Consider the following 72,089-nt stretch of genomic DNA (forward strand, 5'->3'; position numbering starts at 1 on the left):
TTCTGATTTTGTTTTAAGATTGGTGATTTGACAGGCATAGAAATCAATTTAGTGCCAAATAGCTGAATAGCTTTTTATATAGTTTATACTCATACCTCCTAAACCAGCTACATGGACAGTCATATATTATTGTGAGAGTAATGAGTACACAACAGGTTAACCAAAAATTTATAGAACTGTTTTTTTTTTTTTTTTTACAAAAGATGTAGTCATTAAATAAACACTTCATAAAATTACATTGCTTGGTCTGTAGGCACTGATTACCTTGAAAGCTTCCCAAATAAGAATAATGATGTTCAATGGATCAAAGAAATATTTTGTTATGAAAGCAAATATAAGCAGCCTCCATAGTCAGTTGGGCATACAGAATTAAAGCTACAAGGGTTCTTCTGCACCACTCATGACTTTGAGCAATTCAGCCATTCTGAGTTTTATTTTCTTCATGACATAGTTATTAAAGGCTTGGTCAAATAAATGAAATAGATGTGCATCAAAATCTATGACCTACCAGTTCTTAATGCTTTGTCCTTGGAAAAATTCTGTATATCTAAAGCTCAATTTCTTTTAATTTTTTAAAGAATATTATTTATTTAAATTTTTATTCTATATGTTATATATGACAGCAGAATGCATAGATTTAGAGCACTTCCTTATCTTAGAGACTACAAGAATGATTGCATGAAAAGAAGAATTTATGAAAGTTTGAAAAAAGCTCATATATGACATATGCTAAATAAACACAAGAATAAACACAACTCTTGTGGAGCTAAGGCCTTCCAAGGCTGGTTACCATTAAGGAGTCAGATATAAGCACAACTTAAAGGCCAAAATGTAACCATGACATAGTTCGAATTTTTTTTATTGCTGTTCTTAAATGCTCAAAGGGTTTCATGCATGTACATGCAAGCTTTTTATTTTCTAGTCTTTCCTATCAAGCTTACAAGTCAGAGCAGGAAGTTAGTAGGATCTTTGCAATACTGATAATTGGTTTTGAGTGTCAAAGCTCTTGTTAGGGAGACTAAAGCCATTCCAAATAGAGTGGCTATTCTTGGGCACTTTCTCAATGAACATTCATAGTGTAGTACTATCTAAGCTTTCATACCTCTCAACAATCTTTTCTTTTTTCTTTTTAAAAATTTACTTATTTTATCCTTTCACAGTGGTAGACACTTATAATGGGTACTCTGATTGCAAATTCAAGAACACCCCTGGCAACTGAGACCCTATTCAGAATAAAAATCTTAAAGGGCTAATAGTATAACTCAGTGATAGAGCACTCTCTTAGCTTGTGTGACCACTGAGTTCATTCCCCAGTACCAATAAATAAATAAATAAATAAATAAATAAATAAATATTTACTTGTTTTAAAATTGACATGAAATTGTATATATTTATTATGCTTAACATGATGTTTTGAAATATATACACATTGGGGGCTAGCAAAATATACATAATTAACATATGCATTTCCTTGAAATCAACAATTTTATGGTAAGAACATTTACCATTAACACTCTTAGCATATTTCAAAATTAAAACATTTATAATGTTCAGCATACTGTGCAATAAAGCACTTGAATTTATTTCTCCCATCTAACTACAATTTTGTATCCTTTGATCCACATCTCTCCAAACTCTTCTTCCAACCACTTTAGCCTCTGGTAACCTCCATTCTGCTTTCTTCTTTATAAAAACAGAATAAAGAGACAAAGTACAGAATGGGAGAAAATATTTGCAAACTATATATCCAATGAGGGTTTTATATCCAAACACATAAAGAATTCAGATAATTCAATAGCAAGAAAACAATTCATTTAAAAATGAGCAAAGTATCTTAAAAGACATTTCTATAAAGAAGACATACAAATAGCTTAGCTATCGGCTATCAGTATGTATAAAATTTTTAATAATAGTAGTCACCAGGGAAGTACAAATCAAAACCGTGATGAGATACACCCTCACTCTGGCCAGAATAATCTAACAAACAGACAAAAAACATTGGTGATAATGTGGAGAAAAGGGTGTCCTTTTGCACCATTGGTGACATAACAGTGGTCCACTTCATCTTTTCAATATAGCCCTTGCTGCTTATTTTAAAAGAGATGTTTTTCTTATCTTGTTCTTCCTTCCCCACCCTCCTGACCCCTACCTGGGGGCAGGAAACAAGATTACCTTGTATTATCTGTCCTTGAGCACAGAACCACCACAGGAAAGAAAGGGATGTCAATGGAAAGTGTTTATCTCCCAAATTAACACATGAATTTCAACACAGCATCAGGGCATAACTGGGACCCTCTGACAGGGCACACCTAGAATTGTGAAGAGTTTCTTTAAGGGTCAACCTCTAAGCCAGGAGTCCCCTGTGATTCTCCTTTGCTGGCAAAGCAATAAATCTTCTTTTTCCTTTTTCTCAAAACTGAGTCCTCCTTATTAAGGTGGCATTGGGAAAAAGGAATGAGCTTTCAGTAATAGTGAGAATTTGTACAGAGTATGGAAGAGTAGGGGGACTACTCAAAAAATTAAAAATAGAGCTACCATATGATCCAGAATTCACACTGCTGGGTACCTATCTATGAAGAAGGAAATCATAGAAATTGTGCACATCCATATTTAATATAGCACTTTAAACAATAGCCAAGACATGGAATCAATCAAAATGTCCATCAACTGTCAACTAAATAAAGAAAATGTGGAAAGTACAATTCTTATCTATATTTTATCATCTTGATCATATATGTTTAGCACAACTCATGTTGTAAGGGTAAAAGAAATTGAAGTTAAAGCGTAAAAGTTAAAGGGTAAAAGACCGGGTGTTGTAAAGTTTCTAAGCTGCAAGGTCTGAGTTAAATTTCTGTAGCTGTTAAGACAATGCTTGGAACTGCCCAGTAATAAGGGCTCTGTGTGGTCCCACATAGGCATTGCAGGGCCTGGACCAATCAGTTTAAATGTAACCCCCTCCTTAGGAATGACCTATCACTCCAGCCTGACCTGTTCCCGCCAATGAATGACCCAATCATGTTTAGGAGTTGTTATTCAATTTTCCCGCGCCTAATGATGATTTGTTCTGATGTATACAAAGCCCTCCGCCCTCCCCAAAAAGTGTACTTAAGCAGTGCTCAGCCCCTGCTCGGGGCTCTGGGCTGCTTTCCCTTCTTGAGTGGGCACGGAGCCCCAGCATGCTGGTTCAATAAATCCCCCTTCTGCATATTGCATGAGTGGTCACTTGGTGGTCTCTTTCTCCGACATTTCACGGGATCCTTACAATGTTTTTTTTTCTCACTCTGTGCCAAAATATTTACTGTAATTTTTGTTCTTTTCATTCTAATACTATATAAAAATAGATTCATTAGATTATTTACTGGGCCTTGGTTGATAGAGAAATACTGGAACTTTAAAACAAGAGCCAGTCACTGACTGCCTTTCCCTTCCAAGAATGACCTCTAATTTCTTTCAATAGCAGGCATCTTAAAGTGTAGAATAAAGAAAATAAAATTTTCAGCCAAAAATATAATGATTTACCCATCTCTATCTAATTTAACACACATTTTGCTACATAATTATATTTTTGTCTGTTTGTTTTTTACTCTTAAACAGAGAGTCCCAAACTGAGTACTTGTTGGTAGGAAAATGTAATTTCAGATTTAACATTATCCTTATAATATCCCTCTATCTTTCAACTGGTTTAAAAATAATGTATCAGCATGTAAAACAACTGTTTTAGTCCTTCATAACATTTTTTTGAAGATTCAGGAGATATAATGACAATGTTTTCAGGTGCCTCTAAGTACTATTAACAAGATTCAATTTCTGCCACTAGAACCCTAACTTTAACCGTGGTAAAAATCATAATTTTCTACCTTTGTTCTATTACAAACTCAGATCTATGGGAAATTAAATACACTTTAACATGTAGTTCATTTACCTGTATCTTTAGAAAACTATAAAAACAATCTTTTCAGAATACTATTCCTCTTTTCATCTCTCCCATCACATGCATTGCTAATGTTTTAATAACTTTCTTTCAATATTTTAATGGGAAAAAATATTCTCCAAATGCTACCCATTATAAGTATATAAATGTCTGAAACATTTAATTTTAACAGACTGGCCACACTCAACACTCTAGATCAATGAACGACTGCAAACAATATTCTCTGAAATCTACAGAAACTAGAAAAGATATTTTTCCTCATATCTCATCACTTTATTCCAGAGAATCAATATGGTGCTGAACTCTCCTAACCTCATCTAAATTTAAGAGTGGAAGGAAACATGGGGGAAGTCCTTGAACTCAGATGTTAATAACTTATTCCTCCTTAGTATACTTTTTAACTATAGTGACATCATTGTTGTTATCACAATCAGGAAATTAATTTTGGAAAATAGCAGAATATAATATGCTATTGGGGAAAAAATTAAATGGAACACATGACCAAAACTACATTAAGATAAAATATTTTATTCAGCACTTTTACAATCTCATGTTGTGAAAAATAAAGCCCTAAAATCAATGATAGAATTATGAGTAGAAGGAGATAAATGAATCCTTAGCATTTATCTATTATCATAAATAGTGATACTGACTTATCTACTTAAACCACAAATTCTAAATGTTGTGTAACTAACATGCATATAAAGTATAAAACTTATTCACTAATTTTTTACTATAATGTGGATTAGGACAGAAACATATACACTAATGAGTGAATTTATGTGGGCTAAGAAGGAAATCATACAAGGTCCTGTAGTATGTGGAACTGTCCATATTTAGGAGTCTACTTTTTTACTTTCTAGGAAGAAAATTTGCTTCTTAATCACTCAGAAATGCTTGTCCACTTGGAATACACATTGCCAAACTTGTAGTAGGAAAGATCAGATTAGAAATCCTTAAGGTTTTGTGGGCCATAGGGTCTCAACTCTGCTGTTGTAATGCACATGCATCCATAAAACATGTGAGAAAATTACCACACTGGAATACCAAAAAGACTATAAAGGACATGAAATTTGAATTTCAGATCAGTTTTACTTATTGGGATTTTTTAGTATACTTTTCATTGTTTTCAACCACTTTTAGATGTAAAAGCCAATAGTGTATGTAAACTATGGACCACAAATTTGTTCACCCATGAATTTAAACATTAGTGTAAAAGGAAGTGTTAGACGGTCATTTTTTCACTCTTAGAGAGCACTCAACTCAAATGTTTGGAGCAGGATGAATGATGCAGAATATGTTTCTGTTTTATATGATAGTGAATTGTAGAGATATAGACTTATTAATTTGCTAAAAATAAATCTTTGACAAATTGAATATTTGTCCAAATGATTTTTTGCTTGTTATTTATATATTGTCTAATCTTTCTTTATAAACTGTACTTTTTTCTTTAGTGATATTTTAAATATTCAAAATTCATTTAGTTCTTCCTTAAAGAGCTTCATTCTTTGTATCTATGCACATTTATACCCACACCCAAATTTTAGAAAGGTAGCAACATTAGCTAGATAGAGCAATATAAATTAAATTTTATAGAATTCAAGTATATTCTTTGAACCAATTTTTTAAGGGAAGTTAAGTGTCAGTCTAAAATTTTAAATGATAGTCCTGATCTCCCATAACATAACTTTGTATATATAATTTCTATCAAGTTTTGTAATTTTGACTCGTGTGTCTATGGGTAGACTGAATGTGCTATTTTTTTTATTTTAATTATAACGTAGGTGGAAAATTTAAAAAAAAAATTACTAATACACAGTTTTTCTTCATTCTTCTTCTGGATCCTCCCTACTTAATACTTGATTTATTTTGCCTTCGTGGTAGATTATGCATTTTATAATGAAAGAAGTCATTTCTAGTTAATTGAAATCATTCTAAGTACATCTACTCTCAAAAAATTTTACCAGTTAGGCCCCTTCCACACAGGAACAGTGAAGCAAAAAATAACTGTTGCTCTGTAGAAATAAGGAAATTCTGAGTTTGACTGAAACAATTAAGAGAGATGAATAGCTGTAGATAATCCAAACTGCACATCATAGTTTAGGAATCTTTGAAATGTAGAGTAGGTGATTTCATCAATAATCTTAGAAGTAATTTATTTAAATCAATAATATTTCTATTTTTAGCAGTACTATGCACCATGAAGAATTAATACTACAAAAAAAAATACTTTCCTGATATAACTCATATTTCTGGGAAGAAAAGATTAATGTGTCTAGATTTATGAATATAGATTCAATCTTTCTAACATTCTGACTAGAATAAATAAGTAAATATTAAGGATTCTTATTGAGTAAATAATATAAATTTGTCAAAAAGCAACAACCAATATAGTAAATTTAACAAAACAGATGATATTAATATAGTAAATCATTTACATGATTTTTATTAAATTGTGGGATATTCTTACGTAGAGGAATATTCTCTCTTTCTCTATCACTCTGTGTGTGTGTAGTGTGTATGTGGACATACGTGAAAGAATATTGTACTAGATACGCATGTACATGCTATCACACACACACACACACACACAAAAAAAAAAAACCTATCTCCTAATATCATCACATTGGTGAATACATTTCCAGATGAATTTTGAAGGACACACATTTTTTAGGGTATAGCAGATGATTTTGTATTATGTAAGATAATTAAACTTTTGGGTTTTATAGTCCCCATATATAAGCCACATAGTTTTAAGTATATCCTGAACATTTATTTTCAGTGTAATCTTTAAGATTTCTTATTCATATTTCTTCAGATGTGTCCTATATTTCTGTAACATTCATTATTTTAGTATCCCTCACATGAGGAGATTGAACACAAAAATAAATAGTTTTTCCATGATCACATAGGCAATAAATTGTAAAACTGAAATTTTAACCTCAAGATGCAGAGATAATTTCAGTGTTTGGGAAGAGAAAGGTATACAAGAAGTTTTCCATGAAGTATTCCCAAATAATCAAATATATGTAGGATGATGCTTCAATAAAAGGGTGTTAGCAATGACTAAGTAGCATCTTTCTTTATTTAAAAAAAATAAATTTTTGAAAAGAAAATTTGAAAAGGGAAGAAAACAAATAAAGTGAGATTCATGTATGTCTTCCTAGAATAATTTTAAAACTGATCCTAAGCTTCATTCTTTTCATAAATCATTGACATGTATCCTTAATGTTAGAATTTATTTCACCTAAAAATTAGTAATTCTTTCAATACCATAAAATATCCAGTGTTAAAATGTGTCCAATGACCTTATTATTATAATTTGTATTTTATTTGAATGTAGGTCAAAATAATGCCTACACATTGCAATTGGTTGATAATTTTCTTAAACTCTTGAATCTATAGCTTCCCCTTTCTTATGTATTATTTAATTAAAAAGAGGGCTTTTTCACTAAAAATTATTATTATATCCTCTGAGTTTTGATTCTTTGATCACCTGGTATCATTCTTCTGTCAACAGTGTTTTCTGTAATTGATTAAATACAGAGTCTTGATGAAATGTAGATTTTATTTACTTCACAGATGGTACCATGTGTTTATAGTAAGCTGAAATTGAGGAAAAACAACTCTATTTTGGTGATGTTAATAGCCATTGGTGAGCAGTGCCTCAAATAATTTTTTCATTAAGATTTGCAAAGTGGGGATACTTTAATTTTTTATATTACCATATGTTAGCTGACATATCTTTGTAAATAAAAATTTCAATAAATATTTGTTTTCCCTCATTTTGTTTTAAGGGAGAAAAATTATTCATTGTTTTCTTTTATTAAGCAACTTTCAAAATAATTACTTCCTCAGTAGCACTCAAAAGATGATTAATTAGTTGTAGCTCCTTTAATATCACTGAGTGATAGATTTAAGCAGATTTAATTCATTTCACTCCAATGGAATTTATTTTAATGGATGATAGAATTACCATTTTATATTAGCATTTGAGTTCTCTTGGTTAGAATTCAGTAGTCTGATAGCTTCTTTCATTTCTTTTGGTATATCAAAATGTCTCAAGGTAATCTTTTATAATTTCTACCTTATTTCTAAAACAAACCACCTCTCTGAGAAGACATTTTTTTTTTCCCTTTTAGTAGTAATTGGTGTATGGAAACCTGTTGGTGTTATTATGCCTAGCCATGTTCTTTGTGCTGGGCCTTTTGGGCTTTCACAGAATGAATTTGCTTTGTCATAAACCAGACAGTAAATGCAGCTCTACAAGCTGAAAAAGTCAAGGAAACACATTCTCCCATAAGGCATTAGGAGAAAGCATACTTTTGCTAACATCATGATTGCAGCTTGATGATTCCAAAATGTGCTTTTTTAAACTACCAAGTTTGTGACAAATTATTATAGCAGTAATGGAAAGCTATGAAATCTGGGATACAAGAATGGGATGGTCCTGCAACAAATAGCTAAAAAGAAAAGATCTAGCTTTGGAATTTGGTAGGCCTTAGAGGTTGAAAGTTTTGAAAAGGATGAGGGAAAAACTAAATATGTTTTACAGATTCTGAGTAGAAAATTACAGGTTAAAGACCCCTGGCCACTGAGTGCTTAAATAAGGGCATTAGAGAGAAAGGCTGTGTCTTCTCAGAGAATATCTTAGTGGTTCAGAAGGAAATGAGTAATATGTTTTAGATATTGGAGAAAAGAAAATCCTTGATATATACTTACAGGAAGATTGGGTGAATTTTTTCCTAAAGTTGTGCAGCAAACAGAACTTGGAAGAAATAAACATGTATACTTAGCTGAGAAGTTAAAGTAAAGTTTTGAAGGTATGACCTGGTTTAATTTTGATGATTATGGTAAAATGGGAAAGGAAAGAGATAAACTGAGATAAATTTTTTAAGAAAAATTTAACCAGAGTTGATCATTTAGAAAAATATGAGCAATTTCAGATTACTCACATATTAAAACTGGGAGATACACTGTTAGTAAAGGTTGACCTAGAAAGAAAGCTAAGGGTGTGGATAGATAACACTTTTCTAGTGTTGAAGAGATTAGTGAAGCAAATCATGAGTGCCTTCAGCCATCTCAACAAAGTGAAAAATTAGAGATGAGGTTTTCCAGGAAAGATGTGTAGTGGAAACTTGTCAAATAATGTGAATTCCAATAGAATACACATGAGATATACAAAGTTCTTAACAGTATTATATCAACAGAAACATGGCCAGCTTACTCTGAATGGACCAGATGAAGAGGACAAAATGAAGAAGACTGTAAACTTCCAAAATTCTACATTAATGAGACAGGCTGATTAAACTACTCATCTGCAAACAACTGCTATCTTTACAGAGAAAGGAGAAAGTCTCAGAGAGTATTCTAATATGCTCAGGAAATGGAGAAGCATTAGAAGAGCTCAAACTACAGTAGTCCTATGCCTTTAAAGCTAATATTGTTTCCTGGGTGGATTTCAAAATTGCTTCGGGCCAATGGGAGGGTTAATTTCATGTGTCAATTTGTCCTGGCAACAGTACTCAGATATTTGGTCAACATGTAAATGGGGAGATTGAGTAAAGTTAATTATGCTCCACAAAGTGGTTGGACATCATTCAGACATTTGAAAGCCTTGAGAAGAAAAAGACTGTAGCCCTCTGAAGATGAAGGAATTCTGTTCCCATATTGCCATTGCACTGGAGATCCAATACCATTTTTTCCTAGAACCTCAGCCTTCTGACTTGCCCTGAAGATTTCAAACCACCAGTCTCCCCAAAATCCAAGAGACAATTTCTTAAAATTTATAATTTTTTTCTCTGTCTCTATTTCTGTCCCCCATTTTTAACTCTATTCCTCCATCTATAAACACACATATACAACACACACACACACACACACACACACTGTTCAGTTTTTCTGATAGATAATACAACTGATGACTTTTTTCTTTAATTTTCTCCTATTGAAAATAGAAATGTCTTCATTATTGGACAGGGGATGTAGCTCAATTACTCTATCCTAGATCTATAATTATATTTGAGAACAGAAAAACTTAGTCTTAGTGTAATTATATCATAGATGAAGAGGAATTCTGTCCAAAGATGAATAATACACAAAATCTCACCCATATGTGATTTATATACTTGACTTGAGACTTTCAACTTTTGAAGTAATGCTACTTAGATAAAATTGTGGACTCTAAACTTATGTTATAATGAGTTGATAATTTGAGCAGTGATCAAATGGGTGAAAAAATGTCCATGTGATTTAGATGGGAATTTTTGGTCAGAAGGAAGAATATGGTGAGCTAAATAAAGTCTCTTGAATATATCCAGGTTCAAATCTATGGAACCTATGAAAATTAATAGTAATAAGACCTTGAAAATGTGATTATTTTTAGGGTTTTAAGATATGGAGATTATTGTGAGTTATCTGAATAGACCATGAACATAATCACAAGTATCACTTAAGAGTGAGGTAGGAGATTTGATCTAAAAGAAGATTAAGTGACCATGTAAAGATGTTAGTTAGATGCTACAATGCTTGTTTTGAAGATGGAGAAAGGGATCACAATGCAAGGGATGTATCTCTACAAGCCATAAAATGAAAAGGAACAGATTCTTCCTTAAAGGACTCAGAGTGAGTATGACCTTGACCATGGTTTATCTTCTACCCTCCTGAACTCCAAGAGAATAATTGTTGTTTTAGGCCACTAAAATTGAGATGTTGCTAAAACTGTGGAAACTAATACACATTGTCTTCTTTTTTCTGCCATGTCAGAAGCCTCAATGTCCAGTGATATGAAAGTATGTCTTTCCATCATTCCACAATATTTATGCACCAGTCCTATTACCACCAACGTTATCTGCATAATGTAATTACTGAAAAAAATCTTAAGATGCTTATTTTTTTGTTTGTTGTTTAGCATTTATAATTTTTAGGTTATTTCCCACTATGAGTATGTAATAAAATACTTTGGTTTAAAGAAAATTTTAATATTTTTTCTCTGTGACTGTAAATTAGATGCAATACATGTCTACCCAAATACATATATACACACACTCATTCACATATTTACTTGTATTTAAATTTAATGAAGGCTGAACCACAAAAACATTACATAATACAATTATCATTAAGCAAAGAAGGAGGAAAAACGCTGGCTTGGGAAAAATAGAAAATATGCTTCTCTAAATAGATCTTGTTTGCAAATTTAAATTTGAACTTGCATAAATAATTTACATAACTTTTAACCAGAAACAGCTGTTTAGAAAAGACAATTACTGCATTTTAGAGACAAAATGAACCTTGAATCTATGTACATATTGAGTTATATTCAACATTTTTATACTTAAAAATAAATGGAAACATAATATTAATACTTTCTTCCTCAATTTTCCTGAACAATATAATCTAAATCTCTCCCATAGAAGTATGTAAAGTTATTGATCATTCTTTTTCTGAGATGCATATATGACATTCTATAGATATTCCATGATGTACATGATTAATTCCCTATTGGCTTTTCTTTCCACTCTTTCCCCTTATAAATTATACATCTGCATTTTGGATTTTTTGGGGGGTATCTTTGGGATACATTCTTAGATCAAAATTGCTAAATTATATTTTTAAAAAAAACTACATACATCTGTAATTTTACTGGGTTGTGTAAAACAACTTGCTTCCCCTACAGTCTCGATAACTACATGTCGTCAAACTTTTGGATTTCCCTATCTATAAAGTAGAAAATGCTGCCCTCAGTGCAATTTTAATGTGCATAACTGTGAGTGAAATTGAGACTCTTCTCATACAGTTAAGACAATATACATTTCATTTTCTGAGGACTGTCTTCATATTTCTTAATTTTTTATTACCTTATTTTTCAGGCTTTTCATTCTTCATTTTTAGAAGTTATTTATATATTAAAATATTTATTCTTCAACTATAATATAAATTGCAAATAAATTTACTCTTTGTATTTTGGCTCTCCAAAAGTTTACAGACAATTAAAATTTATCAATCTTTCTGTCATTGGCTCTAGATTTTGAATCAACAGTTAAAAAAATACACCCTAGCCAGGTGCTGGGGTTCACATCTCTAATCCCAGCCACTCAGGAGGCTGAGGCAGGAGGATCACAAGTTCAAAACCAGACTTAAGTAATTTAGTGAAGTGCTAAGCAAATCAATGAGAGCCTGTCTCTAAATAAAATACAAAATAGCATAGGGGTGTGGCTCAGTGGTCCAGTGCCCCTGAATTTAATCCCAATACCCCCCAAAATTCATCCCAATCCCAATATATGAATTTATCAATGTTATTACTTGAATATTTTAGATATTACACTTTTCATTCAGTTGTAATTTTTTTCTTATAAATTATGAGAATTTAGCTTAATATATTCTTTTTTCAAGATTATTTTAAATAAGAATATTAATAAGAATTTTCTCATAAATTAAAATAGCTAACTTCATTGAGGTCACATTTCCACATAAGACTTGACTTTTATATTATTCTATTCATTTTCTTGGTGCACTATTTAGTTGTGGAACAAGGTCACATTCTTGAGGTTTTCATTAATGAGGTGTTGTGTATTTGAATATCTGGTAGAAACAGCACCATTCACTACTGGTCCTGTTTAAGCCATTATGGTTATTCTTGCTTGTTTATTCTTCAAACTGGTTTCTGCTGTGCGACCAGCACGCTAGCTTCATACTAGAGGTTCCAAACATAGAAATTAACTAGTGAGATCAAAATAAAGACACATAAACTCAATTTACCTTTTTCTTGCCCAGCTAAGAGACAGCCCTTCCAGGTTCCTGCCTGGAGCGACCTGATGTGGTATTGAGGTTTACACAAGAGACCAGCAGGAGAGAGGAAGAGCACGCCAGAGAGCAGGCTTTTATTGGGGAACAAAAAATTCAGGGGAAAATTCCATCCAATGAAGGTCGAGGGGGACAGCATTCCAAGGTCAGGGTCAGTGATTGGTTTCAGGGTCAATGATCAGTCACACCCCCACACGGACAGGCTCTCACACCTGAAAAAGGTGGGGATAAAGCTCTGACACAGCTGGCCTGAGCTCCTCACACCCAGTCAGGGAGGTACCCAATCACGTATGAGAATGGCTTCCCACACTGATTGTTAAAATCAACCTGTCTAACTCAAACCAAACAATTAGACAAGTAAAGAAAAATAAATTCTTAATGATATTCTTATTGGTTCTGCATAAAATTAGCATGAGAAGGACTAACATTGTCAGGATATAGAGTCTTATTATCCATGAATGTCAATTATATTCTCATTTTTTAAGCCATTTTTATGTCTTTGGAGGTTTTCTAAAAATACTCCTCTTGCAATTGACATATTTCTTTAAGATGATGATTAGGCCATCAGATTTCCTTTTACTATACATTTCTGATTTGTTGCTGTCATTGATTGGCCCCATCAGCACTTATGTTGGGGCTGATAGCATTACTTTGCCATTAGTTTTATTGCAGCATTTGGTAAGAATAATTTTTGTTATCTTGTTTATTTTATGTGGTTTTAAGGGGATAAGCTGCTGCCATGTCACTTTACTTGACATTCTCAACATTTTTGAACCTATATATTTTATAATATAAACTTCCTATTAACAAATATGCAAAAAAATAATTAAAAGTTAGCCCAAATATACACACCTAATCAGAGAAGCAGCATAATATATTTAACTTCAGCTTCTAGCAGTTACTAATATCACAGAACTACAAATAAAATCTTCAAAAAACAAACTAATTGAGTTGGGCCCAAACAATTAGTTTTGCCTAACTGGGCCTCCTGATATGTGATCCATGGGTCTGTTACTATTGCCTACATTCAACAAAGCAAATATTTCAATTCACAGAAAAGTTTTCCACTTAATACAAAACTTTCATGTACAGAAGAAACATTACAAACTATTTTATAGCACTGGCTTAAGAAAAATTCAACCATATCATATTCCATTATAGGCAAAGAATTATTTAAGAAACATGTGGATGGCCAATATGAAAGAAGAAGATAAAGAGAGGTTTCTGGATGGAGCAGGCCATGTGGAGGCCATGTCTCTGTCTAACAACATGATTTCTCTAATCATGAGGGATCTGGAAAATTCTCCTGGCAAATCCAATACTGACTGGGCAATGCCATGATATCTCAGTATCTGGAATTACCTCCTGTAGGAATAAATTATTCGATAGTAAGATGATTGCTAGTAACAGTTGGTTATGCAGATTGTTATATTTTTCTCCCACATAATAAAATCCAGAGGCAATTAGTCTATGGCACATCCTTCCTTCTGTTCAAATTTCTAATATTTGCCTTTTATACTTGTGACCACCTCACTATCAAAAGATGTTAACTAAAGAAACAAACATTATTCTAGGGTCAAGGAAGTGGGAATAAGGAGGAAGGTAAGGGAAATTATTTACTTACTGGCTAAATTAGGTCCCCTTTTCAAAGGGTTCTCATCAGCTTAAAATAATGAGTTCTAACTACAATTTATTTACTGTTAGTGGTAAGAAAAACTCTAAAATGTTGGAGACTTTTGTTTTGTTTCTAGCTGACACCTTGTTACATAAAATTGGTATGCTATTACCAAAGAAGAGGAATAAAAGGAGTATTGAGTAGGAGCCATCCTTCCATGCCCCAGGAGTAGGCCACTTTTCCATTTTTTTTTTTTTGGTTGTCTCCTTTCTAGGAAGGAAGAACCCATCATAATACCTATAAGTTAATTTTTAAAGATAGCATTTCAATAGCTTCTATGGCACTTTTTTTTTTTTACCAAACAACAGGAATCATTATTATTTAGTCATCTTAAAAATCTCAAAACAAAACAGAACAAAAGTACTTTTTGTTTGAATGAGTGGACACTCTTCTTTAAACTCATAGAGGGATACTATTCAATCCTCACATAAATAGAAATCCTTTGTTTTCCAACATGTTTAAGAATTCTATGCTTTTGTTTAGGAAATCAGTACAGCAACCATGTAAAGTTTAACATCAGGCAGATCAAGATGAATGTGACTATTCTAGTTAAATAGGGCACTGTTTGCTGTATGGAAAGAAGATATATTACCAGGTGGAATGATATATATATTTGTGCAACATCTTGTAACCACACTCTGTTAGAAATGATTATCACCAGAATACTGCATGAGCTGAATTGGTTCATATTTCTTTAAGGCACAAGGGCAAGAAAGAGGCCAGCAGCCAGGACAGTATGACCCAGTCTACTGCTCTGCCTGACCTGTGTCAGGAGTAATCTCCATCAAAGCTGTAACTGCCACCATGTTAGTCAGGGCACTTCTAACATTGGTGACTCCTTGTTACAGCACTGGGTCTAAAAATAACAACCGTCCATCAGTGTCACTGCATGAAAAATAGAATTTCATCAGAATTTAAAAGAATTGTGAACTAGAATAATGCCATAGAGTAAAGCCAGTCTTGTGACTGTAATTTTTTCCTTCTATTGCAGCAAGGTGGCAGCCTTTTGGCTAAAATTTATCAATTTCTCTAATCAAAAAGGAAATGATAGAATAATTTTCAAAAATTCACAAATGACTGAAAGAGTATTTTAATATATATTAGTTTAAAATAATTTGCCAGTGATTTTTTGCTTTTTTGATATTTTAAATTCTGTTAGGGATCAGCACATTCTGGAATGTCTTCTTCATAAAGAAGAGGTTTAATAAATGAGTAAATCTAAAGTGTAGCCTAAAAATATGTGGAAACCACTGGTTTATTTAAAGAGTAGTTCTCCTTACTATCAAACTCAATTTAAATCTAATATGAAAACATGGACATTTTTACAAATGTTTACTCAGCATAATCCAGCTTGATTCATAGCAGAGATGGGGAAGAGCTTGGAAATATAAAGGCCAACAAGGAAATTGCTTTGGAGCAAGTTTTAGTAATTCATTAAACTGAGATTTTATAAAGAGGCTATTTGAAGTAAAATCTTTCATAAAAGAAATAAAAACCAATTTAAATCAATATCTGAGACAATCCAAATGATCAAGTCATAAGTTTTAAGCAAATGTTTTTTAAATATTAAAATGCAATTTCCTTTTTACAATGTTATTTTGATTCTTTTCAATTTTTTCCTTTGTTTATAAAACTTTGAGTTACAAGATCTCATTCAGGCCTGCCGTATTAAGAATACTTGATTTAACCATTTGAGATCAATTTAAAATGTCTCCTAACTTCACAAATATTTTGGCTAATATCTGACGAAACTTAAAAAAAAAAATCACTTCCCTCACAAGCTAGTTGCACCAGAGAATTATTTGTGAATTCTAGAGGAAAAATGAAAATTCAGAATAATTTAAGGTTCAAATTAGAGAAACCTAGGAATACTTGTGGCACTAGTTTAAGAGCTGATAAAATGTATTATCTTTCTATTCTCAGTGACAGGACAGAGTGTAGATCAAAATAAACACAAATATACATTACAAAAGCTAATATGATTGTGAAGAAGAGTAAAGAGATGAAAAGAACTAGATAATGCAGATATTCAGATATTTTGTAGAGACAAGAAGGGAGAGAGCTCTTGCAGATATCTAGGATGAAACCCTTCTAAGAAGCCTCAACTTGTGTGCATACTTCAGTGCAGAAGTGAGAATGGCAGGTAAGAAGAACAGGAAGGAATCATATGAGGCAGGTATATGGAAAAGGAGGGAGACAGGGAGGAAGGAGATGAATAGGTCCAAGGGGTTGGTAGATCTTTGGGGTTTTGGAACCATAATAAGCACTTTGGATTTAATCCCAACTTTTTATTTGAATAACAGTTTAAAGAAGATTATGTTAGCTAATTGTCTAATGGGCTGCTGTAACAGAATATCCTAATAGGTATTTAAACAACATATGCCCTGGAGGCTGGAAGTGTATGATCAGGGTGCTAATATGGCCAGGTTCTTGGGAAAGGTCCTCTTCCTGGTTATAGAAGCTCCTTTCTCATTGTGTCCTCATTTGGTGGAGAGAGAAAGATTTCATATCTCTTCCTGTTTCTGTAAGAACATCAATCCCATCATGAGGTCACCACCTTTATGACTTATATAATTACCTCCCAAAGGCCCACTTCCAAACACCACTTTGGATACTAGAGTTTCAACCTATTAATTTTGAGGTACAAAAATTCTCAGTGTCTGGCATTATTATAAAAATAATGGAATTTGTGAGTATAGAGGAAATTAATTGTCTCATAATTGTTACATTATTTTATTTAGTGATTTTTTTTTGATTTAGTGATTATTTTTAAAAGTGGCATGTTTATTTTTCCAATTAAAATATTTTAAAAGGATCAAAACTGTCAGTTCAGAAATATATGCATTATATTGTAAAAACAGAGGAAAGATTGGACTTAAAAGCAGCATATGTATTATCACTGTAGTGATGCAGCCACATCAATGTTGATAGCATCACAATTCATAGTACCTAAACTGTGGAAGCAACCTAGATGCCCTACAGTGGATGAATGGAAAAAGAAACCGTGGTATATATAAGCACAATGGAATATTACTAAGCATTAAAAGATAATGAATTTATGGCATTTGCTGGTAAATAGATGGAGTTGGAGAATATAATGCTAAGCGAAGTAAGCCAAATCCCAAAAAACAGGCACCGAATGTTTTCTCTGACAAGTGCCTGTGAGTCCACAAGGGGTGGGGTGGAGGGCATGGGATGAGTGGAGGAACTGTGGATGGGGCAAAGCGGAGGTGGGGGTGGGGGCAAAGGATAGGAAAAATGGTATAATGAGAACATCCTTACTCTAAGTACATGTATGATTGCACAAATGGTGTTACTCTAATTCAAGTCAACCAAATAAGTGAAAAATTGTGCTACACTTGTATATAATGAATCAAAGAGCTTTCCTCTGTCATGTATAACTGATTCGAACTAATAGAAATTTAAAAAAAAAAAAAAACCTTCTTCACACACTGGAAAAAAAAAAAAACATGACACAGAATTATGGAATACTGTTACAACTAGGATACTGACTTTGACACAATATACTGATCTTAGTTTCTAAAATGTTACCAGCATACATTTGTGCACATTTAAGTGTGTAAATTTAGCTCTCTGTTTCCTATGTGTCTGTTTGTTGTGTCTGCTACCACAGAAATCGTTCTGAATAGTTTGATCACCAAAAGGATTCCTCTTTTGCTGTCATTTTATCATCTCAATCACTGTCTTCCTAGCCTGCTTTCTGCTTGGACTCCAATTATCAATAATCCATTGTTCATTTCCAAAATGTTTGCATCTCAAAATGTCATGTAATTTGAATTACACAGTATATAAACTTTTGAGTTTGGATTTATAAAATAATAATTATAATAATAATAATTCTACTGATGAATCTGTACATATTGATGGTGTGTTTCTTTTATTATTATAAGTATCTGTAACATGAAGTTATCATAATTTGCCTCATGATTTACATTTCAAAAATAACTGGGTAATTTCTAATTTTTGCTATTACAAATAAAACTGTTATGAACATTTGGAAAAAAGAAAAAGGGAAGAAAATTAGAGTAAATTTCACAAAATAATGTTTTTATATATATATATATATATATATATATATATATATATACATATATATATATATATATATATACCAAAAAGAATTTCACCTTTAGGTATATGTAGAAATAAAATACCAATTAAAATTAATACCAGTAAAAATTAATAAATAATGGATTTAAAGGAAGATCAGTAGAGTAGAGGTGGGAGGAGAGAGGGGGATGGAGGAGACGTGGTGGAAATGGGGATTGAAATCAAATTCCTTAATGTATTATTTTCTCAAAATGACCCCAATTACTACACATAAGTATAATGTTCTGATAAAATAAGTTAACTAACTGAATAAAAGGAGAAATCAAAGAAAGAGAGAGAGAGAGAGAGAGAGAGAGAGAGAGAGAGAGAGAGAGAAGGAGTAGGGGAAAGAAAGAAAAGTAAAGAATCATTTTACACATAATCTTTTCCTAGTTTACAGTATGCTGTCTGCTGTTTGGGTTCAATTGCTCAGTAAATTTTTGAAAAAGATCACACATCACATCTTCTGGGAAGCCCTTTATTCTGCATTTTTGATTTTCTATTATGGGAATTGATACATTGTTCCTAATTCTGTTCACTGGCTTTTTAAAACAGCCCCAACAATCCCACTGACAAACATTTCTTCATGAAAGCCAGAACTGTATGATTGTAGCAAAATAATTCATACTGCAATTCTGAATAGTGCACTAGCAAATACAGGCAGCACCTGGAGGCAGAGAACATGGAATTCATACAATTAAAATGTTTAGTTTTTGCCATTTTACCAATTGGTGCATTTATTGAGCTGAATAAATCTGAAAACAACATTATTACAACATGAAAACTTCAAGTAATACACACTTTCTCTATACCAGAGCTATTACTGAATTTGATTCAAATAAGAACAGATGTTACTAGAAAGAGAATTAAAAGATAATTTGATAAGGAACAAATGTGATATCCAAATGCATTCATTTTATTTCTGTACACATTTAAAAAACGATTCAGCTCTAATTTATTGGACAACCAGTTCTAACATCATATTGTTTTTGTACAGCTTGAAACTCTAAATTAAAATTGAATTTTAGATTTGAAGCAATAAAATTAAAAGGCTAATTAATAAGCATATCAGAAAAATTTTTAAACAATTGTAATAAAATTTTGAAAAGGACTGATAAAACTGGAATGCTGATTCTAAACTAAGTTTTAAATAATTTTAAAGCTTCATTTTTTTCTTTAAGGTATTTAATTTGTATAAAAATAAATAGAATTTAGAGATATTTTTCCAAGAAATAATAATTTTGCAATTATATGTTACAGGGATGCTACTTTAAGAGAATAAAATTTCATTATCATACTACTAACCTCACACCTTTCTTCAGTCTACAAGTTTGCCTTTAAAAGTGGTTTAAAATCTTTTTTTGTAACAAATAAATTTACTTATTTTAGAAATTATATGGAATTAATTTAACTTATAATATGTTTGTTTAGCTTCAAATTGCTTAACTGAATTTGATAAAATTGCTTATCATGTGTAACCATTTTTCAAATGCTGATATTGAGACAGAGGAGAACACAATAATAAGGTTACCACAGGCAATACCCCAGCCCTCTTGAACCTCAGTCCAGAATTGTATCATTGTGTTGCTGCTAAGATTGTGAGAAGGTAACTTGGGAAGCAGAAGAATCCACAATCAAGGGGAAAAGGGTTGATGTCTCTTATGTTATTGCCTCATTATTTTCGTCAGCATGATGCTCATTCTCTCTTTCAATCACATTTCGTCTAGGAATACTGATGAATTTAACAATAGGCAAACAGTCTAAATTCTACTATAAATCTTTGAGAGTCCTTTTGCTTTTATGCAAACACTTCTCCATCTTGTCAGTTTATTGGCTATTTTTCTTCTTACCCAACAAAACTTATCCTTGCTGTTCCTAAAGATCATTAGAAGTGAGGTGGGTACTTATGCTACAGGATCATTTTAAAGCTATCATGAGCCCTCAAAATATTATTTAGCAACTTGTTTTGAGAAGGGTTCTCATGTAATTAGAGATAATATTCTAAAGTCTCTAAAATCAACACACATAGAAAATTTTTTCTCAAGTTAAAATCACCCTTGAAATCATTGAAATGCAAATGACAAGATATAAAATGATGTCCCACCACATAAACTTTTGTGTGACATGGTCCAGAACTAGGAACTCTCAGGAAAGGAAGTTTCCCAGTTTGAACTTTCATAATGTTCTATATAATTTATTTATTTATTTATTAAAAACATAATATTAAAGTACAATTTAAGGTAATAATATTAATTCTTTTTAGTATATATTTTTGAATGTTTTGACAAAGCATGCCATTACACAACCAATACATAATTTCCACACTCAAAAATTGCTTTAAGAACTCTTGATTTCAGAAATCCCCCAGGTGTTGACCTTTAGGAATCACTATGTAAAATCATGTTGCCTGGTGAATTTTTAATATGGGTTCCCTAATACCATAGAGCATTTGTTGTCTCTTGTATCAGTATTTCATTCTTTTTTTTCTGAAGATATTACATCATTACATTGTGAATATAAAAGATTCATTTTATTCCTTTGTATTAGTTTTCATCAATTTACCAAATAAGTTTTTTTTTTTTTTTTAATTTCAGGCCTAGAACAGATAGTAACAAATCATTTTGAAAATTGACATAAAGATTTTTATTTGAGCAAAATTAATCCTTTCATTTTAAGAAATGACTTTGGGTGAGGTGGTTGAGCACTATGGTAAGTTTCTGATCTGATTTATCATTTCTTAATATTTTATTTTTAGTTATAGTTGGACAGAATACTTTATTTTGTTTGTTTATTTCTATGTGGTGCTTAAGATGGAACCCAGGGCCTTGCATGTGCTAAGTGAGTGCTCTACCACTAAGCCAAAACCACAGACCCCGATTTATCATTTTAAAATACACTCTTTGAGATTTCTAGTTTCTAGCATGAAAAGATATTGGAAGGTGACATTCTTGTACTTACAAAAAGAAACAGTTAAAAAAGCTAAAACTTACAAATTTTATTAGACACACCAGAGGTCATTTAGTCCTCTATCAAGCATAGTATAGTAAATGAGACAAAACAAGCAGATTTACAGTGGAGAATCATCTCACCCCATTGGTCAATTTCTTCACAGTGATAACTCATGTGAGAAGACATGTTAGCAGTACCTGCCCCAAATGTAATTTACAGGACATGACACTTTACCTATATGCTTTTCCATGTGTTCATCCTGTGGTAGGATGTGTAACTCCTGGAGACTTAATAATCTTCAGAATTAAATATGGAAATCATGAGAGTAGATGACAGATCTTGCTGGGAAATTTAAAAAGAAGAAAAAAGAGATTGTAAGTGAAAGATTTAGAAATCACCAACAAAGATAAACAATTTCTCCTTAAGAAGAAACTCCATATAATACTATACTGCAACAGCAAAAGGTCTCTGAGGTTGCTCTCTGTTTCAGTGTCCACTTTTTTATACCAAGTAAAATTGTTGAGTCCTGTAATAACAGTCCATTTAAGTTGTTTATGGACTATTAAGATTAGTATTTGCCTACACTTCTGTTTGGTGCACTGTCTTTGAGCAATTAATAGTCCCGCAATTACTCATTAATTCCAGGGAAATTTAGGTTGCGGCACTACCTGCTCTTTCCAATGTGGACACACTGACATCTATGGTCTATTTGCAGATACATGAGGTATTGAGGATGGGAAGTGTTTTCAAGATAGGACCCACAAGAATTCTAAAATGTAAATGAACTATACTATTTTTAAAAAATATGAATAACACTAGTACTGAATAACTTTATGCCCAATAACATGGAAGACATATGCAATAAATGTTATGGAAGAAAAATTACATTTCCAAGATAAAACTGTCTCAATATAGTAAGATATTGACCTAATTTTTCTTTTGGACACTAAAGTTTTTCCTTATTTATATTTTCATTTTTATATCAAATATTGCAAGGAAGATTGACATACTTGAGACATTTTTTTAAATATAAATTGTTATTTGACCAGTTTCAGAAGCTACTGCTCTGAAGTAATATATTGTATGTGATAGAACCCTAAAGTCATATAAGTAGCTTCTGCTTCTTTAGACATTTTCTTTTGTAAGACAGCTGCTATGGCTTCTAGCTATTCAATCACCAGGGTATTTAAAACAAACAACTATACCTAAGTTTGTAAGCCCTACAGTTATTAGCTATTAAGTTTGTATTGGGTGTATAAAATGTTTATTAAATTTAAAGTTTAAATCTAAATTTTTAAAATATTAATTAAAATAAATTCCAATATGATTCAGGCAAAAATGACAAAAATTACATTTATATAAAAATGATTTACTCTGTCTTAATTGTAATTTTTAACTTTAATCATTTTACTTTACTTTTTTAAAACAAATATCAGCTCTTTTTAACTATATATGACAGTAGGATCCATTTTGACATGATTATAGAAGCATGAAATATACCTTGTTCTAATTCAGTCCCCAGTACCTCCGTTTCCCCTTTTCTCTTCCTAATCCCTCCCCCTTTCCTCTACTCCATTCATATTTCTGTCATTTACCCATAGGTATTTTTTAAAATTAATTTCTGGTGGATATACACTATGGTGAGATTCACTACATATATTCATATACGTACATAGGAAAGTTGTGTCAGATTCATTCTATTGTCTTTCCTTTCCCATACTTCCTTCATTCCCTGTTGATTACTCCACTGAATTTCTATTCATCTTTATATTTCTTATCCCTTCCCTTATTGTGGATTACCTTCCATATACTAGAGAAGACATTCAACATTTGACTTTTTGGTATTGGCTTATTTCACTTAGCATGAGTCTCCAGATCCATTCATTTACTAGCAAGTGCCATAAAGTCATTCTTTCATGTGGCTGAGTAATATTTCATTGTGTATATATGTATCACATTTTCTTTATCATTCATCTATTGAAGAGCACTTAAGTGGCCTCCATATCTTAACTATTTTAATTGTACTACTATAATCAATGATGTGGTTGTTTCACTGTATCATGAATAAATACCTTTGAATATATACTGAGGAGCTGGATAACTGGGACAAATGGTGGCACATTCCTAGTTTTCTGAGGGATATCCATACGGCTTTCCAGAGTGTTTGCACAAATTTGCACTCCTACCAGCAGTGTGAGCATACCTTTTTGCCCACATCCTCACTAACACTTATTGTTACATGTATTCTTGATAATTGCCATTCTGACTGGTATGAGATGACATCTCAGTGTAGTTTTAATTTGCATTTCTCTACTTGCTAGAGATGTTGCACACTTTTCATATATTTATGGACCGTTCATATTTCTTTCTTTGAGAAGTGTCTGTTTTGTGTCCTTTGCCTATTCATTCATTGGGTTATTGGTGTTAAAGTTTTTTTTTTTTTCTTCTTTTTATATCCTGACTATTAATACCCTACCTGAAAAGCAGGTGGCAAGATTTTTCTCCAATTCTGTAGGCTTGCTCTTCGTGCTTTTGGTTGTTTCCTTTTCTGGGAGGAAGCTTTTTAGTTTAATGTCATCTCATTTATTGATTTAGTACATTATTTTTGCTCTAAGAAAATACTTGATACCAGGGTTAGAGAGGGGACAGGGGTTAGCAAGCATGGTGGAATATAATAGACATAATTAGCCAAAGTACATGTATGAAGACATGAATTGGTGTCAACATACTTTTTATACAACTAGAGATATGAAAATTTGTGCTGTATATGTATAATAAGAATTGTAACACATTCAACTGTCATTTATTTTTTAAATCAATAAAAATATAATAATTAACTATTAATTGACAGGTATGTTTGGTGCTGGAGATACAAAGACAAAAAGACACTTTAATTCCTAATTTCCATATCCTCTCTGCATATTCAGGAACAGGTAAGGGTTAAGAGCATATCATAATAAAGTGCTCATGGTCGTTGGAACACAGGAAACTTGTAATGGCAGTATTTTTATATATTTCATTAACCATCATATTTCCCATTGTAGATATTATTTTAAAAAAACATTTTTAAAGTAATTTTGGATACATGAACCAGAAAATAAATTTCATTTCAAATTTCTGCAAAAAATATGAATAAGTGATAAATTCTGCTTAAAGGAAACATGGAGATGAATCAGCTTATAGATGAGTAAGGTTTCCTAGGTAAAGAAGACAGTAAAGGAAAAGAAACAATAGGGGTTATTTCATCAAGCCCTAAAGCAGGAACATGTATCCATTGTTAGGAAAAAACAAAGTCAAGTTATAAAACTATATTATCTTTGCAAATGAGAGAGGAAATGAAGCTGTGAAAAAGAAAATTGGAACTAGAAAGTGAATAATTTTTTTCAAGCTCAATAAAGTTTATTTAAGTTGATCTTAAAATACATGTTTACTTATCCTAAATTGTTCTTGTTTTCACCTCAAAACAAGAATAACATGATATTCTTTATTTACTTTACAAGGTAGTTATGGGTAGGGAGTGGAAGAATCAATTTAAACACATTTTAAAAATATCTAGATGCAGTATTACACACCTGTAATCCCAGCTATTCTGCAGTCAGAAGCAGAAGTATTCCAAGTTTGAGGCCAGCCCCAGCAAATTATCAAGACCCTGTATTAACTGAAAACCAAAAGGAGTGGGGTTGGAGATGTAGCTCTGTGGCAGAGTGTTTCTGGGTTCAGTTCAACTCTAAGATGTTTAATTTAGGGCATATGTTAAATATTAATAAAGAAATTAAATTAGGACATCTTTAATAATTGAATAATAATTTTTTAGTTATATTTATAAATCAAGAGAAGAAAAGAGTACATTGAGATAAAGCATGAGATTCATTGCATTACTATATTATCATTTAGTGCAACATTTTAAAATTACTTTGAGCATAATGCCCAATCTTAGCTTTTCTCACTATTTCTTTTTTTTAATATTTATTTTTTAGGTGTAGATGGACACAACACAATGCCTTTATTTTTATGTGGTGCTGAGGATCGAACCTGCCCGTGTGAGGCTAGCGCTCTCCCAATGAGCCACAATCCCAGCCCCTCTCAAGTTATTTCTGTATCATTTTAGCAATAAGGAAATATTTTCTTGTATTATTAACTGGAAAAAACAAGTACAATAAGTTTTCCCCAGTAGTGTATTTTGTCAAAGTTTAATTTCTTAATTAACATTTGTGATTATTCTAATTTTTAATTAACAGTGTTCCAGTGTTTTGGAGTTAATCAAAGACATTGGCCCCATGTGATGTTATTGATAGCATGTAAGGCAGTGGAGAAAACAACATTTTCTTAAGACGACACAAAATTTGACAATGAAGTTTTTTTTAAAGAAATTCAGAATATAGAAATTTAATATAGTTGGTTGTAAATCTGAACCATTTATATTCCTCAATTATGTAGATTAGGGTTAATTATCAAGAAATTTGTACCATAATAATATTTTGTTTTATGTACAATAGATGTATTTTCCATACCAAATCATTAATACAAAGTCATAGGACAGATGTGTGTATATAGTAGCTTGATCTTTTGAAATTGCTGATGACATGCAATATTTATTGCTATTTCAGGCCCTGCAGTATAGTGCTTAAGATTATGTGTTTCAGTCAGATGCAGCTTGATACCTAGCCATGATTTTTACTATGTGAGTGGGTGTGAGTTATTTTATAGTATCTGAGTCTCATATTCTTTTTCTGCAAACTTGAGACAATAATATCTATACAAAGAGAATAAAATATGAAAAATACATGTGAGATACTGACATAATGTCACATAGTGTTTAGTAAAATATAATTATTAAATACCATGGCATCTTAAAGCATGCTGTAATCTTCTTAAACATTTTATTAAATTTTCATTTTTCAATATATATTTGATGAAAATTATTTGTAAAATATAATTCTTATTAAAAGTTTTTTAGAATTTTGGATAGTATTATATTCCCTATAAATATCCCAAAGAGGTTGATTACTCTCAGCCAAAGAGACAGATGAGACAGCAAAAGGAAGGAGATATGTCTTGACTTATCCCTGAAATAATAAAAGAGTAGGGGGGAAAAAAAAAGGTTGAAAGACTACTGAGAGTCCTAGAAATACTACATCCCATGTTAGTTTAAAAAATTAAAAGTGCTTTGATATTAATTAACAAAATTGAATCTGGATTATTTCGGTCTGTATCACTTCTCTTACTACAAAATTCATTTTGGCAGTCCATACAATTACCCCTTCTAAACTATTCTCATTCCCATCACAGATTACTCAGGATTACTAGGAAGAGCAGGAGTTAGAAAACAAAACATACTCTAAAATGTTGTTTAAATAAAGCCAATAATTGGTGCTATTCTTTTTTTCCTCTCCCATATATTACACTAAAGTTGAAGTGACTGCTCTTAAGTGTAAGTTTCAGATGCTAACTGTACACACCTGATGAATCTAGAGATTTAACGTTATCATAACAACCTGATAAATTCTTATGAAAAACAAGATTCACAGTCTCTTACCTTGTGTTTAGTCAAAGGAAAATAAGCTTTACAACTGTGTTATCACCACCAACTGAAGTTGATTTAAGAGATATGATTTTTTTTTATTTAAAGACATGACTTCCATAATAATTGATGCAAGAGAGACCCCTAGCAGTATCTGTAACTGCTGAATTCTTAAATCAATGATACAGACTTCACTGCCAACCAGCAAGTGTTTCTGCATTGATTAAGCTTTTTTTTTCCTATCAAGAAAAGAGAGTATTACACCCTGTCTATTCCACATATTCATGAAATGATGTAATGTTTGCCAGAATATAGGAGTGGTATTTCACTTACTCACCCTGGCTGGCCAGCGAACCCAAACAAATGGAGTCATAGGAGACAATAAATTACAATGTGGATTAGGATAAATGCTTAGTTGGCTGGGAACCACAATCGTGAGGACCAAAACTCCTAACCATTCACTAACTCCTGCCACAGCTTTTCAAAAGAGGTATACTGAAAAGATACTCAAGACAAAACCTACCATTTTTAGTTTAAGGCATGATACCCAAATCTTGTCAAAAAGCCTTGAGCAACTACAAAATGCAGTTGTCAGAAATGGATTGAGAAATTTCTAGATTCTCTGGATACAGATTTTCTAGATTGACACACCAAATGTAAGAAAAGTAGTCTCAAGATAAAAAGGGATCCAAGAAATAAAAGCAATGAAATGCAAAGACCAACCAAAACTGCACCCCAAAACTTCCAGAGGATGAGATATCTTCCAAGTAATAAATGACAGCCCCAAACCCTGTTATTTTTTCCAAGTGGAAAGCACAGATATATTACAAAGAAAGATGATTTAAAAATTAAAAAATGATGAATTTCCAGAGAAGCAATACCTAATACTTACCATCAATTGGCCTATGAAGAAGAATGAAGGGCAGGGTAAATTAATTTACACTCTATCTAGAAGCCACTTTTTATTCTTCCCACTTTTTTATTCTTCTTCACTTTTAATTCAGTAAACTATTAAGTCTGACCTTCAAGATAGACTCTTTCAAACAGGAATATAGCTAAGCCCATAAAAGAAGGAAATCAATAGCATCAGGTATCAGAAATGTCCTACCCAAACCTTCTTGAGTTGTTTTGTCCTTTTTTTTAATTGATTATAAGAGGCATCTTAGCCTACAACAATGACATATGCATTTCAGCCATAGAGGCCTCCAAATTTTGAATATTAGACAATAACAAGTAAGTTTGGTTAAGAACACAAAGTTATAGAATAAACTTATCTTCTAGTCCACGTCTTGATTAATTCAAAACCTTTGTCTATTGAAGTTCACTGTGTAAACTTTATACAATATGTAACAAATAACACCAGCCTTAGGAAGTGCTTCAAGTTTGTCCCTACCCCATAAACTTTAACAGTGGGAACCTTTCACATTTTCAAGTGAACCTATTGATTCTACAGTGAAATTAATGTTCCACAATCTATCTAAATATATAGAGAGAACCATATCCCCCATTCAGTTTTCTTATTCCACTCAATGCAAGCCAGAAAGGTCTCAGTCAGGTGTTTATTTTCAGTTTGTTTCTCTCAATTAACAGCTTTCCCAGTTTTCTCTCGAGCATATTCCCTTCCTATACCCCATTACTGGGTTACCTCAACTCCATTTGTTTTTATATTGTCCTTTTAGAGGCAAGACAAAACACAAAGGAAATATGAAATCTCTATAAAAAATAGAAAAATAAAACTAAATTTCAAAATCCATATGCAAAAATAGCAGTTTGTAATCTAAATATCAATCTCTTCTTAGTATAGAATTTTTCAGTAAATCAATGTTTCCAGAACACAGAACACTCTGAACTAACATCACCCAAGAGAATTTTTCTCATATCAAGCTTTAGTAATGCTTTTAAGATCAAGCAATCAGAAAGCCAGACAATGCAGGGAGAGACCAAGGCCATCCCTTTTCACTCCCTGGACACTTGCTTTCCACATCAGACTTGACCTTTCTACCCCAACTAATAGAAAAGGTTTCTATTCTGTTTCTAGGTGTAAAGGTTACCAGACAGTAAGAGTTTAAAACATCAAACATCTATGTTTTATACCCCAGAGTTGTATAGTTTATGCATCATTCTCCATAAATAATGTTTGTTTAGGTAAGCAATCAAAATCCAGGGACATCTGTTAAAATTATTACATATATAATATCTAGTACCAATGGTCACTTTAGTAGGAAGTTCAATTATCATGTTTATAAGGTTACCCCAGTCTTTTCTCCTTTCTTCCAAAGTGTCCCCTCACCCACCAATAGTGCTACAAATTCATCACAGGACAGAAGCTTTAACTTTTTTATGCGTAATTTGCCAATTGGACTTACAAATTCTTATCATATTTTTGATATTATACATTTTCTATGATAATATGCAGTATAATATGCCTATTAACTTCCCAGTGAACTCCAAGATTTGAGCCATTAAATGGGGACATGAATTCTGTCTATTAAGGTTGTTATTGTGACCTTGCACTGCAATATGTAGTCACATATCTGTGACTAACATTGTGACATTCTTTAACTAGTTCCTCTACTCTTTGTTCAGTCACTTTTACTTGAACTTATGTATATGTCTTGGTAGAGACATTTTATTATAGGATTTTCAATGGCCAAATTCATGTTTGTCATCTAATCTGTTCCATAGGCATTTTTATTTATTTTTTTACTTATTTTATTTGTTGTGGTATTGGGGGTCAAATCCAGGGCCATGTACATGCTGAACAAGCATTCTACCACTGAGTTTCATCACCAGCCTTTCAAAGGCACTTTATTAAATAGAAACTTTAAATAAAGTGTTATTAAATTTCCCAAATATTTTATAGTTAATAGTTTATCATTGATATGTCAAATTTTTATTTAATTCTGTCAATGAACAAACAAACCCATTGCTACACATTGATTCACCATCACTCTTTGAGGCAGAGAATCTGATGATTTAATTACTTTTCAAACACAATTAATTTAAAATTGATGTGTCATTTCTGTCCAACAATAATGAAATTTTTCCGTCTATGATACCTTCCCAGGGACTAAGAAAGTGAATAGAGGATATACTGTACATCATATGCCTATATCATAATGAAAATTTTTTCCTTATTTCTTTTATTAGTTCTTTTTAGTTATGCATAACATTAGGATTCACTTTGACAAAATCATAAAAATGGAGTATAATTTGTTCTAATTCAGTTCCCTGTTCTTTTCCTTTCCCTCTCCTTCTCTCTTCCCCTATTCCCTTCCTTCTATTCTACTGTTCTTCCTGCTGTTTATTCATAGGTTTTTTAAATTAGTGTCTTATAGATATACATGGTGGTGAGATTCACTGTGTTATATTCATATATGTACATAGAAAAATCAAGTCAGATTCATTTCACAGTTATTTCCTCATACCATTCCTCCCCTTTCCCCTTCAATCCCCTGTGTCTACTACACTGATCTTTTCTCTATATTTTTGTACCTCCAAGATGTTATTTTGAAATAGCTTTTGAATATTAAAGAAAACATTTGACCTTTTACTTTTGGGAACTGTCTTATTTCACTTAGCATGATAGTCTCCAGTTGTATCCATTTATGGACAATTACCATAATGACATTCTTATCTATGGATGAGTAACACTCCATTGTATATGTGTATCAGAATTTTTTCATCCATTCATCTTTTAAAGGGCACTTAGGTTTGTTTGTTCAATAGGTTGGCTACTGTGAATTTTGCTTCTATAAACATTGATATGGCTGCATCACTGAAGTATGCTGATTTTAAATCTTTTGGATATATGCTAAGTTGGATAGCTGAAAATTAAAAACTTCTTCACAGCTAAACAGACAATTACAAATGTGAAGAGAGAGTGAAGAGAGAGCCCAGAGAACAGGAGAAAAGATTTGTCACCTGCTCCTCAGATAGGGCATTAATATCCAGAATATAATATATGTTTTTATAGAAACTGACTTCACAAGAAGTAAGGTATACCCAGTGCGTAGAACTATAGAAATCCAGCCTTTCCCCACATAGTAGTAACTAGATGTCAACAAGTTAAATGAATAGATGTTAATATAATATCTATTCATGAAAAAGAAGTCTAATGTTACCTGTAGAAATAGCATTCCATACCCTTAAGAAGAATTACTGAGTTTGAGGCAAAGGATGGAAGATGGGACTGTTCTTTATTCTTGAATTTGTGTTGGTCTAACCACATGTGATCTGCAGTAAATCCCTGCCCTATCATCCAGATGCATTGTGTCTGCTCACAAAAGCTTGCTGCCTCCATGGAATCCTGTCCTCACCTAAATAATGCCTTTTGTTCAATACTATCTACGATTCAAAAAGTACCTTCCTGATAATTAAGACTAAGAAGCTATGCAAATAGTGATTCAACAAGTGTCTGCTTAATAATGTCTGAGATGTTTAATAGAGTGCATTCAACTTTCAGAAGTCGTCTGACTTTCTAATCTAGTAGTCTTTGGGGCAATTGATGGTCTTATTTGCTACAATTTGCTTGTGAACGTATCTCTCTCCAGAAAGAAAAAAGTCATAAGACAATATTCCAGTGGTAGAAAAAAATTAGTCTTACACATTTTCACTCTCATCTCTCTCTTTTTTTTTTCCTTCCAGAGTTTAGGCCTGCTCTAGCCAATCCGTTCACTGCAAGCCACATACTGAGCACAGCTTGAGCATTGGAAATATAGCTAGTCTTAATAGAGATGCATTATAAGTATAAAATACATCTGGGTTATGAAGTCTCAGTATGAAATTATTAATAGAGTTTAGCATACTAATGATTTTTATATTGATTATGTAGTGAAATAATATTTTGAAAGCATTACATTGAATAAATTATAACATTAATATTAATTTCACCTATTTCCTTTTACTTAATTAAATGTGGTTACTAGAAATTTTTAAATTACAAATATGGCTTCCATATATGGCTCACATTATAGTTCTACTGGACAGTACTGGTGAAGATTTTCCTGAGAGCTGTAAAACAGCAGATGAATATATTGCTTTTGCTGCATTTTCTTTTGCCTTGTATTTGCTCTCAATTGACTTAGCTAATTGATGCCAAACAATGTCTACTTCATCCAAATTCTATTGGTAAGATTATCCTCCAGAATTTACCTCAAGTCTTTTATCTTTTTATACCAAGGATGAAGAGTAAACATTCATTATTTTATTTTCCTAATACAAGACTTTCATTCATTGAACTGAAGGACAATCCTGCTTATAACAAAATCTGAGGACATAAATAATCAGAGTGCCCAATCAAGTTACCATGCATTAAAGATCTTACCCAGTATCAACCTTTATTGAAGAAGTACGAAAGAAACAGGAAGAAGTGTAGAATTTCACAGGTGGTTCTCAAGACCTTCCCTTCCCACATGGGGCTTGTTTTCTCTGACCCAGATTAGGAGATAAGATCACTAATGAGTTTTATTAGTCATCTCATACAGCAAGGAGAATTTAATCCATATAATAGTGCCATTTTACATTTTAAGAGCATATAGCTTATGCAATATTGTCTAAGAGCTGTTTCATAAATTCATATATCTTAAGTGAGTTTATCATGCACAAGCTTAAACCAGAAACATACTATGAAGACCATTTAATAGATAAAAATGGTTCTCTTCACAAGTGTCCTTGGTTAATTCACTCAGAGGTCTACTCTCATTGTTTACAAAGAGGTGACTATTTCACCACCTCTCTTTTTCCCTGGAAAATTTCTCTGATAATTAGGGAAAACAGGGTCATAGGTCAACTGTTTAAACTCTTTTCTACCCATTGTAATTGGCCATAAATACTTAACATAAAACTACTATGATGACAATTCTTGGAGGAAAAAAAGAAAAGAAAGAAAAACGTTCCTTATTTAAGGCTGCTAGCGTGAGATGTCCATTGTCCAGATTATTTAAACTCATAGTTACCTTAGAGCTAGCTTTTCTCAAAGTGTTAATATTATCTCTTAAAATAAAAATAAATAATTCTACTGCCTCTTTAGGTTATCTGGCTTTCATGAGATTGCATTCTGAAACAAACACAGTAACAATATTTTGAACTTCCTTACTTACTCTATGTAGTCTCAGCATTTTGTTGCTTCCATTTATAAACATATGTACATATATGTTATGCATATATTATACATGTGCATTATGTAGGTATATATACATAAGTAAACATACTTTGTTGGGGATTTCATTAAATACTTTGTGCATAAATTACTTATCCACAGGTATGTGTAAAATATATATATATATATATATATATATATATATATATATATTTAATATCCCTTTTTATTCTCCACATCAATCCCTGTGTTTGCAATTCCTGAGTTAAATTGAATGTAAAATTTGTCTTGCACATACACCACTTTTGCTGATAATTTAAGTCAACAATCCATGCAAACCTCATGTCTCTAAGTCCTAATTACCTGATATCTATATCTAATATTCGTGTGTGTGTGTGTGTGTGTGTGTGTGTGTGTGATCTATCTACTTCTATATCTCCAGTGGTTTCCCCAAACTGTCTTTCCTAACCCTGTGCTGAAATTTTCTCTCCAAGCTATGGCCATTAGTGCTCTAAATTCCACCTTCATGGAGACTCTTCTTTGTTCTCATAGTTAACTAAATCTCCTGATCTGCCTTAAAGGCTTGAATGCATTTGCTAGTCTTGCTGATGTTTATGAGCCTGTGCTCACAGGTTCCCAATACATCTCTGACCCAGTGACATGCAACATCATGTCTCTTCTTCCTTCAGTGGCCCTCACTGTTCCAGTGATGCCAAGACTTTTAATGTTATCATTAAGCAGTCTTCAGAACACCAACATCAGAATGTATTTAATATATTATTTCTTCTTTACCTCAAGCGTAAATTTCTATTTCTTTATGACACCCCCCTCTACACACCAAGAGCAATTTAAACATTAGTTTTGTTTTCTCTTTGTCATTACACTTTTCTGCCATATGGAATTGTTGGGAATGAATAAATGGTGGCAAATCAGGCTTAGAATTATGATTATCACATGGAATCAGCCATAAGTCTAATTCCTAACTTGAGGATCTTTTTGAAATCTGGTAGTTTTTAAGAATAAGCTAGTAAGTGTCAAATCATGGAGACCTGCACAGTTTTATCTGACAATAAGGTCAGAATTTACCCATTACATAGATTTCTTCATTTGAAATAAAAGGCCATTTTTAATTTCATTGGTATAGCATTGGTATTCATTGGTATTCAAGAAGAGCTTTTGAAAAATGCTAATTTCAATGGTATAGAGAAAGACATTTACATTTACTGAAAGAGAACTTATCAATATATAAAAATTATAAAATCAAATACACACACAAACAGGTATGTGTATGCATGTATATCAATTATTGACATACTGCTTTAAATGTTGCCCTAGTAATGACAAAGATATTATATAACTAGAAGATCATTTCCTTTTTCTTGCCCATTGTGAACACATTACATATAATTTGAGGTAGGTCAACACATTTTTAATTAATTAATTCATTAATTTTTTAACTGTTCTGTGATTACTTTTTTAAAATTTGTTTTAATTAGTTACACATGACAGTACAATGATCTTGACATATACATTTGAATCAGATGGGGTATAATTTCTTATTTTTCTTAGTGTGCAGGTTACAGAATCACATTGGTCATATAGTCACATATATACATACAGCAATAATAAGGTCTATTTTATTCTTTTTAAGTATGCTTTTAGATTAGCCTTAATTAATCCATTTCATAGAAGGAGCAAGTGGAACATAATGTGAATGAATTGTTAATCTATAATAATTTCAAGAGTAATAGGCATAAACTCAAGAAAACCAAATTTCAAGCCATAATCCTAATGAGTAGATAAAGATATATCAGCATGATCCAAGAACCTCTGGGCATCCAGCAAATTGGCCATATGCTAATTTCACTCACAGAGCCATTTCCAGAAAGTAGAATGAAGCTGGACTGGGAAATACTTGAACTGTGTGCTATTGCAAGGCTGGTGTATCTGTGCTTTCTAGACATATGAAGCATATGAATCTGACTGAGGAGAAATTTCTAAAACTTCCAGTAAACAGTAAGTTACATTTTATAATGTATACATTATCAAGACAGGTAGCTAATCTCTGGAAACATTTTCTGCTGTCATCCAAAATAGTCTCCTTTTCATCAAGCAGTCACAAGAAGTAAGCAAACTATTACTATAAAATATACAATAAGTGCCAGTTAGAAAACCTTGAAACTCAAGAAAAGAGTTTTGAATGAAGAGAATGACATGAAACCTAGGAAAAACTTCTGGAATGTAGTTTTAGAGTTAGATTTGAAAGGTTGTGGAAAAGTTTTGGGAGAAACAGAAGAAGGACACTAAAGTCGGAGAAATAGCTACTATCAAATTCATGAAGCTCATTGTACCGTAGGACTATTTTCTAAATATATCTACCCAAAATTCGTATGTTGAAGCCTAATTACCAATACATAGGTATCACATTGGGGTTTTGAAGAGATTATAATGTCCTGAGGTCCGATATTTCTTGAATGGAATTAGTGCCCTTATAAAAGAGACCCACAGAGCTTCTTTGTCCCTCCATACCATGAGAACAGAGTATAAAGATGTCACCTATGAACCAAAACCAGGTACTAGCAAATGTTCTGATACCTTGATCTTGGGCTTCTTGGCCTTCAAAATTGTCAAAAATAAACTCATGCTGTTTATAAACTATTCAACTATTGTCAACTACTCAACTATTTAACGAATGATACTTCATTATAACAGCAGAAGTGGAATAAGAAAGATGGACAATCCAGTGGAAAAGTAACACTACTCACTATCTAAATTATGAAGCTCTTCTGTGTTCTCCAATGAGTATGCTGATGTACAAGGAATCTAGATCTGATTTGCCTCCTGTAACTTCTTCAAGCTGTTTCTGGGCCTAAGTATACTTCTTCAGGCTGGGAGCTATTGATAGTTGAAAATGAATTATGTCCTATCCCTTGGAGCTCAATTAGGTCCCCCCAGGATGTCCTTGAAAGAGTCTTGGAAGTCTCAACATTGATTCAATCTTGAGGCACACCACTGGGCCTGGAGGATTGGACCCCAGAGTCATCTGTCAATCAATTTCCATCTCCCAGTAGCTGGATGCAGAAGAAGAAAATAATTGGATGCCCTTAGGGGGTTATCATCTGAAACTTCAGTTTTGATAAACATCTATTTCTTTGATCGTAATAAGGAGAAAAGACAATCAGGCTACAGGCACAACCAGAACTAAGTCTCTGAGTAGTAAGATATAGTATTCTATACATAGCTGCTCTGTGAGAATAGTTAAAATTTACTTTTCCAATTCCAGTTCTTTTTCAACTTTGATTATTTCTCTTTTCCCATACCTCTTAATCCCTACTTCAAATACATCTTACAGAATCATAGCATTTTTTTCTTTTATTAAAAAAATCAGACATTTTTCATATATATATATATATATATATATATATATATATATATATATAGTATTTGGGATGACTGAACTCAGGGGCAATTAACCACTGAGCCACATCCCCAGCCTATTTTATAATTTTTATTTAGAGACAGGGTTTAACTGAGCAGATTAGCACCTCACTGTACATGAAGTTGGCTTTGAACTCATAATCCTCCTGCCTCAGCCTCCCAAACCACTTGGATTATAGGCGAATGCCACCACATGTGGATCAGAACAAATATTTTAATTGGCAATTTTTTTTTCTATTTGAGAAAGTCATTTCCTATTGATAGTAAACTTTCTTTTTATCATTATTTTTATTCTAAGTAACAGTTAATATGAAATTGCATGTTCTATTTTCAGAATTCATTTCCCTATACAAAAACTCACCTTGGCTCTATTTTGACAAAGGTATATATATATGTGTATATATATAAAAAGCAATAACAAAATTAAAATGAATCATTTCATGGTACTGATTTATTTTTTCAATTAAAACAAATGTATTTCATTATTTTGCACAGTGAACTAGTTTATTCTTTTCTTTCTTCTTTTCTTCCTTTCTTCATTCTACATTTTTATAAATGATTTTTAGTTTTACAGTGATTTTGTTTGTTCACTTGGATATAATTTTAGGATTGCTTTACAGTTCTTTTAAAAAAATTATCCTTTATTCAGTCTTCAACATTGAAAAAACCCTATCCCCTTACATTAAAATTTATATTGGATTCACATGAAATGATTATATAATTGAAATATTGATATGCTTGGCACCCTTCAATTTTTAAATTACACTCTCCCTTTCTAAGACCAATTTCTTGTTATTCTAATATGAAATAAAATATATTTAGCCATAGAGGAAAGTATTTTTTTCAACAATACAAGAATATCTTTTGCCATCCTTCTAAGTCTCTATGAAAACAAACAATTTGAATTAACATTATTTAAGACAAAAGCAAATTGTCTATGTGATGAATTTTATATTCTATAGCAAATTGAAATTCCATTTACTTGCTGGTCAAAGTCACCCTGAAACATTATTTAACTCTTAGAATAGTTTCTTTTTGTTCTCATAAATAAAGAAACTCAATGGTATCTAGGCTTTCTAAACTCTGCCATCTTTAAGAATGTACTCTTTTTCTTCATTATCTCAAAAATGCTGCCTGTTATGTATCACATCTTTATTTCAAACTAAATGAAGTAGGAATGCAAAGGTTATAAATGTTGCATTCAAGATGAAATGTTTCCTTTAAAGATTCCCAAATCTTGCCCAATTATTCCTAGTTACATTTCATTGTTTAAAATTGTTTCATTTAAATACTGTTAACCACAAGAATTGCTGAGAAATATATTCATCTTAGATCCACACATTGACACATTAAGTAAAATCATGTAATGTTAGTAAGCAAGAAGGGATGGATATATATTTGTAAGTTAACTAACCCATTTTCTTACCTATGCTTAGCTTTTCCCTAGATAGATAATTCAGAAATCACTTATAAAATGTGAAAATAAGGTTGACTTTGAGTTGTTACTTTAAGTGTATTAAAGTTTTCACTATAAATAAGTGACAAATGTTTGAAGAAACAAATTTGTTTAAACTGATTTAAATGTTATGTTGTTTATACATTAATATGATACCATGATAATACCGAACTTTTATATTTTAATGTATAGTTTTAAAAATAAATTTCAATAAAAATAAATAATAAAAAATAAAATAGAACAACAACAACAACAAAAACACCCAATAAGAACAAAATGAGGTTCTTACATAATATCTTATGAGCTACAGTATAGAAGCAAAACAGTTACAGCTTGCATTTTGGGTAAGAAATATCTGGATTTTTTTTTCCCTTCAATCTACATTCACAAACTAACTTCAATGAAGTATTTAACTTATGGTCTCAGTGTCTTGTTCTGCAATATATGGTAATTATTTGGCTACTCCATAAGGTTGCTATAAGGATTATATAAGTTAAAATATGGAAAATGTCAGCTCAGTGCCGGTGTAGAAGAAGTCCTAAATAGAGCTTAGCTATTATATAGCAACATGATTATGAAATTTTCAGAGTACAACTGAGTTATATAAAAATTTAGGATTTACACCTTCCTTGGAATGATAAATTCTTGCCTCAGTAAGATCACAGGAGTATTCTGATATTTCCTTCCATAATTCCATGTGTTTTTTTTTTAATTTTACATAGGATATTACATTAAAATGAATTTTACTTAATAATTGAAAATAATGTATTCATGTTAAATTTTTTAACATTATTTTAAATTTGTATTTAGAAACATATAAATGTTTCTAAATATAAATGATGATATTTGAAAATGAACAGAAAGGCTCATTGTGGTAAAACATTACGATATACTTTAAACTGGGGCATAAGTCTTCTTTACAATTCCCCTAAAATGGAAAAAAACATACTAAATGATGCCTACATGTGCCCCTTGAAGTATAAAACCTGAAAACAACCTGTACAGAATGTAGAAGAGGGACCCTACAGTCTGTTTCTACCAGTTCCCTTCCATATGCTCTGACCCTTTTTCCATTATCATTTTTGAATGTACATAGAAAAATACTGATTTTCATACTTTTATGGTCTTTTATGGGAGATTTCATTTTGCCAAGGGTGAAAGGTGGACTCTAGGAAAACAGTATTTTCCTTTCATAGCTTCAATTCATGATTATTGAAAAAATTATATCTGTATCTATCACTGGACAAATGAAGAAAAATATATCCATATTTCAAGACCCCATGATTGGGGATTATAGTGTGTTAACTTTCTGACTCAAAAACTTCCTGTGATGATAAACAAGAAAATTAAGATATGTAATTTGGATGCCCCCTAGCCTTCAATGTGATTTTAAATGTCATTAACAAGACCTGAATTATACCTACAAATATCAGGTTAGGATATTACCAAAACAAAAGGACACAAGAGGATATTGAATGGGCTAGGGACAGGAAGGATGACTAGTTTCCCTAGGTCTTTTTTTTTTTTTTTTTTTGGCCCAGAAAAATGCATAATCATTTCTTGTGACTTATTATAAAAATAAGAAAGTAAGAAGCTTTTATTTTAGTGAGATATATTTTAAATTCTAATTTTCCTTTTTGTAATTGATTTTATTTTTTAAATACATGACAGCAGAATGCATCATAATTCTTATTATACATATAGAACAATTTTTTATATCTCTGTTTGAACATAAAGTATGTTCACACCAATTCATGTCTTCATACATGTACTTTGGATAATGATGTCCATCATATTCCTCCATCATTGCTAATCCACTGCCCCTCCTTCCCCCCCCCCCACCCCTCTGCCCTATCTATAGTTGGTTAATTTCTCCCATGTTTCCTCTTAAATTCTAATATTGACACATAATTTTAATTCTTTCAACAAGGGCACTTTTCCTGTGAAGAAAATTCATCCCAGAATTTGGAGTTTCTTTTGTTTTTGTTTTTTATAAGTCAGAATTGTATCATTAAAAAGGTATTAAACCAGTAAGCAGGTTTTACTGATGCTTATACATATCACTAAAGAATAACAAGACTGATATTCAAGCATTTATTTGAAAAAGTACACTTCTAGAGACTTTCTATTGAACGTGATAAATTCCAGATGCACACACTTTACAATGGAACCTCTGATACTTCTGCCTGCTCATGACATAAGCATTTTTATAAATGTCATAGTTATTTATACTGTAAACACCATTTTTTTATTCCCTCTCTGACAAAATACTTCCTACCCCAAAGCAGAGAATCTCTAAAGTTACTTTTGAATGGGCCATGTTCTAGTTTTCTTAAAATCAGCAGTTTTAAGTGCTGTTTTAAAATTCTGTCTTTCTAAATTCATTGACTTTTCATTAAACTGGTAATTGATTATCGATTATCTCTTCTCTGAAAAATAACAGTGTTTTCCCTTTTTGAACTACAGCTGTCTACTCTCCTGACATACTACATACAATCACAGCTCTCACTTCAAAATTACCATCTTCTTCTTTTATGTCATATTCCATTTTCAATTTAAAAATTATAATTTTACCTTCACACTCCTAAATGGCCAGTGCCCTATTAGAAAGAACTGACCTTTTTCTAGGCTGTGTGGCTGTATGTCTTCACTATTTATTCATCCATCTTTGTGCTATGGACCTCCACCCACTCTTTTGGACTTTTGAAAGAACCACCACCTGGTAAAGGTCAGTTACCTTTATCAGGAAAGCTCCATTTAGATAGCTCTTTAACTAGGAGACTTCTAACATTTTGCTAACCTCACTGCTCTTTAGAATGCCAGTTTTATGTACTTAGACTTGAGTATCATTTAATATCATTATCCTTTTCATAAATGATTTTCAAAAGCAGCATTATCCTCTGAATGGAGCTAGTTTATCAGTTTCTGACTTGGATAGACAATTTAAAAAAAAAAATTCAAGCAAATTGGAAGGAAAAAATTAATATGTTAAATGCCAACTTGAAAAAGTTGACCAGTATATGTACATATCATGTTCAGCAAGAAAGCTACTTTTTCTCATGGGAGAGATAAATATAAAGGCACAAGAGCATACCTGTGGACATTTGATTAATCTTAAGAAGTTGGATACCGATGATACTCAGAAAAGTCTCATTAGAAAAATATTAACCAATGTGATCCTGCAATTTATACACATGGAAAAATGAGAATTCATACCCTATTTGAATCAAATGTATGATATGTCAAGACCATTGTATTGTCTTGAGCAACTAATAAAAATAAATTAATTAATTAATTTAAAAAAAGAAAAATATTCTTCATCTCAACTAATATTTATTTTCAGATTAAAATACTTGTCATTGGGCTGGGATTGTGGCTCAGTGGTAGAGTGCTTGCCTAGCATGCATGAGGTTCAATCCTCAGCACCACATTAAATAATAGTAATAATAATAATAATAATGTGCCCACCTAAACTAAAAAAAGTACATAAATAAATGAAATTTAAAAAAAAAAATACTTGCCATTGTCTCACTTAACTACTTTTCCCAGAGACTCATTACCACTAAGCCTTAGTTTTCTACCTATTGCTCAGAAGTCAGAAAAAACTGATAACCACTATGCATACACATTATGTGAAAACAATCCAAAGATAAAATAATTAATGTATCACTGAGAAAAGCGTGAGTCAGAGCTAACAAAAGTCATTAAATTCAAAACACAATAAATTCAAGAACTGTTTATTATCTGTCGAAATAATAAATCTCTGGAAGGAAAACTTTAGAGAAATTTTTTTAAAAATGTTGAAAGATTCTAAAAAAGCAGTTAAAAAATTTTCAGAAATGCAGAAACTAGAGTAGCATGAGGCTAAAATTCACCAACTCAAAAGTGCAGAAATATTTAAAGGAAGAACAAAAGTATTTCAGATAAATCCTTTTATTTCTTATGGTTATATGGATGTTAAAGAATGCTGAGTAATAATTCTGTTTTAACCATTTACATATATCCCCTAAGTTACTGAGAAAAAAAATAGCTTATAGAAAAATAGACTTCTATTACACTAAAAGACCTTAATGAAATTCCATTCTTATTAGAAGAGTATAAAGGTTCATTTTAGAGAAAATTTTGAATTATTTAAACCAGGGCCCATAGTATACAAGATGAAGAGCATCTTATTTAATCTCATAGCTCTCTCTGAAGTTATATTAAGAATAACATCAAATTCTTCCAAAGGTTTAATCATATCAGTAAATTTACATGAACATGAAACATTCCTTTAGTTTGTGTTAAAAGAATTTTTTGGTTTCAAAAATTAATGTGATGTAATTATAAGGCAATGAGCCTGATATTACAGGTGCCATCAGAACAGAAATACCTTGCTTAAGCTTTATCAGGTCTAGGCACCTCAATCTTCTGCTTGCTTTGGCATGAAAAATTGGGTGCCATGGAAAGCATTTATGAGAAAAAGGGGTCCTTTATTCTGCTTCCTTGTTCCATCCCTGCCTAGCTCACCAGAGAAAACAGTGTAAAGCTTTGTTTCTCCACATCTTGTCTGAAGAACAACAGGAGCAACAACTAGAAGATGAGCAGAAATGCACATGCTCAGTCTGCAGCCCAAATCTGCATTCAGCAAGACCTGGGATTAAGTTTCTGTGAAACTGACATTGTGAATGTCAGATTGGCCAGGTTCTAAGGAACTTCTAGTTACTAGATCAGTGATCTTAGACAATATGTTTAACATTTCTGTGCCTTATTTTCCTCATCTGAAAAATGAAGAAGATAATACAGATTGAGCATCTCTAATCCAATAATATAAAATCCAAAATGCTCTAAGATCTGCTGCATTGTGAATAATGATGTAATGAAACAAATGTGCCAAATTCCACACCCCCAATTTTTATTATTGTAGTTACAGTGAGAAACAACTTTTTTTTGGTTGTTATTTTTCATGTATTAAGTGTTGAGAACACTCATTTAACAACTGACAGTAATACTCATTTAAGTTATAACATATATACTTCAATATTATGGGGCTCCTTATGAACCATCCAAATATCATTGAATACAGTGCATGTATCACCCTAACTTTTGAATCCACAGTACGCTTAGATGTGCATGAGATAGCAATGGATTCTAACTAGAGTTTTTAACCCCATATTAACATATTTAAATTTATGTGATCTTTCTTTATGCTATTTATTTTGGGTATTATTTCCTGAATTACAACATGCCTAGTCATTTGCCTAACAAATAGTGTGAAAAAATAATCTGAATGTTTTCAAAAGTACCATACGTCATTTCAGTCTTGAATATTCAGATCTATTTTTACAAAATAATTTAAAAAGAATATATAGAGACATTTTGACCCACTTACTTGAGTTCTACATTTGTTGAATTCAATGTTCAAGGGTAACACTAATGAGCATTAATGTAATAGAATAATGATGTAAGGTTGTTGAATGTAGATGCAGTGTTGTGTACTTTGTTTTGCTTTGTTTTGGAGACCAACAAAAGAAAATGCATACTTTAAAATTTATATTACTATAGGTTTCAATTATACACAAACATATATATATAATTTGAATCCTATGTCTTTCACTATAAGATTCATTTGCAATCCATCCAAATTTTATGGACAACAATACTTCCATGTTCCATAAAGAATGAGATGATTTATTCTCATGAAGATTTTTTTAAGTTCAACTCTGTCAGAAAAAAACTAATTTATTATACAATAATCCAAAACTGCTTGAAAAATAACACAAGCCATTTGACAAATGAAAATTATGGCTCATTCACCCATCTCTAAGAAAATGGTAAACTGAATGCATTCTTTAATAAAATAAATTTAGATGTTTTTGTACCCGTGAATGCAAAAATACTGTAAATTCAGAGAAAAAAAATTGAGATAGAAGAATGCTTGTAAAATTTGACCTATTTAAGTAGGCTACTTGGAATAAATGTGCATTAAAATAATAAATCATGAGTCAAATGTGTGAAGATTAAAAATCAAAAGTTTAAAAAATGATTGAAATATGAATGTTTCTTTCCCTAGAATAAACAAAAGACATATTTATCATAGCTACTAAATGTATTGAAAAAATGTGACTAGAAATACAAATGCACTTGCACACACACAGATAAATAAAGACCTGAGAACCACACGAAAGCATAGAGTAGGATATGTATGTTTGTTTGGCTTGAGTAATCATTTTACTATGTTTGGGTACATATGTGTGTGCATTTTCACATATATATATATATATCAAGACATCATTTATATATGTATTACAGACAACATCATCTGATGATTCCTTATTAATGGCAAGTTATTATAAGATGACTGTGTCTACAGGTTAATTTATAGAACCATCTTTAGAGTTAGTCACTGAGTAAAGTTTTTGGAACTTGTTTTCTATGTTTCATTGAACTACAACAACTAGAGAAGGAACATCTTTAGAGTTAAATGTAAAAAGGAACTGTGAAGATAAAGAACTTGTTAAAACTGAAACAAGTATTTGTATATGCTAATAAGCACTACTACATATTATATGTTACATACTGTCTTCCTTTCGAGAGCAAAGGAATTAAAGAGATTAAAAGTTATCTGAAAAGACACAATAAATAACTTAAGAACAAAAAAAAATTAACAATAAATACTGATTTTTAAATTTATTTTTTATAGTGCTTAAGTCTTGAGAAGTTGAGTATGTTCATAAATAAATGTAAGGAGAGATAAAACTTCAACATATTTCAATATGTATACTAATTTGATTTCAAATAATAAAAGTGAATTTTGAAACAATAACTATTTTATTTTTAAAAATTTTATTTGTTCTTCTTAGTTATAGTTAGTAGAAGATATTTTGACATGGAATACATCTTATTCAAATTAGGATCCCAGTCTGTGTTTGTACATGATGTGTGGTGTATTTATATGTGTACATAGGAAAGTTAAGTCAGATTCATTTCTTTTAAAACTACACATAGGGGCTGGGGATATGGCTCAAGAGGTAGCATGCTCGCCTGGCATGCGTGCAGCCCGGGTTCCATCCTCAGCACCACATACAAACAAAGATGTTGTGTCTGCCGAAAACTAAAATATAAATATTAAAATTCTCTCTCTCTCTCTCTCTCTCTCTCTCTCTCTCTCTCTCTCTCTCTTAAAAAAAAAACTACACACAATTTGATGATTGGTATGGCTTAAGATGAAATTAAATACTTTTGTACTACCACATCTAAAACATCACTTACTGTAGATTCTACATGTAAAGAATTTATCTACAAGTGGATTAGAATACAGATTGGTTTCTTAGGGTTACTATATAGGTTAAAATAGTTTTTAACTATTTTAAGGTTTAACCTCCTCTAGGTTAAAATAGTTTTTACTATTTTAGTAACTTAAAATCTAAATTAAATTGGTTGAATCAAATGAGAAGATTTAGTTAGATTTTCTAACATGGGCTGTTACTGATGTAGGATACAGGGAACAATAAAGATAGACAAAATTGAAGCAAAAGGAAGAAAAAGGAGATCACAATTTCAGTCTGAAAGTTACCTGCTAAAGTCCCTTATACTTTTTCTCCCCAAGTAAGTTTCTCTTTCAGGCCTGCGACTCCCACCTTTTTGAGAAATCTACAAATCTTAAGCTTACTCTAAATCCCCACACAACTTTAAAATTAGTATAAATTTACTCATGACAATTGCCCTGTGCTATTATGTTTATTTTTAGAATAAGTTAAACAAAGGGAGTATGACATTTTAAGAAACCTATAAACCAGTGTATTTCCCCAAATGTTCCCTATTGATCAAATAAGTGAGACCAGCTAGAACTTTTGTGTTCACAAGACAGATGTCTTCTCCACATACCTTCCCATGCCCACCTTTCACAAGGGTTATTTTGAAATTAATAGCCTGATACCCCCAAAGGCACACCTCACTCTTGAGATAGCCTGCATTCCCCCCTTGAATGTGTACTCCTCACTTACCTGAACGAATCTCTGCTTGTGCCTTTAATATGCCTTGAAATCAATTCCTGTGACATATGTCAAGAGTCCATCATCCTGAGCTGCCTCTTTCTGCGACCTCCACAAACCCCCTCTGGTTTAAAAAAAAAAAAAGTTAAAATATTAAGTAAGATTTTTAAACTATCATATCAGTCAGTAGCTAGGGTTTTAGTGAAGGTGTTAAGGAAGTAAAGAAGCATACAAACAAATAAGGAAAAATAGAGCTCCTCAGTTAAAGAACACTGCATGTTTCAAAAGTCCTGAGGGCGACTTGCTTCTGCTTTGCCTGTTGCAGGAGTAGAATAGCTGCACTTGAGGAACAAAGGAAGCATAGAGAGGAATGAAGACAGGGTCACAGCACAGGACCAGGTCACACTGTAGAAGTGGCTTCTACTCTGTGTGGGATGGGAGCCCATGTGTTACACTGGGACTTACATATCAAAGTACACTTTTTCCATTAGGGAAGAATAAAATATGAAGGCATAAGAGTGGAAGTGGAAGGAATTGCAATAATTCAATATATGGCCACAACAGGCTCTTAAGTGACAGTGATAGAAGTAGTTAAGATGTGGTCACATTGTGGATAGAGTTTAAAGCTAATGCCAAGAAAATTCAGGGACTTGGATGTGTGAAGTTCATTGCTTATGAAATAATAACTTTAAGACTGAAAATCTATTCATTACAGGTTCTTGACACCAACTTTTATAAGCAGCTTTTACAGTTCCCCTTAATATGAAATGATTGTTGTGATTCAATAATTGAGAAAGAGAGCTTCAGTTCTACATGATAGCTGCTCCCCAAAACTGAAAAAAGGAAGATAATCCATAAGAGGGTTACAACAATAATCAGAAGAAAATTAGACAAAATAAACTGAAAACCGGGATATACAAAGTATTAGTTTAAAACTAGTTATTAAGATACATAATTTTCTACAATTTCTCTTTTTCTACATAATTTTACTGTGTTAGCCTTCCACTAAGATCTCCCCATATTCCTTCTGGGAAATATATACTGATACTTAGTTCTTGAATTTTCTTTACTTAATTAGTTTTCTCTTTTTTATGGTTTATACCTGCTTTACCTATTAGACAAATTCTATTTTTAAATTCCTCTCCCATAATTTTCTTTCATAAGTGGTTCAGAGAGCAGCATTTATTTATCTATTCAATACTTGAAAATATCCCTTTGTTACTGAGTTAGTTGTAGTTTGACATCTAAGAAAATTAATACAATGTTAAACCTTAAACAATATTTCCCAATAAATTCTAATTATACAATAATATATCTAAGGTCACTTCCATATTAATATGATTTTTTAACATCAAGGGCCTAAATTTTTATTTCCTATCACCACTTAAGAGGCAGGAAAAAATTAACAAACCTTAACCTTGAAAGAAAAGCATTTTGATAGTGTACTGGACACCACAGTGTTGATTAAGCCACTCTGATGCAGAGAACATTTCAGAGGCTTCTAAAGTCCTCAGAGATACTTCATTGTCCTGTGTCCTAATTGCCTTAGGATACCCATAGGCCCTTTTCTTCCACACTGTACTAGTACCCACTTAATCTTATAGCTGTGTGCTTAGTTGTCTGCTTCATAGATTTCTCAGGAACTGTTCTGAGTTCACTTTGTCTTGTATGCATCTGCTCTAACGGTGATTCAATGAAAGTTTGCTAAATGTTCAGAGGAACAAAGAAGGAAATGGGGTATCAAGGCACCATAAATTGCACCCAAGAAGGATTCACACAGTGACAAATTTCCCAAGTTACCTCGTCCACCTATGGGCTTTCCTACCTGTTAGCCCCTTCATGTGACTTTTATTCTTTTATCAGTAATCCTAAATAATTAAGAGTACTTTATGTGCTCAGATAATGCCACGTAAACTCTGGAGGATTCAGTAAAGAACTCAGTTAGGTGCCTTTGTATCAGTAAGATTTTTACCACCTTAAAAAAAATACCCAAGATAAAAAATTTATAAAGAGAGATGGTTTATTTTGGATTGCAGATTTGAAAGTTCTAAGTCCGTGATCAGTTGGTTCCATTGCTGTGAGCCTGTGGTAGGCAGCACATTGTGGCAGAATTGTGGCATAGGGCCTTGTGGTGGATAAAACTGCCCATCTCACAGCAGGAAAAAGAGAGAAATTAGTCTTGTGGTCTCCTGGGAAGACAAGCCCCAAGAACCAAAGGAACTCTCACAAGGCCCCACCTCTCAAAATTTCCCTCCTAGAGACAAAGCTTTTAATATGTGAGCATGTGAGAGATGTTGAAGATACAAACTAGAGCAATCGCTATGTGTATATATTGTGTAATAATTTTCAAACGTATGATAAAGTAATTTTATTATTAACCACCAAAAGCTTATTTTAACATGTAAGTAGTCTGATCCCCTAAAGAGACTGCAGAAACTTTGAAAGGCATAATCAACAGGAAAATCCTAAAGATTATACAGTTTTATACAAAGAACAAAGAAAGGCCGATAATCTTCTTTGGGACCAGACTCTCAAAACCAAGCATGTGGCCAGTCTTTACAAGTGGACTGTTTCTACAATATGATTTTAAATAATTAAAATAACCACAGAAAACTTATTTATTAGGAAAACCTGATTTTTTTTTTTGGTGTGGTCTTCGTGTCACTGTCACCAAGGCATAATTTCAAATGTAGAAAGATGAGAAGACTGTGAAACACTGCAGGCTTTGCCCAGACAATTCAAAAACCACATTTCAAATCATACTATTTTCATCAAAACTTAATGACAGAAAAGTATCGGGACTTACTTATCTGTCTTTAGCCATTCTCAATTCTCATGTTTTTAAATGTATTATCTTGTCTGTTTTTGTGCTTTTTAGAAAGTATAGAACCAGTGGGAATCAAGTTACTAAATAGTGTTCTGAAATGATGCTGTGCATGAAAAACCTACAATTTGGTTCACTTAGATTTCTTAACAATAAATATATGAAGGAGCCTGGGGGGTAAAGAAATTGAGAAAGTAAATGAGGAAAAAAAAAACCCAAAAAAACTGCAAAGAAAGGGCAGAAAATAAAATAATGTAATTGGGAGAAAATAACTGACCCAAGACAAAGAGATAAATACTCTGAAAGAAAATGTCTATGTCTGAGTCATCCACAATAAAATCTATGGACTATATAGATGATGTGCATCACCAAGGAGAGATTTCAGGAAGTGTAAAAGACAAAAAGTAATTAGTTTTCAAGATTTCTGCACCTGGATTTGGATTTCTAGCTGAAAGTAAACATAATTTCGAGGTTGACATTTCCCAAACTTGAAAGTGGTGTCATCTGAGTTTGTGTTTTTAAAATCACAAAGAAACACAGAATTACTCCTTTTAAAGGAACACTGCATTTCTAAATCAGCTGAGTAAATAAAGGCTATTTAAAGATATATGATTCCTTGAGTCTGAGTGCTCTTGTTTTTCACATGTTCTGGGATAGTCTGCTGTTATGCAGAAGGTTTCCTTTAGAAGAGAAAAATGCATTTTATTATCTCTGAATCTGCTTACTTTATTGTTATTATTTCACCTGTATAGTTAACTAAGATAAAAATGTGCATTTACCATATTCTAACTCCTTAAAAAATTATTTTGAGAATTTATGTCCTAACAGTAAATGGAATGGTGGTATGAGAAATACAGTGGGGGAAACAAACAAACAAACAAAAAAATCATTTTCTGTTCTTTATAGACTGTATCAGAATCATTTAAAAATATAGAGAGTTTTGATGTTACTATAGAAAGCTCAAACTGCTTTGATTTAAACTGTGACCATGAAGAAAAAGTCAGAATTCATAATCCGTGGGGCCAATGCACATACAGGCTAATCACATTCAGTACTTTTGAGGTCAGGATTCATATCTGAGTCTGAATCAATATTAATATTCCTTCTTGGCACTGGGTAGATGAAAAATGTTTTCTGCAAAAAGGAACAGCTTCTATTACTTTTATTAAATAGTAGTTAGTTGCCTGCACTTTCCTTGGATTTAAAAAGATAGTGTAGAAATGACTGTGCTTATAGTTTCATAGTGTGTAAGAAGTGCTTTTGAGAAAATATATTTTAACTTTATGGGATTCTATGACTTCACAATAATAGTATTTTCACTCACTTCAACATACTTCTTTCTTAGAAATCTAAAAGTGTTAAACTACCCTATCTTTCTGGTCTACATAACAATCCCATTAGGTCCAAATAGATTGTGATTTGATAAATCTTGGGAAAACCTACTTCACAAGAAGCATCCTTATTATTCTCCAAGGTAAGAACTGATTCAATTCTCAACCAGCCTCCTTTTTGAATGTCAGTCCCATGAGTCATTTTTTCTAAACATAAATTCAGAAATAGGGCTTCTTTTTGAATTCACATAGACCACCCCATGCACATTCCCCTACTGCATAAAGGTTATGGAGTCCTGGGACAGGTGGGATAAGTTCTACAGTGCTCTGTTCTGCCAGTTTCGATATTCTCTTCCGCAATTCATGCATCAGAATTTTTTAGCTCTATTTTTGCCAATTAGAGAGAAAACAAAGAAAGGAATAAATATCAGATAATTATTTTTTCTTCTGCCCTCTAGAGCTATAGATAATTTTCAGCTGAGATCATTCAGAGCATTAAAAATCATTCAGTGCATTTTTTAAAAAATCTAAGAAGCATACTAGAACAATTACGTATTTCTTCTTCTTCTTCAAGCATTATGATATCTTAGTTTCACTGTAAAAACTCTACAGTTATTATCTGTAAGAGAGCATGACTTATTTACATATTATTTATGTTGCCAAGAATATTCACAATTGCCACTCACTTCACCCTACAGCATACAAAATAGCTAGCTGGTCCTTATAAGACACTTGACTTAGCTGCTATCTCCAAGAGTATTTAAAGAAGTTATCATTATTTCACTAATAAGCAAAACCCAGAGAGGTGAATTATAGATCTGAATAGCACGAACTAGCAAAATTCAAATGTGACTTGTGAAAGATTTACTTTTTCAAGACATGAGGTGAAATTTTACTTTTTCTTTCTAAAAATACTAACAAAATGGTAGGAGGTTGTATGATTATTAGAAACTTGTAGCACCAAATTTTGTATTTGGTTTTTAGATACTTTAAGCAACATATTAAATTCCAAAAGGGGGTGAGGAACCAAGCATGCAATTTTTAGCCTCCTAGTAAAACTTTGATAATTTATTAGTTAAAGAGCTGTATAGCCAAGCAATCTTGTATCATTTGTTTTCCACTTTCTTTTGCCCTCAGGAAAAGTTCATAACCAGAAGAGAAAAATCAGACATCCTTTGAGTTATTCTATCCTACTGCTTGTGGCTGAATTTTGGTCATATTTTGTCTTTGTTGCTATGGTTTTAAGTTCTACCTCTTGCCCTAGTTGTCTGATTTTCAAACAGGAGCATAACAATAGATTCCTATTGTTCAAAGTGACATGATGCCTTATTGATGAATTTACTAATTTACTACTTCTTTTAATTGTCACATGAATAAAATGAATATGGACCTCAGGATAAGTTCCTACCCATAGAAACTGAATTCAAAATCCTGAAAGAAAACATTTGGGGCAACGTACCTGGGAATTACGCCAGATATGCTTCTCAGTATATATATTTTCTTTCAGGTTTGTTGTGTAATGCAACAGCAGAAACAAACTGAGTAAGTCTATTTAATACAGCCTCTGAAAGCTCTGTCTCCCTATTATTGAAGACAAGAGCTGTCAGGAAACAAACACTGAAAAGATGCATGCTGCTCTCTGCTCAGTGATGTAAGCAGAACAATCTTGGACAGAGGGGCCAATACCAGACAATGGAACAGCTAGTACAGAGTGGTGAGGCAATTAATTTCTCAGATGCTAATTCAATGTCACAAAGAAGAAAGGAAGGAAAACAATGGAGCTACAGCAATCTTGTAAACATTATGTAGATGATGGATTAATAAAAAGGACAAAAAGGAAAAGGAGAAACATATTTTCAATTCACCTCATGCTACTTGTGATTGGAAATAGCATACCAATACAAAATCGTTTTTATTGTTATTATTTTTTTTTTACATTTTGTAATGGAAGAAAACATTGATGTTTCTATCCAAATCAATCATTTGTTTTTTTCCATGCAACATTCTTGGATAAAAAACATATTGAAAGAATAGAGATCGTTTGAGATTTATATTTCCTTACAAGCTAAATCAGTAGTTATTTAAATGTATCTAATTCACTGTTTGTTTGTTTGTTTATTTGTTTGTTTTAAAAGGGCAAATTACATCACAAAGCAAGTCCCCTGCAGTTTGTCTCTGAAGGTAGTGATTTGGGAAAAGTATTTCCTCTTCCAGCTAAACCTCTTTGCAGCACAGAGAAGCAGAGTCCGCATGATCTGAAGTTACCTCTCAGGACCCTGTTACCATCCACATTTTAGAGAGTTGTCTAAATAACTGATGTTTTCTTTCATTTCAAAATAAAAAGCAACTATTTCCATATTCTAAAGTAAAACTTCAAATTGTCTTAAGTGCACAGCAGATAGCCTGAAGAGTAACCCAAGTCCCTTGGACTCAAATCAGCTGCTCATGCCCTGAGTGTTGTCATGTTCAAATTCCACTGCCACACTACCAAAAGAGTAAAGAGTGGAAGGATAATTAGAATTACTACCTCTAGAATTAATGATATAGATCTGTCTCATGTCAGTAAAACAAGACGGTGACAGCAGATAAAGAAACATTTGAAAGAGGGGAAACACACAGTCCAATAAATACCATCCTTACTAGATTCAAGGAAAGGCTCCTCAGCCCACACAAATTGAATTTACATACCCCACATTGATTAAGGTTCTTCCTTTTCTCTTCCTCCAATTTTTATTAATGTTCCCTGTAAAAACAGGCTGTGGCATCTGAAATCCAAGCTGTTCTATGTATAAATCTCATGAGCATAACAAGTAGGGGAAGCAGAGAGGCAGGAATTCATATTCTTTCTTTATAGCAATTTCATACTCAAAAAAGATCTTTTTTTATTAGTCTTTCTGGGACCATTCGGTGACAACAATCATTCAAACATTAGCTACATCAGATTAGAAGCCAATTATCTCATTTAAAGAGCCACAAAATGTCATAATATTTTGAAGTTTATTTAGCCAATTATTTTTGTAGTTATTTTGCACAGATGCTGTATGTGTCCTTTTGGAATACAGAAGGTGACTGACAAGTTTGTGAACTACACAGCTACCATTATTAATGTCTCCATTGCTAATGAGGTCAAATTTCTTCCTGGGTTATGCATCAGGCAGAAAGAGTAAAAAGGTGATGCACTATTAGACCATTCATTTCAAATTTTATAAACAATGTATTGCATAATGTGGCCTAAATGCAAACAATCTGTCAAAATTTACATCATCTTGAGGCCATGCTCTTCAACTACTGATTGCGTTGTTAAATTGAGATTAGCTTTAGAGTGATATTGATGATGATGATGTGTGTGTACATTTGTGATACAGAAATCAATATAGGGCCTTGTTCATCCATGCTAGGCAAGTTCTCTACCACTTGAGCTATAGTACCATCTTCAAAGGACTTTGTTTATTTTGGTGAAAATGGGAATGGAACCCAGGCATGCTCTACCACTGAACTACATCATAGCCCTATCTATATAACTTTATTTTTCAAAATTTTAAGAATGTCTTATTAAATTGCCAGACTGGCCTTAAATGTGTGCTTCTCCCGACTCAGATTTCCTAGTTAATGGGATTACAAGCATACCCCATTACTCCAGACCCTAAAGATGTTTTTTAAAGCATGCAAATAAAAAGTGATCAAGAGTTTCTATTTGCAATGAATAGATTGATAGGAGCTAATACTATTGTCATATGACAGAAAAATGTGCTTAAATAAAATTATTTAATATCCTTTATCAGGTGTAAAGTAGAAGAAAATATATAATTGACTATATATGTGTGATATTTGTTTCAGTTGTTTTAGGAGTATAGATCACACAATGCTTAGAGTTACTTTTAACATACCTAGAGACACATATTGTTATTTCACTATATTTTAACATCATATTAATACCCACCTCAGGAAAGTAAAACATTTCAGCATTGGCTTCATGCATCATCACTCTGAAAAGGCATTTATTAAAATATCCAGTCATGTTTATCTTAAGAATTTGTTTGCAATAAAATGTGCTTCTTTCTGACAAGTAGTCACTTTGTGAAGAGCTGTTAATTAAAATGATCATAAAAGATCTGAATGCTGTTAGAAGAAACATAACAGGTGAAAGCATTTTTCTTTAAGCATTGTATCTTGATCTCTTCATTCTTTTTAGTACTTCTAGCTCCATTATTTTAACCATATGTCTCCACAATCAACTTGAACTTATGTACTTTTTAGACATTTATTCCCAAAATAGTTGGCATTTATTTAATATCTACTTTAATAATATGTTATCACAGTTAAATGTTGTTTTTGCATCTTATTAATTGATAACTTTATAATTTAAAATGAAATCATTCAAATAGAAATTATTGTTATGGAAATTAGAATAATACCATAGGTATTATGGTTTGCATGAGAGGTGTCCCCCAAAAACTAACATGTGAGACAAAGAAAGAGGGTTCAGAGGGGAAATGACTGGGCTTCTCGAATCTTTAATCCAATCAGTGAATTGCTCACCTGATGAGATTAACTGGGTAGTAATTGAAGGCAGGTGGGGCATTGGGGGCGTGGCTTTGGGGTATATATATATTTGTAACTGGCAAGTGAAGCTCTCTCTCTCTCTCTCTCTCTCAGCTTTCTGATCATCATGTGAGCTGCTTCCCTCTGCCACACTCTTCCTCTATGATTTTCAGCCTTGAGCCTCAAGAAATGGTGTCTGATGTCTATGGATTGAGATCTCTGAAACCGTGAGCCTCCAAATAAACTTTTCCTTCTTAAAATTGTGCTGGTTGGATCCTATAGTCACAGCAACAAAAAAGCTGACTAAAACAATAAGTTAAATGATATTACCAAATACTCATGGAATATATTAAAACTTAAAATTAGTCTGATTAATCTGTTTTATAAAGCATATTGACCCAACATCATTTATAAAAAATTTATTTTAAATTTTTAAAAATATATGAATGTGGTTTTCTTTTTTTCCTGTTTTCCAAGTAACAGTAACTGTCTTTGTATAAAGTAGTGGAATTTATGAGATAATTCAAAAATATTTTTTGTTATCTTGATGGAGAAAATTTGCAACTACAGTTAAATATGCATTATAAATTGTGTTTGGTATTATATAGCATCAACCAAATAGTGGTTGTGTTAGTGAGACAGGGATAAAATATATCCTTTCTGTGTAATTAATTATCTTTAAAAGTAAACTAATATTATATAACTAGTTACCTAAATCTCTGTTTTATAGAGCATTTGTGTATGTATTTCCTCACTCTTAACGTGCTGAAAATGTAAAATACACATCCCTATAAATCCATTTTATAAAACACTTTCATCACCAAACAGTAGATTTGAAGTCAAGGAAGTATATGAATTTTAGTTATTTTTAAAATTGAATATAATTTTTATAATTCCAATCATAATTTGGTCATTTATATATTTTTATATTTTGAGAATATTCTAGGAATGGATTTAAGGTAACTAAAGAAAAAAGCATATTTCTTTTCATGATTATTTTAAACAATGGAAATATATAGACAGACATAAATCATTATACTCTTATTAAAAAAAAAGTGAAAAAATAGATAGGTTACAAACCAAAAAATAAGCATGGATGCTCTAGCAAATACTTAAGTGTCCATCAAACATTAACTTGGGTCATCTCAGAACCAGGGATGGTATTATCTGTGCAATAAACTAACTAGGGAGAAATGCCAGAAAACGAAAACACAAAGGTACCCAGAGAAGGCTAAGATGAGTTCAAAGTGTCAAATATACTTCCCATAAGAGATATGCCACACTACACTATTACCTCATACAAATTTAAGACCAGCTACTCCAGGTCCCTTGGGCCTTTCTTCATGAGAAAAGACTAGAATAGAGATGTTCCTAGAATGTACTACAGCCCATGGCTGCAGCTGATCTGAGGTCAGCTACTTACTCCTTCATATCTATTTTCTAGGTCTTCCTCACCCTCATGCATTGAGAACACAGAAGTTCTTGATAACTAACCTGGTGTTGTAACTTCACCTTTCATTTCTGAGAGGTCCAAACTCTTGGTTATTATATCCTTGTTAGGTCAGATTGATGTATGTATGTGTTGAGAGTTATAGTGAGGAGAAGTAGTGAGTGACAGGAGATAACCAAATGGATCACCAAGGTTCCACATATATTTGTCTTTGAGCCAATTGTAAATAGCAGCCCCACCTCCTCTCGTAGATCTGTATCAATTATTTTTGACAGATAGTTACCCTTTTCCTTCCATTCCCCAGGAACAAGGTGTGCAGAGTACTCTGGCAGCATGGTAATATATACATCAATAGGAACTTTAATGGTCTCCTAGCAAGAGTGTAACTGGAGGGACCATGACTTCAGAGATAAAAAGCACAAACTCACTCATTGGTTCATTGGTGATGATTGGTTACGGAAGTGATTATAAATGTGGACATTTATACTTTCTTTCCTTCTTGATTATTAGTCCCATATATTCAGGACATAGCACTATACAGGGGTTTCTAATTTCATGCAAATATTGCTTTCTGAAGTAAACCACCTGTCCTTTTAGAGTACTCACTCTGAAACTGGAACTTTATTTGTTTTAAAAGGCTTTCTGGAATTTTCTGAGACTGTCTACTCCCATGTGGTGTGGTGTGATATATAATTTAACTAGTGAGTTCCATGGTAATTGTTTTTAATCTTATTATTTTTTTATTTATTCTTTTCACTTACACATGACACTAGAGTCAATTTTGACATATTACACAAACATGGAGTGTAACTTATCCTAATTAGAATCCCAGTCTCTTCTCTTGTATCCACTTTACTGTAAGTTTTTCTCATGATCAGAACAAAAGAGTTTTATGACACTCTGTGTTTCTATCCTTGTAGTAGATGATATTTTATGTTAAGTTTGGTTTGGATATTTTGGCATCTCTTGACCATTTGACGCCTAAACACTTCATTAAGGTAGCATATCCCTGAATGTATATAGTGTTTTTACCTCACCCTCTGGAAATACTGTGTCATAGAAATGCCATTAGTTACTAAAAATATTTTTAATCCTTTCTGATTAGCATGATGTCATCAGTGCAGTAGATCAGTATAATGTCTTGTGATATACCCAGTCAATATTTTTTTTCAGTTTATATTATGACAGCCAGAGGGAGAGTTTGCTTACCTCTGCAGAAATATTATAAAGGAATGTTTTTAAGCATTCCACTTGGATGTAAACTGTTTCTGATAATTTTTTCATTGGAATAAAGAAGAACATAACTGCAAAATCATTGGTCATATTCTATGTACCCAAGACCTGATTAGCCTGGTCTAAAATGATACCAAGTTCAGTACAGCAACTAGGACCAGGGTGACTACTTAGTTGGAACTACAGTAATCAATACTCATTCTGCAAGCTTCACCCAATTTCTGTAGGAGAAAAATTGAAAATTGAATAAAGATATATAACCGAAACTGCAAATCTGACAATTTTGAGGATTTAATAGGGTTACTCATCAAAATCTTTCCCCTCATTCAGGATCAATATTGTTTTTTTTTTTTTTTTTTTTGATTTACTAAATTTTTTATCAGTGATTTCCACTTAGCTTCCCCACTGTGATCACTTTTCCCTCATACTTCAGGGACCTCATGTGAGGTCAGTTCAAAATGGGAAAATTATCACAGTGTGAGATCATGGAACTAAAGGGCATCCATCTTGTTCAGGACTTAAGGTTTCATTTATTGACTGGATTTATTGACTGGCCCATTGTCATAGCTGTGAAATTGGAGTGATTATAATGCTTTGAATCTCTGTATATCCTTGTCAACTCAGACCTTTGTCCAATAATTCTCAAAATATCTCCACATTCTCCTTCTCATGGTATTCTACACTTGTCACAGCACAGCAGGGTAGTATCTCCTTTTACTGGGCTTCCTTTAGAGTCAGTGATCTCTGTATTTGAAAGCTATCTCAGGTCTAGACACTAAACAGGAGATTGTGACATTTTACTGGAATGATCACCTTCATCCTCTTACTCCATGGTTCTTGGCTTTTTCATTTTTAATGTTTAAATGTAATAAATGTTATTTTCTCTTATTTCATTCTTAGAAATATACCAAGGTCTTTTAACCATCTGTACAACTGCCTATATTTCAAGATCCCTCAGTTGCCCTTCAGAATTTGCAAGTCTTTTTGATAATTCCTCTGAGGTGCCATTATGCCTGTGGATATTAACCAGCCCAGCTCTTTTGACTATGTTCCTGCTCTAAGCCCTACATTGTAGTGGACAGAACCCACGGACATCTCAGGAATGTTGGTGGCCCTCTTACTAGCACTTTTGTAGTGTGTGCTTGGTGAATGCTATGTTTTCTGTGCCCTGCCATGTGACCTAGTTTTCTAAAGGGATTTTTCTGGACTGACATAAAGTATCTTATTCCCCAAGGACATGACATAAGCCAAAGTCAACCATCAGAAGAGTCCCATATCTCCTAGGAACTTATTGCCTTAGCATGCCATCAACCCTCTCTCCTCATTGAATGAGAGCAGCCCATGAGGACTATGATCTCCTCATCAAGGTGCAGATGGACTTCAGAGTGTAGCAGCTGGAACCATCAGTCAATTAGGCAACTCCCACAAGTATATCTAAAAAGTGCATACCCACATGCAATATTAATACTATTTATGTTGAGGATTTTTTTCTTAACCACAGAAAATTTTCTTTTAGTTTAATAGAGGAAATCTTTCTGAAACCATCATGGACTACAGACATAGTCAAGGTTAAACCTTATGGTTTACATGTGAATCTGATTAAAATAAATAGCATCTATAGTGGCCAGCATTGATTAATGAATAATAATATTGAAGACATATGAGAAGAAGTATTATCAGTGATAAATATTTTATTTCTGACCTTAAAATGATAGAAGTAGAAGACCTATACGTAAATGCAGCACCCAAAAAATGTGATGTAACAATTAATTTTGCTAGTAAGAGATTTGACATTTCTAAGTTCAGTTATTCTCTCTCATTCAGCAGGTCATATCAAAGGTAAACGATTAAAAGGACTCAAAATCATCATGCATACTATATTAACAATTTATATAATCACACATTTGAGTTATTTCTAACCATCTTAAATAACTCAAGTAAGTAAGTCATAAGTCATTGAGGAGTTTACATTTTCCAAAATTAGCCCATCTTAATCTGAGAAAAAAAAATTCTCATTTCTATTCTATAACATAAGGGCTTCAATGTCACTACATGTTACATAAAATATAAACTGTGCATTAAAATTATTTCATTTGCAAACAGGAGACAAAGTTTGTCCTGAATCAAATTCATTTTCAAAACTATATGTCCTACCATACCCTGCCAAGATGCTAACACTCTGCCCACATAGTCTTTTTTTTTTTAATGAATGCCAAAGAGCCAATAAGCCCATCTGGCATATAGGGAAAAATATATAAATAAATAGAAGCTGCAGTAATGAACAAATACCTATTTGATTAGGAACACAGGTATCTGGGAATTTGACTAAAATTAGATTTCATAAATTGATATCAACTTTATTTCAGTAGTTTAATTTCAATGGATTGTTCTATGTATGAAAATACTCTATTTTAAGAGTGGTTATAAGATGATGTGGCTTTATTAAACATCTAGGCATAATGTATCTGCTATTGTATAAGGATTATAACTTTGTTTTCGTGTAAGGAATTTAAATAATGAATGAGTTGCATATTGCTCATGGATTTGTTTGATACAACAATGTGCCACAGAAGGCTTATGACCACAGAGAACCTAGGAATGGATTTTAATGTAGGTTATTAGCATAACAGGGAAAATGAGTTTTGGGTGATGTATATTAAATGTCAGTATGATGTTTTGAAGCCATGCATATAAATACTCAGTGGTCATTGAGTTGTTGGCTTACATTTCAGGGTCACTCCCAGGAAAACCACTTTTCTCCACTGCAGTTGATAAGTACGAAATGTATTGTATATTTAATACATGTTTATTTTACTATTGTAGAAGGAAATGAAGTGAGTCATATTATGGTAATGTGATGAATGTAAAAACATAAAATTTAAAGCAAGGATACAATTTTTCAAGTTCCCATATCTACCAACATGATAAAAGCAGTATTGATTGTGGCTTCTTAGGACAGGATGAAGAGTTACCATGCTTTAAAATATCTGAAAACTGTAATAGGGACAATATTCAAAGGTTGAGTAAAAGTTTACCTATCAGATTAAAATATCAATGTAGAATGCCTTTTGATGGATTAAGAATTATAAATATGCCAATCAGTATAGAAATAAATATAGACATGGATTAGACATATGTCCATGAAATTTCTTATTTTTAAAGTTAAATTTTACACTTAAATTCCCCCTGGACCGAAAATTGGCTGACAAGATTTTAGTCCAGATGGAAAATACATTTTTAAATTATATATATAAAACATTCATTAGAAAAGAGTTTGAAATAAAAAAGATGTTTGTGATTTTTAGGCTACTTTCTTTTAATTCCTTTTGGGAAAACATGCTCAACATGTTGGCTCTTAATTCAGAATGTTTTTTTTTTTTCTTCAGGCAAATTTGAATGTTTAGTAGGAACAATTATTATTGCAATGAAGACAAATAAACCTTTTCTGAATGAAAGTGGTTTTATTGGTTCAGATTATCCAGACTGGATTCCAAATTAATTGAATTAGTTAGAAAACTGTTCAACACTTCACTTTGCATGAGCAAATACAGCCTGAATAATAAGATAATAAGGATACTTAAGTGACATATGCAAAAACTTGTGTTCTTCCTTACAAAAAATTTTTGAGAGGAGTGTGGGACTCCAGAAGAGTATTTTAATTAATGAGTGAGTAAAGCAAAAATAAATAGCATAAATGTCTGTGATGTCAAGAAGTCATGTCCATTATAACTGAATCCCTGTTGATGTTGTCAACTTTCTGTAACCCACCATAAAACAAATTGAATACAGCCACATAATATTCAAATGAATATACTTTCCAAACATTACAGAAATTTGAATGATAAACAGGCTCCAAGTAATAGAATTTTGTTCTAAGTAAGAATTCATAATTCACTTTTATTTTTATTCAGAAATCATTTTCTCTGATATTTTATTTATTTGTTTGGTTGGTTTGTTTGTTTATTTTTGATACTGGGAATTTAACCAGGGTGCTCAACCTCTGAACCACATCCCTAGCCCTTTTTATTTTTAATTTTGAGACAGGGCCCCACTGAGTTTCTAGGGCCTCACTAAATTGCTAAATCTGGCTTTGAACTTGTGGTCCTCCTGTCTCAGCCTCCCTAGCCTACTGGGATTACAGTTGTGAGTCACTGTGCCTAGCTTCAGACCATGTTTTTAAAAGAAGACTCAGCCGTCTTTAATGATCAACTCCAAATTTCCTCAAACTGAAAACACTGCTAGTAAATTTTTTAAAGCATTTGTAATGATCTAAATATTAGTGTTCCTGCAAAATTCAAGTTTTGTAATCTGTACCATGATGGAGATGATATTAAGAGGTAGAGCCCTTGAGAGGTAAGTAGGTCACAGAGTAAGGCCCTCATGAAAGGGATTATAAGAAATACCCCAGAGAGCTAGTTTTGTCCTACTTCCATAAGAGAACAGAGAGACAAGGAGCCATCTATGAATCAGAAAGCAGGCCTTCACTGACATCAGATCTACCAGGACCTTGGACTTGGACTTCCTAGGCTCCAGGATTGTGTGAAACAAGAAATCCTATACACAGAAAACAAATACAACCTGAGAGATGGAAAAGAACAAATCTCATTAGAACAGTAGATAAGCAAATGAGAATTATGAACGAATTAAGCATTAGAAATAAAACAAAATGACAAGAAATAATACATACCTCTCCATAATAAGACTAAATATATATTATTTTACTTCTCTATTTAAGACAAAATCTAGTGGACTAGATTAAGAACAAGACCCAATTTTATATTGTTCTTGTCTCTAAGAAACACAAATCACAGGTAAAGATATTCACATACTGAAATTGAAAGGATTGAAATGAGTATTCTATGTAATTGAAACATGAAAGCAAGCACAAGTAGCTGTTTCTTTTTACATCAGATGAGGTAACTTTAAGCCAAAATTAGTTTGAAAAGAGAAAGAAGGTCATTACATATTGGTAAAGTGATCAGTACAACAAGAAGCTATAGTGATTATACATATTATAGTCTGCATGTCAGTGCTCCTAATTTCATAAAATAATCATTACTTGGTATAAAAGGACGAATATACACCAATACAGTTGTAGTAAGAAGACTTCAATATGACACTCTTATAGGTCATTCAGACAGAAAATCATCAAAGACACATCAAATTTAAACATTATTATAGATAGGTTAGACATAACATACTTCTAGAGAATATTTTATTCAAAAACAACTGAATACACTTTGCTCATGGAACTTTCTGTGGATTATAAGCCACACAGCTTACAGGATTTTATTATAGCAGCACAAATGAAGTATGGCACTATTGGAGTGTGAGAGGGAAAATAAAACAACAGTTTAGTTTGAGTCACTGCTCTTTGCTTACTAGTATCTAAAATTAAGCAAGATCTCATTGCTTTATTTGCGATAATTAAATAAATTATCTGGAGAAGTAGTTTAAAACAATAGGTTCTTTAAAATATTTATTTTTATCAGAATTAAATAAGATAGCAATTATTTTAAATAGAACAAATCTCACTTGTAAAGAGTTACCTTTCAAGAAAAGACTTATTTGACCTCCCGTTTTGAGAAGATATGCTTATTGAAAACTATTGGTCTTCAGTATAGAGAAACATAATTCTGAAACATAAATTCACAGTTAATATAAGTAGCACAATCATATATGATAATGAAACATCTGTTTCATTCTGGTTTTGTTCTTCCCATAAAACATAAGGAATCCTGAATGTTGGAAGAAATATAACCTAACAACTATTTCCTCTTCTGTCTCTCAGTCAATGTAAAAAAGTTTAAATCAGCTAAATAAAGCTGAAGATGTAGAGAATACAGGCAGTTTTGAGGGATCTCACCAAGTAATATTTATTTACTCTGTAATTATATCTCACTCATCAGTCTCTTGTAGACACCACATGGTTGCAAAACAGAATATTGGATCTAACTGCTTATTTTAAAATACAAATACATATGTACTTTAATAACCAGCACAACAAACCCCTGCTGGTCAAGTAGGAAGAATGGAAATCTGTGGTGGTTTCCTGGAGATTTAAGAGATAGCATCCAGTTCTTGATGACTGCCTTTAAAGAAGTGTTTAAACACTTACTTAAAGAAATGGATATAGATGTGCTCTTTATCTAATTATTTGGTACACAGAAAACTACCAAGAAGAATTTCCCAAAGTTAGTAATTTCAGTATGAAAGTTTGCAAAAACAATTCTATTCTCTTGCCTGGAAATGTTACATATTGAGTAAAATATTAGCCTCTAAGGTGATAAGAAAAGATAAAACCAAGATATTCAATAAAAAGTTTGTTCTAAGAAGGATAAGATTAGAGGAAACAGCAAATGAAAATGGAAAAATGTCTAAGTAGCTATCCAAATTATTTTATATTGGGTATTTTTCTCTGAGTTTAAAATAAATTTACTTTATGCTGTTTGTAGAATAGTTTAGAATACATAGAAAATTCTGTAGAAAAATTGTCACAATTTTTACACATACTTTCATAAAACAATTACCATGTATCACATCCTGCATTGAACTCTGGATTCTGTGATGAATTATTATAGATAGTGTCAGCCTCAGGGATTTGCAGGTAGCAGCCACATGATTATTGAATTGTCGCGACCCCCTCGCCAGCAAGGAAGACACGACACAGGATTCTTCTTTCAGCGGTTTATTCAGGCCTTAATTCTAGTCTTCTCTCAAGCGTGCTTGCTCTCAAGCCGCACCCACACACAGCCTAATAAAGCTTACTCAGATCCAATCCAAAGCTGCCACGCGGAGTTTTCTCATAGGGTATTGAAGGACAGCGCGCCAACTCTCCCTAATAAGGAGTTGTTTACCAAGATCCACAACGGAGACCGGCGCCATCTTCTAATGGCGGCAACGGTCTACAGACACGGCTCACCACATTGAATGATTAATTCCAAATGATTATTTATAAAATAGGTAGAAACTGATCAGATAGGAGAAAAATGGAAAATACTTCCAAAAATTAATTGCATTCTACTTTTCTAATTTTTAATATATTATAAAACACAATAAATTTCCAAATTACTGATGAAATTCACACATACTTTAAAAAAATACTGGCAAATCTCATCATTATGCAAAATATATGGCAAATAATTGAGTATGGTCAAATTTATTAGAGCAGATCCATGTATTACAATACAGATGTACAGAAATGAAACTACCTTGACTTTCTATAACTTCATTTTTCCTTGATGCCTCCCTGCTTAATAGTGGGTTTAACAAAAGTAGATAGGAAATTAATTAAGAAGGTTATTAAATTAGTCTACTCTGATTTTAAACATTCTATTAATGGACAAATATTAACTCAACTCACAATTCAAATCCCATCCCTAAGGACATTTTTATTTTCATTTGTAATATAATTTCTTTCCTCATCTTTCACTAAGAACCAGAGTGTATGTATGAAGTTTACATAATGTAATGATGTTATGAAGTTCTATATCCTGCACATTAGCTTCTGACTCTCAATTGCCAGTACTGGTTTATCCTTTACTCAGAATGAATACTTAATTACATGAAATTTGGGATGCAGTGTAAAAGATCCTACTTATTTTTCAAAACACCCACTTAACATTTACTGCTGAAATATGTAAATTCTATGGACACCTGAACTCTTTTAGATTCTCTTCATGATGAGATATTGTTGGTTTCACTAGTTCTTTTAGCATTTTTGTGTTCTCCACAGTATAAAGTGCCCAACCTATACCCTCCATGCACAGAGAAACCCTAAGAAGCTAAAAATCATATCTTAGTTTCATTTAATTAGAGTCCTTCCTCTGGTAATACTGTTCAACTCTCCCCACTTGTGTCGGGGGTGGGGAAAGTGAGTGGTTTTGAATGAAAACAGAAGGTAGATGGACAGAATCCAGTACAGATTGTATATTCAGGCAGCCAACAGGATAAAGTTCCAGATCTGGGGCTTAGGTAAATGATAATCATTAAAACTAGTAAAAATAGAAAAAAAATAGAAAAAAAGGGATAAAAATTTATGAAGAAATAAGCTATTTTTTATTTGGAACTGTTTAACATATTTTATCTAAGATATATTTAGGTAAAGAATTGAATAGATATTGAGAAAATGGAATCTGGAGTTAAAAGAGACAAAAGAACTAGATTTTATATTTTATCAGCATCAGAATGTATTTTGGAAATAAAACCATGGTTAATTGTCAAAGAAGATGGAAGAAATGAATATTTTTAAATGGAGTCTTCCAACATATCAAGAGCTTAGAAATCACCATTTCCATCATTCCAAAAGGAAAACAGGTTAATAACTTATTGGTTGCTTCTAAGAATTGAAACTGAAACTTAGAGATAGAGGCAATAAAGAGAAATTTGCAGCTAAAATTTTTCATTCAGACCAGAATCTGATGGGACTATAAATTGGTAGAAACATTTAAGGGCTTACTATTATTTTTAAAATTTTATAATTAATTAATTTATAACTCAATCATAAAAAATTATAGGGTTCCATGGGATGGTCCAGTACACATGTACATTTTATTATGTTCAAATCAGATCAAACATAAATATCTTCTCAAATATTTATTTGTTCGTTATGGTGAAAATTTTCAAAACCCTCTATTCTAGCTTTTTTATACATGTGGTGCATTATCATTATTTGTCATCAGCCTACTATGCCATAGGATACTAAAACTACTAAATCCTACCTAACCTCTGACCACAACTATGTACCCATTGATGAACATTTTCCCTTTCTTTTCTCCTCAAAATTTCCCCAACATCTGGTGACCACTACTCCACTCTTGATTTCTATGAGATCTACATTATTCCACACACAAATAAGATCACTGAGACTTGTATTTCTGTGCCTGGCTTACTTCATTTAACATTATGATCTTCAATTCCATCCCTGTTGATGCAATCAACAAATTTCATTCATTTTAATGGCTGAATAGTATCCTGTTGTATGTATGCACCCCATTTTCTTTATTCCTTTATCAGTTGAAGTACATTCAGATTGTTTCCATTCCTTGGTTATTGCAAACAGTTCTGTACTAAACATGAGAATGGGGATGTCTCTTCAACATGCTAATTTCCTTTCCTTTATATAATCAGTAGTGTAATTGATAATTTGAAAGAGTTGCTGGGATGTAAATGAACACTAACATGAGACTAAGAGCCTCATAGGAATTGTAGTCTTTTGTGAGAGAGAGCCAACACCCTTTAAATTTTTACCTGGAGAACACTCACCATGATAAACCTAAAAGGAACATTGCTCCAGGAAATTTATACAAGTATGGATGACTTCATCCAAGACTACTGGAATATGGGAGAGAGCTTGAACTTAAGTTTACTGAAACAAAAAATGAAAGCATTTTTAAGTGCTCATCTGAGCTATTGGAGAGGTACTAGAGGATTTTTAAGTCCCAGTAACTTTCAAAAGCTACATACCTCAAAGAAAGGAGACAAATAATAGCTAGGTCAGTGCCTTTGTTGGGAAAAAATGGAAAGCTCACACATGTACGAATTACATTTGAATGCATTCATTGATAATATATGGATTTCCTTGTACCATCAAAGTTCTTGAATTTCCAATCTAACTCATAATAGTGCTGATTCTCCACATTTGAATCAAGATTCCATAGAGACATCTACCCTAAATTTCACGTACCCCATTTATATTTCTGGCTAAGAGGCCAGCAAGAAAAGTCATGAAATAGCCAAGCCAGGGGCTTTCTAAGCCTATAAAGGGCCCAAATTTAATTAAACAAATGCAAGCAGATACGAGGGAAGTATCATTGGACCTGTGTTTTCTGAGATAAAAACTTGGGTAAGAGTATATTTTACTGTGGAAGTGTTCTTCCTGGGTAAAGAATTTAATGCCTTCACCAAGTTCCTCAAAAGTTAATGCAAACATATGCTGCTAGGATTATTTCCAGAAACAGGGAGGCAAAACCACTCATAAATTAGACAGAATTGCCACAAGAAATAGTGGAAAAGTGACTAAGAGCAAAGAAGATAAATGGTCCTGGCTGAGCATATAAATTAAGTTGAAAACCCAACAGATAGTTTATTCTGTAAAGAGGTTTGGAGGTTATATCATTTCTAAAGTGATAAAAATGCTCTGGTGAGGAGAAATCAACATCATGGAGAAGTTTAAGTTGAGATTTTCCTTTGGTTGTCCAGGTATGACCACATGAAGATTTATCTCAAAACTAAGTTCAGCAGTGTGTATTACAGCCCACCCACCCCTGTCCCCCAAAGTAACAGGAGCTAAGTAAGAGTGCTTAACAATCAGAAGCTAAGTTCCAGCAATTATTCTAAAGAGAGTAGTCTATAAGGTGTAGCCAAGAACAGTTGACAAATAGAAAGTTAGAAACAGCATCCCTGGACTAAAAAGAGTTTTACTTAATCTTTACTATAAGAAATATTTAAGGATGAATGGCGAACAAGATGATGGTGCTTCTAACAGAAATTCAAACTAGTCTCCTGTTTCTAGATTGTAGCCATTTTTACAATGAAACACACTGAATGAGAGGTTGGTTCTCTAGGAAGAAGTACCTTCAAATACTATGGAAGTTTACATGATGATGATTCATACTTTTCTAAAAAGACAACGGACCAAACACTTGGATAACTTCACATTTGCAAAAGGGATAATTCAAGTCTTTGAAACTTTTTGGACACAATGTCTCATTTGACACTTACACTTAGAGACCAGAACACTACCATGCCTCCTGTGGGACATATGGAAATCAGACAATAAAAGAAGTGCAGGCCAAAAGTGATCCAATAGTGGGTGTGCTGAATATGTATGTTCACCTACTAGTAATTTTCCTAATAATGTGTTCTCTGATAAATATTATTGCAATAGGTATATTAGGTAGTTGTCAAAGACTCCTCAGTGGGTTACCAGTACAATAACCAGAAATCTCTGACACTGTTCCTCCCTACTATCAACCAAATTATGCCATATTAATGTCATATTAATGTCACTGATAAAGATCTAAATAATGCTAGAGAATGGCTTACTTTGTTTCTCTGTTTACCAATTTCTCCTATAAAAATTAAACATCCTAAAGGATAACTGCAATTACAGACTCAACAAAGAAGTAAGACTGGCTCTAGTCTCCTTGTTAGATGTGATATATTTGTTGGAGTAGATTAATACCTCCATGGGTATGCATTGTATGGCTACTGATTTGGTGACTGCCTTGTCCTGTGATGTTAGAAAAGGAGCACCCAAAATTTTCAAGTGAAATTAATGATAAGATAAATTCAATATATTTGCTCCAGGTTATGTTAATCTATGTTATGCTATGTCTTGTAGCATAATCTGACAAAATTGGAATGTTTGGAATATCCCACAGAAAATCAAACTAAGCAGCTATATTAATGCAGAGCAAAAATGATTAGCACTTGGAGAGGTAGAATCAATGTTGTCAAAATGGCCGTACTACCACAAGCCCTGTATAGATTGAATACAATTCCCATCAAAATTCCAATGATATACTTCATAGAAATAGAAAAAGCTGTTATGAAATTCATTTGAAAAAATAAGAGGCCCAGAATAGCCAAAGCAATTCTTAGTGAGAAAAGTGAAACAAGAGGCTTCACAATACCAAATCATACTACAGAGGTATAGTAACAAAAATAGCAGGTATTGGCACCAAAATAGGCAAGAAGAAGAACAGAACAGAATAGAAGACACAGAGAAAAATCCATATAAATATAGTTATCTCATTATAGACAAAGGTGCCAAAAACACACACTGGAGAAAAGATAGACTCTTCAATAAATGTTGCTGGAAACCCACATATAATAGAATAAAAGTTGACCCCTATCTCTCACGCTGCACAAAAATCAACTCTGAGTGGATCAAAGGCCTAAGAATCAGACCAGAACCCCTACACATGCTAGAAGAAAATGTGGGTCCAACACTTCAACATGTTGGCTCAGAAACTGCCTTCTTGAACAAGATGCCAGAAGCACATGAAATAAAATTTTAAAAAAATCAATAAATGGAGTGGTATCAAATTAAAAACTTCTTCACAGCAAAAGAGACAATCAACATGAAAAGAAAACCTACAGAATAGGAGAAAATCTTTGCCATCTGATCCTCAGGTAGAACATTAATATTAATCTCCAGGGTATACAAAGAACACAAAAAACTTAACATCAAAATAAAGAAATAAATAACCCAATCAATATATAGGCAAAGAATATGAACAGACCCTTCTCAAAAGAAATATAAATGATCAACCATCTAGGAGTGGCAGCACCATTTGACATATATACAAAGTATTTAAAATCAGCCTACTACACTGACACAGCCACATCAATGTTTATAGCAGCTCAATTCATAATACCTAAGCTAAGGAACTAACACAGATGTCCATCAGGAGATGAATGGATAAATAAATAGTTGTATATATTCACAATGGAATATTACTCAGTCATAAAGAAGAACAACTTTATGACATTTGCCAGTAAATGGATGGATCTGGAGACCAAAATGCTAAGCAAAATAAGCCAATCCCCCCAAAACAAAGTTAAAACATTTTTGCTCCTAAGTAGAAGCTAGACCACAATAATGGAAAGGAGGGGATGAAGAGAAGTTCAATAGTTTAGACAAAAAAGAATGAAAGGAAGGGAGGGGAGATAAGAATGGGAAAGACAGTAGAATGAATCTAAAATAATTTCCCTATGTACTTATATGAAAACACCTATGCGAATCCCACCATTGTGCCCACCCACAAGAATAGGCTCTCAATTAGACTAAGATATATTCCATGCTTGTATAAATTAATCAAAATGGATTCTAACGTCATGGACAACTAAGCAGGACCCATAAAAAAGTGACTATCTCATTAAAATCTTGATAAGACGCAAGCATTCCAGACTGTTTTCTGCAAATCTTGCAAAGTGTTCATATGTGAATGTGACCCCCAAAGTTTGTAAGTTGGAAACTTGACCCTAATGTGGTAGTGTTAGGACAAGTGGTCTTCTGGGAAGTTTTGTGTCATTGGAGTACTGTCTTCACAAATATTAACATGAGAGTGGGTTCAGGATCAGGAGAGAGGGACCATTATCAAGGAAGTGTTTTTTTTTTTTTTTGTTATTGTTGTTTTGTTTTGTTTTGTTTTAATTAAAGGATGAGTCCAGACTATCTCTTATTTCTCTTTTACCACCTCTTTCTCCTCCTTCTCCCATCAAGAGGTGATGAAACAAGACAGCCCTTTTCAGGTGTGAGCCCCTTGATCTTATATTTTTAAGACTACAGAACTATAATGCGAATAACTATCTATTGGTTATAAAGGATCCAATCTGTGGTATTCTGATAAACCAGCAGAAATCAGACCAAGCCTCAAATATTCAAAGGTCTGAAACAGTAAGTAGATCTTTTTTTTTTTTTTTTTTTTTTTTTTTTTTTTTTTTTTTTTAGAAATTCACTGTTCTAAAACATTCCTCACATTGCTTCCACAGGAAAGAACAAATGATTGCCTGTTCATCTCCCACCCTGAGCCCTAAGGAAGAATACTGAAGGCATTCTTTGTGTTATGGAGACAGCATATTGCACACTTAGGATATTGTGAAAAGATACCAAGTTGTTTGTTTGTTTGTTTTGGAGTACAGAGCAGAAATTCTGGATTATTTATGACCTATAAAATTTTAAGTTCAGGTGGGTCTAGCACCACTAATTATAAAATGGAAGTAGCACATCCAGAACCAGAAGATACAAGCAAGTGTGTACGCAAGCAACTCAAAAGCTGTCACCAAACACGGTTATACCAGTAATTCTTCCTTGACACATACTTGCATGGGGAATTCATTATGACACAGAGGAAGAGAATAAAATCTCAAAACTTCAATAATGGAAAGGTCAGCTGAGTGTTTGAGTACAGGCAAATATGGACGGCCATTAAATATGACTTCACTCAGAGGGGTCTGGAAAATCACTGGAAAGGGAAATTCTATCCAGCAGGCAGAATTCTGTCTTATGGAACCTGTTCTTCACTCCATGTGGTATAACAACTGATTTAATGTTAGAGGATATATGGACTCACACAATGGTTTGGCAGGCTGATCTGGAATCTAGAAGGGTAAAGATTTGAAAACCAATATCAAAAAATAGGAGTTAGAGACCTGCTTAGATAGATGGGAGTATAATATGTGAGGACTTTTCATTATATGGTTACAAATAATACATACTTTTAAGTTTAAAAATCAGATAGTTCGGAGTCTCCAATAAGTAAAATATGTTGCTCGAAGAAACAAGAGCTGAAAACAGGAGCAGTTCCACTTATTACCACTGCCAATAACTAACTTGGAGAATTCATGCTTCTCATCTAGGCTCTGAGTTCAGAGATACTGGTTTCAAAGGGAGAACATGTCCACCAGTGATAACACAAGAATTCCATTGAACTCTATGTCATCATGCCACGTGAGCACTTTGAGATGTTTAAGTCACGGAATCACAAAGAAAAAAAAAACAGTCACTACCTTGTTATCAATAATTTAGGTGATGCAGAAACAATTGTAGGTAGGGTTGTTGTTACACAATTGATGCAGAAAGAACATATTAGATATGTAGATAATCTATTTGTGTGTTTCTTGGTGCTTCTTGCCTAGTTGACAGTAAGTGAGCAAGGGTAAGCACTCTGTCCCAAGAAGGGCAGTAATCATTCAAGGATGATAATATGAACTATACCACAGAAAGTTTATTAAAACTCACAG

The 72,089-nt window shown here is 32.6% G+C and overlaps 1 long non-coding RNA gene across 1 annotated transcript; it reads right to left on the minus strand.

Moving 5' to 3' along the window:
* Nucleotides 1-18,914: 18,914 nt before the first annotated feature.
* LOC131424137 (uncharacterized) lies at nucleotides 18,915-51,707 on the minus strand. Its single transcript, XR_009226686.1, has 5 exons — nucleotides 51,573-51,707; nucleotides 45,971-46,082; nucleotides 25,043-25,128; nucleotides 21,705-21,812; nucleotides 18,915-19,188 (listed from the first exon to the last, which is right to left on the minus strand). It is a non-coding gene; the product is annotated as an uncharacterized LOC131424137 (long non-coding RNA).
* Between the last annotated feature and the right edge of the window lie 20,382 nt (nucleotides 51,708-72,089).

Source organism: Marmota monax, unplaced genomic scaffold, assembly GCF_021218885.2.
Source record: "Marmota monax isolate L192 unplaced genomic scaffold, Marmota_monax_Labrador192_F-V1.1 WCK01_AAM20220418_F8-fsc00091, whole genome shotgun sequence".
Classification (NCBI taxonomy): Eukaryota; Metazoa; Chordata; class Mammalia; order Rodentia; family Sciuridae; genus Marmota; species Marmota monax.